Source organism: Protopterus annectens, chromosome 4.part1 (assembly GCF_019279795.1).
Source record: "Protopterus annectens isolate FY-2018-M chromosome 4.part1, PAN1.0, whole genome shotgun sequence".
Lineage (NCBI taxonomy): Eukaryota > Metazoa > Chordata > Ceratodontiformes > Protopteridae > Protopterus > Protopterus annectens.
The window spans coordinates 397,642,689-397,714,777 of NC_056734.1; positions in this window are offsets into that span (position 1 = coordinate 397,642,689).

Here is a 72,089-nt window from a genome sequence, read left to right on the forward strand (position 1 = left end):
GCATTGATCTTTGAAATTGCTATAGCCAGTGATTATAGTGTTTTATATACAGAGAGACACAAAGTCATAAAATACCAGGATTTGCAGGTAGAAATGAAGGCAACATGTAAGAAGGATACCCAGGCAGTTTCAGTAGTAGTATGAGCAAAGGGTCTGATAAAAAAGAATTTACAGTCATACTTAGATATGCTACCGATACAAGTGACTCCATATGAATTACAGAAGGAGTCAGTTCTAGGCACATTGCAGGTGCTGTGAAGAGCTCTTTTGGCTGACATCAAGGATTGAAACAATACTAATTTCATGAACTTTAATCAGACTTTGACTTAGGAATGAGGTCTTCTCCTCTCATGGTACTAGAAACCCAAAGGACTTGCAGAAATTAAACAGAGAACTAGATCATTCAGGATGGATAGGAAGATGGGCTTTTTTGCAAAGTCATCTAGTAGTCTTTATTTATTTATTTATTTATTTACATGTATTTACCAGGGTAGAGTACTGATCACTATTGACTTATTTCAGGCTCAGCCCAAATTGCAATTATATACTAACAACAGGTAATTTTATAAGAATCGATCTATCATGAATTTCAACTTGAGTCATATCAGATGGGTAAAAACATTTCATTTTCCTGGAAATAAAGACTCGATAAGACCAACATGTCTTGAAGCTGTTGCAAGCCACAAAAAGTTGGAAAAAGTCATGGACTGTGTTGGTCATCATACCACAAGAAGATATGCTCAGTGCAGCACTAATGAGATTCCAGTCCAGAGGAATTCATGATCCAAGCACTTACTGTTATTGTGCTTAGGATTATAATGAGAATGAGGTCACAGAGGTGGACTGAGGGATGACTGTTTTATCTGTGGACAGTATCCTGTCAAAGCTGGTGTCTCCCAGAATGATGGCTCATTACTGAAATTTGATGACAGCCAATGAAAGGTATCTTCCAGTGCAGCTTCTTCTGAGCAAGGAGAAAGATACAGACAGGTTATCAAATGGAACTTGCCATTGTTTACCCTGATGTTTAAGAAGATGTATTGTCTATATAGGAGTGGAGGAATTTACAGTTTGGCTGATTGACAGGCGTGGTAGTTCAGATAGAAGACATAACTTCTCCCCCTGCACTGTAACAGCACTTATTACATATGAACATACTGTGCATTCAGGAAAGGTAAACTCTGAATCGATGTCACCATATACTTATCAGTTTCAGATACAGTAAATAAATCCAGATGATGCAGGGTAACCCAGCTGTGAACAGCATGGATTTAATTTCTTATGTTCAATGCATCACATTAGCAATTTCCAGGCATATCGATTGGAGATATTCAACAGATGATCAATCAAGAGTGATGCTCATTATGAGTTGTCCAGGATTTGGGTGGATATTCATTGATATAATTAGTGAGACTGCAAAGCATATGCATAAATGTTTGATTACAAAGAGTTTATTTTCTTTTGAAGATTTATTAGTGCATATTTATGTGTGATGACATACTCAAGGTACACTTACGTAATGCATGATGTTGCATAAGCAGACAGAACTTAATAATGGGGGGTTAGCTGATTAAAATAACAATATAATACACTCTGATGTGGGTGTTTAAAAGACAGTAACATAGGGAAGGATAGAGTGTATGTAAGTTTGAAAAGGTTAGTATAGAAGTTTAGATACAGCACCTCTTATGTACTCAGCCATCGGTGTTCATTACAGCAAAAGTGGATACATGACTTATGACTGGAAGAATCACTGCTCATATATAAGGAAAGATTTATAGGTAAGTTATATGGTAACTGGTGGAGAACTACATGGAATAAACTGCCCAGGCATCTTCATCTTAGTACAGAGGTCTTCAAAATGTTTCATGGATGGAGCTACTTGGTATAAACTATTCAAGCATTCATATCTAGACATAAGTGATTCCCCAGTGTTTTCAAAGCTCTCATTTGGACTCAGAGAACACATGTCACTTGGAGGAAGGTTAGCCACTGGTAACTAGTATTGTAGCTAGAGTGTGGGATCAGTTACCAGTCAGTGAAAATGTTATACAGCTAAGGATTGGTGTAGAGTAGCTAACCGTATTACATAAAGTTATGTATTGTGGTTTCTAGATGTGCCAAGTGGTTACACAGATTGTTTATTTATTTTTATTTGACATTTGTTTACTAGGCTAGTCCAACTGGATATATTTCCATTTTCAGTAGAGGCCAGGGGAAAAAAGCTCCAATAGTAACACACAAATATATCCCATGCACAATTATACAAAGAAAGGATGTTAAAATACAAAGAAAATTACACTAATGTCTAATAAATGTACAAGATAGGAAAAGTCACTTTCCAGTATATCTGAGGTAATATACAATACATTCAAGATTAAATTCATAAGTAATTATAATTTACTAGAGATAATAACTACTTCAGGGGGGTAAGCAGTATTGATTGGTGAAAGGAGGCAGTAAAGAGATAACAGTAGGAATTTTTATCAGCTCCTAGTGAGGATGGTATACTAGAGTGCCCAGGGTGTAGGAGTCTATTTATGCTTGACCAGAATTGTTATGGATTATTATGATGGGTTTCCTGAAGTTTACAATAGTAGTTCTTTTTGTCGGTGAGTATAGCTTTTTTGGTAATATTTCTTAACTGTCTAAAGGTTTGTTGGTCAGAGATAGCTCTGGTAGCTCTCCACTTGGCTCAAGCTTTGTTTCTAAGTAATATCTTTTGTCTTGTGTCTTTTGACAGCCAGGGGGCTGATTTGGACTTCATTGTTGTACATCACTAGCCTTCTTACATCAAGGTGTGTGTTGTAGGTCCTGGTTATCACTGTTTTTAATGAAGGCAGCTGCAGTAACCTCCTTGACACAGATTTCCTATAGCAGCTAACTCATCCTAACACTGTCGACAAATTAATGTTCTGAAAGTAAAAAGAAGAATCCACCCTTATTACACATATCATCTCCTGGCCACTACCCTGCACCCCCCCCCCTCCCAACATACACACAAATTTAATAGAAGGAGCAGCACCACATTTTTCCTGCATTGGAAAAATAACACCTGTTTGCTAACCTGGTAGGCTCTCTGGACACACAGTCGCTTTTCACAGGCAACAGAGCAATGTCTGGTTAAGTGACTTGCACAAGGTCACGCATTCAGCAAATGAGGGCTGAGGAAATCAAATAGTGTACTAGAGGAACTACCTCCCACAACCTTAACTCCGGCACCACCTGCCAGGCATACGTCTATATGACTTTGTAGTCCACTGTAAACCACAATACTTTTGTTACACTATTTTCTGTAGGACTTTTCTAATGACCATAACTTTATCATTTCTTAACAGCTGAGCCCATGACTTCTTTACATCATCTATATCTTCTACCAAATAAATGTTGCCACTATCACTGTGCAATTTTCTCATAAAAGTTAAATTTAGATATTAACTGAACAATTGCTTCCTGAGATTTATTTGTATAATGATAGCAAACACAACAAAGCTACAGCAATACATTCCATGGTGCAGATCCATATTCATAGCTTTTGTGATTTCCTGCAAGTTAACATAAAACTTGTGAAAGTACCGATTTCTATAGATAATGTCTTCAAAGCATGGCCATCATATCAGAAAGTCAGAGACTGAAATAATTTTTCCTAGTGTAGAAGCATATTCCATATGGTAGAGGTACTGTTTTGTGTCAAAATACAATATACATATGCAATCTGACTTAAATACATAAATAATAGAGATGATGATTTTGTAAAAATGATAAAGTAGGCACTGTACATCTTTTACTGCATGCCTATTGACCTGTCAGGCACACACACTTCACATCATATCCTTCTAGACCCATGGGACTGCAGTAATGATCCCTTGCAGACACACACTATTCACATTAGAGTCTTACTACACCCGTGGGACTGCAGTAATATCCCAACAGTCCATAGAATTCCTGAATTCATGCTTAAATAATCCACATATTCTGGTGCATATTATTGTTTTTCTAGAGGCTGTATGGCTAAAAGTCAATAAACATTTCATCAACACTAATTCCAGTGTTTCTGTAAGGATCTTTGTACCCTGCACATGGGGACCTACTCCCCTCATACCCCTGCATCTCTTTATAAAGTAACCCTAGGACAAGGTAACAGTGGGGATAAGGAAAAACATTCTTAACCCCATTGTTCTGAGATCTTGCTGTTAAGACCAGATTGTTTTTAAAGAAAGAGAATTGACAATAGACAAAGCATAACAATTTAATTTTGATAAAGCCATACTGAGCTAATATTAGGCATCATTTTGTAGCAACTGATATAATTAAAAACAGCACCATAGTGATATTTGAGCTTTCACTTGTAAATTCATCTTGACAACTAGTGCAGATAATGAGTGGCAAAAACCTGAATGTGAACAAGTTATATTTCGTTATGGGCAAAAGAATCTTTCAAGCAAAAACACTTGTTCTCTTTGTTACCACCCATGTCATGCTATACTGACTGCCTGGTTTGTTTGGAATGTTGACATTTCTAGGACTTATAAAATTCATTGCTGACTTCAGCAACAACAATTACTAGCAGTGATCCTTTTCAGACTTATGGGCCCTGTACTGGCATAAACAGTAGTATGGGCACAGAACCCCACTCTTTTCTCCCCAAACCCAAATGGTGGAAGTCAAAATCATCTCACATAGTAAGAACATCACACGGAGGATGTATTTTCATTCTTTGTCTCTGTCTGTTCACCTGTCTTGTCTGTTTGTGTCTGGCTAGCATTTAGAAAAAGAATATGTCTGAGAACTCATAGGCAGTAGTTGATTATATTTCTTACCTAAATTAAATGCATTTGAAATAATAAGCTTACTCAAAGAAAATAGCACTCAACATATGCCTCGGACAATGTGTGTGTGTGTGTGTGTGTGTGTGTGTGTGTGTGTGTGTGTGTGTGTGTGTGTGTGTGTGTGTGTGTCTATATCTATATCTATATCTATATATATATATATATATATATATATATATATACACACACACACACACACACACACACACACACACACACACATATACATATTCCCCAAAACTCCTCAAGTGCATGCTTAAGACTTATCTTTTCTTTTATTTTAAGTGGAGGCTTTAAAGATACACCTCCACTAAAACAAGTTGTTAAGAATGATTTATCCCAACTTTTGAAAATCCAGTTATTAATGCTTTTTTGTATGTTGCACTACAAGAAATGCATTCTAAATACAAGTGGAAATATAATTAAAATTCAAACAAAAATGATTGTATAGCCCAAGACCAAGTTTTAATGAGAGCAGGTAAAGGCTTTAATGTTGTTTTACTAAATGAAATTAAATATTTTATGATGTACAATGTCACATATAACATATAGTAGAATAAACAAATATTGTGTTTGTTATGGTAATCCAATGAAAAAAAAAATCAACAAATTATGGAACCTGTTAAAAGAGTTGAGACTCTAGTTTTGCATCCTTTATACTAAAAAAAATATATTACATATAGTGAACCATCCTAAGAAAGAAAGCGTAATGGAGTCCACCTGGAAGGCCAATAGTGGCAAGAACAGGAAGTTTTTAGAGCCATAGTTTTCAATAAAGTTTTATATTATATCCATATATAATAAAGCTGTCATTTTTTATAATGAACATTGTTGCCCAATTTAGACTCACAAGGGATATTAAAAGTCAAGATTTTTTTTGGCTTATTTCTACTCTGAAGAAAGCTTACTAATTTTAGCTACTGGAGAATCTCTACAAACTAACTTTTTTAGTTGAGCTAGCAAGATTTATTCTGATGTATATATTCATTTTATGTTTAATGAGAAATATTACTTGTAATTTATAAAGGCATTGTGATGGTTGTAGGATTTGTCCAAATCTATACAAATTTACTCTGAGATTATTTTGAAAATAAATATATTTATAAATACCACAACAAAGGGTTTGCCATAAAAACACAATTCTACTTGATTGTTTGGCTTTCTCTTCATTTAAAAAATAATGTGTATAAAATATTTGAGTCTAAACATTAATTAAACATGAACATTTTGGGTATTGAATCTATATTTGCAACATAATGAGCAAAGCTAAACTTAGTGGATATTTCTGTCTTTGTAAAACAGAGCAAAGCACATCATAAGAGTTGCAAAAAAAAAAAAAAAAAATAAGTAATAGCTTCACATATTGCCAAACATGCTAAAAGTTATCAACTCTGTTCCATAACAGCTTTACTGCCATACAGCCAGATGCTAAGAGTTAAAAGAATATTGTCTGGATGAAAGGATTTTATGTAAGAAATAGAATACATACATAGAAAGTTATATGTTAGAGATTATGACAGAAAAGTGTTGTCAAATTCAGCAAAAAATATCCATGTATATATATTATATATCTATACATACACATACAGCTATATATATATATATATATATATATATATATATATATATATATATATATATATATATATATACATACACACACATACAGCTCTCTCTCTCTCTGTATATATATATATATATATATATATATATATATACATACACATACAGATATATATCTATATATATATATATATATATATATATATATATATATAAAATCCAAACAGTGCACTGCATAATACAGAATATGCATTTAGAGTCAGAAGGACAGGAAATGAGTTGGACAGAAAAGGAATAACTCAGGCATAAGGCATGCAGTCTCTGTAGATTTAGAATGATAAATATTATAAGAACAAGATAGATTCCAAAAGACTCTCTTGATGTAAATGACTTTCTACAGTGATCCAGTTCCAAAAGATTTCTTCATGTAAGTAACTTACTACAGTGTAAGTCTACTTTAGAAATAAGCCTTACACTGAAAACTGAAACAGCTTTTACTATGAAAATATGTCAACGGCTTTTAATAAAAATAAGAAAAAAACAGAGAGTTAGTGCTTTCATCTCTTTTAATAATGTTCTAAACTTGGTTTAACTCAACTCAGACTAAAAATTGCTATCATACTTCCTGTTTATTTAATAATTGAATAAACTTTTAACTTTCTGTTGCTTTTTCTGATTTTTTTATAATAAAAAAATATTTTAGTCTATTCCTTTTTCGTTTTCATAATTTTCAAACAAAGTTTGTGACTTTTTGGACTCAGTTTGTTTTTTTTTTTTTTTTTAATTAAATAATGGAGTTCAGTAAAATATATAGTAAACTCTCAGTTAACCATAACTCAAGCAACCCAAACTCTCAAGCAATCAGAAAAAAATTGAAAAAATACAGTACAGTATGAACAAATCAGTTTTTCATGTGTTGCACTTTCTGTTTTCCCTGGCAGAAACATACCTTATGTTTTTAGTGTTTTAGAGTTTTAAAAAGGAAGATACAAATAAATTCCCACTCTCCCCAACCTGAGAACAAGTCAATCCAAACAAGTCAAATCACTTAAATGTAAACACTCACTCCATAGTCAATCAGTCAGTTTGCATCAGGTTGCTCATTCTTTCTCCAATTTCTCACACACACACACACACACACACACACACACACACACACACACACACACACACACACACACACACACACACACACACAGTCACTTCAGCTTTCATACATGCATTCACTCACACTTTCTCTCTCCAATCTCTCACATACACTGTCTTCAGCTTTCATACATCTCTCCAGTCTGTCACACACTTTTGCTTCTGCTTTCATACATGCATTCACTCACTCTTTCACTCTCCAATCTCTCACATACACTGTCTTCAGCTTTCATACATCTCCCTGATCATTCACACACAGTCGCTTCTGCTTTCATACATGCATTCACTATCTCTCTCTCCCTCTCTCTCTGTTCAATTCATTCCATATCAATCCACTCAAGGTGCCACTGAAAACCATTCTGTGTGCTATGCTTTTTATCAGAAATATAAGTTTAAAATAGTATTATTCCAGCCAGCCTTTTAATTACTGTATTTCAATATTTAAATCAAATCAGTACTGTGTTTATGGTATGGTATGGTATAGTATAGTATAGGGTACAGTATTTGTCAGGTCTATTTTTAATAGTAACTCTCAATCAACCAGAAACTACACTTATCCAACATCTACCAATCTCCATGGGTGCCAGTTAACTGAGAGTTTACTGTATGTACTGCTGTATCAGTTCTAACACTACTCTAACTGCACTATATAACATATCAGGCTCTGTATTTATACACGTTGATAAATTTATACTAAAAGCATCCACTTGGCAGACAAAGGTCTTTTCCTCTCAATTTTCTAACCAATGCTTTTCTGAAGATCCACTATCTTCATTTGCTATCTAGGGTAAAGATGTATTAATTTTAAACTAGCCAACTTTTCTCTTGTCAGTGGATACTGACATCAGAAGTACCCCTCAGTGCTAGGATCTGTAATATTATTTATCTTTTCATTAATAATCTCACCAGTGAATTAGATAACTGAAATATCACAGAACCCTTTACACAGCTGAATTCTACTTAGAGTACACACACACACACACACACACACACACACACACACACACACACACACACACACACACACACACACACACACACACACACACACACACACACACTCACACAAAACAAGTCTATTACAAAACAAGGTGACATAGCAAAATAAGGCACTGGTTTCATTCAAATGACCATTCATTAAAGAACTCAAAAATACAATCAGTGATATATAATACCACAGAAAGACTTACCAAAATCTTTAATACATATAACACAATTATCCTTTGTCAGACAGTGCAGGTACCAGATATCTGGTTCTCATAAACATTGTCAATGGCTGAAATGGTGAATGATCAAAACAAAAAAAATTGATAAAGCAGTCATCGTAAATTTCATCCAGAGGTCACACAACATTAGTAAGGGAGGCTTCCCTTTTCCCTAGGCTATTTATTGTGTTAATGCCCTGATAAAAGTCAAACAATGGAAAAACTTTAGACCACAGACCTTTTTGTAATTTGTAAGTGGCTTTGGTGAAATTCTTTGTTGTGCAACTTATAAGTAAGGGCATGGCATCTAGGTCCAAAGTGGTCATTATCCCATTGTACTCTGCCCTTATCAGGCCAATCATAGAGTAGAATGATCCCTTTGGTATGTACCTGAACAGCCATATGCAGCAACTAGAGTGACCTTAGAGTCTTCTAACAAAAAGAATACAAGGTGTAACAAACCTGACTTATACAGAGTGCCTTAAAACCCTTTCCCTCTACTCAGTCTCCTATAGATTGTTAAGGGGTGATCTATGCCTGGCTTACAAGATATCCACAAACTCCATACTTATGAATATCCTGCATATTCCTAAGAAAAACAGTACCAGAAATACAAGGTCTAAGGACCTGAATTTTATCTGAGACTTAAACAGAACATGCTGGAGAGACAGAAATGTGTCCCAGAGACTGGCCCTCCTATGGAACAGGGTTCCCATCCATGTGAAGATGAGTTCATCTATTACCCAATTTAAGCCCAACCTAGACCAGTGAATATGGAATAGGAAATGTACACCAGGCCAGGCATCCAAGTCCCTTATGGACAGAGGTAGCTTATAAATGACTGGCCCTCAACATCCTATTTGGATACAGGACATAATTATTCTTTAGGTAAAACTTGGCTAGTCTTAGAGCACCCCCCTGGTTGTTAGTCTAGTAACAATCTATGTATCTATGACTCTAGATTGCAGACTCTTTGAGTATCACTTCTCATAGAGATGACAGAAAATCTTAAAATTGTAGAGGAAAGTTATTTTTCCATTTTTGGTAATGATTTTTCTTGCTAGGATAGTCCACAGAAGATAGAGGTTCAAACTGTTTTCAGTAGTATTTTAAGGAATGCTGTATAAAGAATCAACATTTTATTTACTGAAAAAAATAGGCTGTAGGGCTTGAAAAAAGTCAGATACAGAATTCCAATAGGTAGACAATGAAATATATTTGTTAGAATAGGGACTTTAAAGGCATTTTAAAGTAATTATTAGACATTAGACAGGCTAAAGGGTAAAATGGGCCTAGACATTGTGTTTCATTTATGCATAAAAGACAGTTAAGCAGAAAGAAAGGATAACATTGTTGGTCAACAGTTTATTAAAAAGGAAAGATAAGCATAACATGTGCAGAAAATACAGGAATACAGAATGTTCTTTTCTCAAGGGAAACATACAATCTTGCCAGCTACAAAATGTTCCTTAATGGAATGTTACCAAGCCTGGATAACCAAGGGAACCAAGAATAAGAGGGTGTGTAAAGCATCACAGGGTTTTGGTGTTATTAAAATGTACTTCAGAGACAGAGAGTTCAGTTAAGGTTAGTTAGTTTGTTTGACCTGTTATTTCTGAAAAGATTACAGACACCTGAGCCTGAGTACAGAAGACAGGTTAAATAAAGACTATATTAGTCTATGTTGTTCAGGACAATTAGAATATGATGTGGAGTAACTTTGAATACTGAATGTTTATCAGCACTGTTAATGAAGACAGTATTTGAATATTGTAAACATATTGAATAAACTACAGTGTTTAAAAAAATTCATTCAGAAAAGTATACAAGACTTGGCCCATAAAGGAGAGACTGGCACCTGTTTAGTACAAGTTTGGGTAATTAACCAATAAAGACATTCATTCTCAATCTCATTACAGTATTTCCAGCTAATTACAGTACAGTACAGTCTTATCAATTTTTACAATGGCACCCAAACAGGCCTGCTGTCTGGAGAGATATATATAATTCTTGCAACCCAGCAGTAGCTACTCTGGACAATCAAAAAATCAGAGACAGTTGTAGTGTGTAACTTTTTCAAATCCAGTTTCCAGTACAGCATATATTTTCTTAAGTTCACAGTGACTGTTTTTCCAAGTCAATACAGCAGAAGTACACTACGGACATTTCAATAGCACTCCAGAGGTTTTCAAGCTGAGAGGCCTCAGTAAAGGTTATCAATGGTGCTACAGACCACCCTTTCAGTAAAGGTATTGTTCATTTCCAAACTTGGTCACACTACGTGTTCTACAAAAAATCTACAGAATAGCAGTGTTTCTTTCAACTACACGGGTTCTACAGTGTAAATCAGCCTTATCAAAAACATTCAACAGTTTATTTTTGGAATCAAATCAGAGTGCAAATTTTAATAAAGTAAATTCCAGTATAACTGAAGAACATATTTCAGTGCTGCAGTAAGTAACCTTTTCAAGTAGTTTACTGCAATAGCTGGTTTAACAGTTTATTATGACAGCAAACGTTTTATACAGACTTTCAGCAGCATACCAGTGTTTTTCCATAAATAGAAACTGTGAACTCTATACAGAATAAGACAAACATTACGGCACTACAGTTTCTTATCACAAGAAATACTTTTTCGTAAATCAGCAGTACGTCACGCAGAAAACAGACACAGCAGAAATGCAGCTGTTAACCAAAAAACACAGCACCAGTGCTTATTTCAAAAATGTCTAAAAAAACTTTTGCAGACCAGTATTAAATCAAAGCAGTGTTCCTTCAAAACATAAAAGACATTATCCATTTAACAGCTATCTCCACAAATTTTCAAGTTTCCAGTGTGATGTCACACAGCCAAAAAAAAAAAAAAAAGGTTAATAAGCTACAGGCGATGGCTCACATTCTTCCAAGACCATAAAGTTATATAAGACTTTATATGCATTTTTTAGTTAACAGCTCAAAAAAGTTTACATTTATCAGTAAAAGTGATTTTCATACCTCTTGTATAAACATGTCAAGTAATACTGCTATGGTTAAAACATCAGTAAATCTTTGGTTTAATTTAAAAAATGTTCACTTAAATTTAAAGGTTATTAGTTCAAAAATTTTAAATATTTCTAAACGCAAAAGGGTTAAATCACAGAAGCAATTTGATAAGTCAGCATCTGTCAGGACAGGTTTGGACTTAATTAATCCTTGTACAAATGCATCAGCACATACAATTCAAAATACAGAAGTATGTTGCAGTATTAAACATACAAATGTCAACACAGTCAATGTACATAACAGGCAGGCAATGTCTCAAGTTCACATTACTTCACCTAGTTTATTTTTGGAATCAAGTGCAATATTTGCACTTAAGGAAAATAAGAAAAATCAGAGTGCAAATTTTAATAAAGTAAATTCCAGTATAACTGAAGAACATATTTCAGTGCTAAGTAAAAGAATGCATTCCATGGCTATCTGTAACGATCAGAGCAATAATCTGTCATTGTTTAAGGTTAAAATAAATAATATTTCATTGTTTACAGACAAATCAATTTCAGTTACACATAGATCTTTATTAAAAGACACAAATGCAGTTTTGCCAAGATTTAAAAGATCAAAGATTACAGCAGCTAACAGTTCAAAATGTAGCAGCTCTGTACTAGGTATAAACATGTAATTAGAGTTATATGCTGTTTTAGACAAGATTTGTGCAAATGTACAGATTTTAAGAATTGGTTACGACAGAAACATGCAGATTTATGGGTTAAAGATAAAATAAATTTCAGTTCAGCTGACACAGCTGAAGTACTCAGAAAGACATATTGGATGTGGACAGTTAGAAAAAAAGGGTACCGTAAACCTCTATGCCTTGTAAGGTATATCAGAACTAATAGTCAAATTAATTCACAGAATAAAGGTTACAGTTACAGATTTGGAAAATAAATTTTTGTATTATTGTTTTGTTTAGCAGTCATTAGTTAAGAGCTTTGTATTAAAGTGTTGCAGTGCATAAACAATATTGTAATATAAACAGAGACAAAATAATGTTTGCTAGTTTACAGAATGTAAAATTTAAAGTCAGTGCTACATTGTAAAAGTGCAACACAGTTAAGAATTCAAATCCTGTGTATAAAAGAGTACATTATATAATCAGTTTGAGACTGTATATGTTTTGTACGGAGATGGCAGTTTTCCAAGCATATCAGCTCAAATTACAGCCAGCCTAGCAAGCTGAATTAATGACAGTACAATATGCCATAGGGCTATATGGCAAAGATCCATTTAATGCATTTACAGTTTTACTATTTTAAAAAAAATTGTACAGAGTAATAATAAATTCTTGCAGCATTCAGTACTATTGAAAAGTTAAATGACGCCAGCTAATGAAACGGTTATGGTGAGACAGTGGGTGGAGTTTCACTCACAGAATAGTATGTTAATATCTAAGGGTCATGAGATAAAATGTAAAAAGTTCAACAGTTAAAACTGATTTTATATAGGTGCAGAAATGCACAATTTTACATTACTACTTTAAGTTTCATTTAAAATGATCAGTTTGCCTACAGACTTGCAAGAGTTTATTAGCAGTAAATGTTTATTTCATATAGAAAAATGTAAATAAAGTCAGCACAATAAGCAATGCTGTCAGTTTATAGTTGTTAAAGCTGCAAATGTTTATTTCATGCAGAAAAATGTAAATAAGGTCAGGGCAATAAGCAATTCTATCAGTTTATAATTGCTAAGGATGCAAATGTTATTTTAAGGACCTGATACTAAATACAATCAAGAACTTTAGCTACCAGCCTTGCACAAGAAATGAAAAGAAGAGGTTTAAAATGCCTAACTATAAAGAGGACACGTCAACATTAAAGCATGCCTTCCTTTACCTTATCAGTGACTGAAATAATGCAGAGTAAATTTTGAGAAGAGCTGTGGTGTAGAAGTTGACTGTCTGTGTGTTTCAGTTATTTCTTCAATGTTTGTTTAAAGTTAAAATGTATAGGTTAAAGCAAGTATGTATGTTTTCAGACAGTTATATAACAGCATTAGTTTCAGTTTATGTTTTTATCAATGTTCAGGCAATACTGACAAAAAGATATTAATAGATTAGTCTCCAGAATACACCGATAACAGATTTCAGTTTATTTGTGTTCACGTAGCACTGTCAAAATGTTTTCAGACAATTGCACAGTAGTACTAGTTTTCCATTTATTTTTGTTCTGACAATCAAAATGTTCTCATGTTTTCAAACAATTGTACAGTAGTACTACTTTCAGTTTATCTATGTTCAGACAATAATATTTTGGTTTTCAGACTATAACATGTAACAGTTTCAGTTATGTTTTTATCTGTGTTTAGTTAACACTTGCAAAAGATATTCTTTTATTATTAGTTTAGTTAGTTTCCGGAATATACACAACTAGTTTAAATGTTCAGTATACACTAATGTAAATTTCAGTCAAGATTCAGAATATGACATTCATACTCAGTTATGTGTTCAGTATAGTACATTTCAGTCAAATCTCAAAATATAAAAATAATACTCAGTCATTAGTTAAGGGTAAAGTGACAAAATTATTTTTACAGGCTTATTAAAATAAGTTATTAAATAATAAGTAGTAATAGTTATTCAGTATACTCAAGGTATAACATGGCAGGCTCAATTAATTTACAAGTTACAGTACATTTTACATAATTATTGTGCATTAGTCAGAAAGTTAAAAAAGACACTAACAGAAAATGCAAAGGTATAGACATGAAATACAGAAAGTATAAGTTTAGTAAATTATTAAGATACATTATCTAAAGAATAGGTAATAATAGTTATTCATAAAAAACATGTTACCAGACTGTCTTACACTTTTTGAGTACATCTCCAACAAAGATTGTATTTTTCCTTAGCAAATCTTGCTAATTTATCAGAACTCAGAAAAGCTCTAGATTTATATCTCCATGTAAAAATTCACCAAGATTGTACTAAAGACGTATTCTTAATAGAACATAATATATACAACTTATTTTTTTCTGAGAAGATTAAGGATTTATCATTTGCAATCTAAATTATTAATATATATATGTGTTTTTGATCTAGTCTGCTATGTAAAATTTCTGATAAGTAAATAATTAATTTAGGTATTTTATAAAAGAATGTTTGAGAAAGAGAAACTTATTTTGAGCATATTCCCTAAACCTTGTAAAAGTATCTAGTATTGTGAATCTCAGTTAAATTCAACTAATAAGGAATTTATAGAATTGACATTTAATCCATCAAGTGAGTTAAACCAAGCTAAATCATTTTTCTGTTTCCACTGTTCAAATTTCTGAAAAAAATGTTTTTCAAACAAATATTTAGTTGTCATAAAGGGGGACAAAGTGTCAACCACAGTTTCATTCCAGGTATTTTCAACATTATGTTTTGAAGGAGTTTAAAATAAGGTTTATATAATTTGACTGAATAGGTACGTGAATAGTATATTTACTATAATTATCTAAACTTATCCATAATATATTGTTGGTAGAATCTAATATTGATTTATTAACTTTCATTTTGTTATTATTAAAGAGAGTAGTATGCACTAACATTGAATTTGAAGAATATAATATATCTAACCAATACTTTAACAACTGCTGCTTTGGCATATATTTTTTTATGTCAGGAAAGTTTGCTTCTCCTAACTTCCAAGGTTTAGAATGATGACCTACTAGTCTTTACATTTTGTGTTTATGATTACTTGTGCTTTTAATTATCTGGTTCATAAATGGGAATTCAAATACCTAACTTATAGTTGCTTGATCACGCTAGCTCATGTTACAATTGATTGAGCATACCAGTTCAAAACATCAGTTGCTCATGTAATGCTTGCTTATGTCCCGTATAAGATTTTAATTATCATATATGGGTGATTTACAGGAGGTTTGATCTCATAGTCTCTCAGAAAAAAAAATGACTGTTTTTACAATGCCTGTCAGTGATTGACCCTTCTCTATGGTATACTGTGAGTGTGGTAACCTCTGAATAGCAATAATAATCTAAGTTGAAAGAAGGGGTGGGGAGCGCATTGGGACTTGCCCCTATGTGAAATGCTTATTTTCTAACTCACTGTCCCTAATATTATTATAAGGGTTACTATATGTGTAACAGTAATATGTCTAATGTAGTGAATGAGGTTTTTATTGCTAAGCTTTAGTGATCTAAGCTCAGAGGAGTTGAGGAGACACAGTAAACCTCAAATACTTAGGTGTTTGGTTTGACCTCATAGCTGCCTTTATACAGCATAATAAACTCCTAATCCAACTAAATTTAGCCTTTAGGCATTTACACACCTTGTAAAAGAATCCTGACCCTCAGTAGTGAAAAACTTCTTTATTTCAAGAGTAGAATATATTCATACATTAACTATGTTAATTACTATGTACAACAAATACCTTTTTAAACCCATCTAAAGAAACTTTGCTGATTTGTTACCCTTGGGAATCATAGATAACATTTGTGTTTAACTATGAACTATTCCAAGTGATTGCTAGTTACAGAAAGAGCTACACTGTTGATATTTTTTCTTATTTACAGACTTCTGCATTACTGTTATTGCCCTCTTCTCTCAAAAGCTGAAAACAAATGCACTCTAAATTACCATTTCTATACTCAAAATGCTAGAAGCAAATTCTCAAAGGTAGATGCAGTCAGAACCATACTCGTCTACCTTAAATAAGCAACTGTTCATGCTGTAAAACCTCATATTCTCAACTTTGAGATATAACTTCTTGCAAATGTTTGATAGGTTAGTTGTAGATAACTTTAGACTACTCTTAATTTTATTTATTTATTTATTTTATTTTCATTTGTTGACCGGGCTAGACTAACTGGATACATGTCCATTTTCAGTAGAGGCCTGGGAAGATAAGCTCCAAACTATGCTAATATAACAACATTACAAAGAATAAATGAAAAGACAAAAAAAAACATAAATGAAAACATTAATATATATTATTTCTGTAGGTTAACATTGCAGAAACTTCATGAAAAAAAATCATGGGTACACAGTTTAGTAATACAGTAGTTCTAGAAGCAAATGTCAAGGTTAAGGGATTGACCTTTGACATGTAGAAGAGTAGGAAAAGTATGATAGATTAAAATTGATTATTAGGTTTGTTCAGAAGTATACACTCAAGTAAAACAGATAGAATACATTCAAAGCTGAAATACAGGTGCCTGCAGTAGGAGTAATTTTCCAATTATATGTACTACAGGGTAGTTTGCAGACACTAGCAGACATGGGTAATTAAAGCCAAAGAGAGGCTTAATAATCAGGTTAGTTTGTTGAAGGAGGATGAAAACAGTAATGCTATACAGTTAGTTTTAATCTAGGTTAGTGCATGGGCATAGCCATTGTGTTTTGAAGGAGTAATTTTATTTGATTTTTGAAGAGTGGTAATGATGAAAGTAATTGTAGATTGTTGGGAAGCCTGTTCCAGATTTTCTCTACTGAATTAGAGAAGAGGGAGTCACCTGCTTTATTATAGGATTTCTGGATGGTTACTTGTAATTTATTTGCTGAGGGAAGGGTAGTAAGATTACTATAGGGAGAGATTAGGCTACTGAGAATAGGAGTGTTGGTGGGCTGATATAGTATTTTATGGGTGATAATAGGTTGTTGAAGAAGTAGCTGGTTTTGCATTTCTAGCCAACCAAGCTGTTTGAGATTTAGACAATGGTAGGTTTTAACTGGTGAGTGAGGGGCAAATCTGGCAATGTTGTTATAGGAGGTTGCCAGTTTATTAAGGTTACTTTTGGAGAGATTGGTATAAATGGGTGAGGCATAGAGGAGGGTAGAGATAAGGTGGGTATGGGCAATGGTGGTTCTAGCTTCAGGGGTAAGAAAAGATTTTATTCTGTAGAGAGAGCCAAGTTTTCTGTTAACAGTTTTGATAGTCGTGTTAATATGCGAGTCAAAGTTAAGATGTTGGTCAATTGTTATGCCTTATAGTTTGGTAGTTGGATCTGGTGCAATGATAGTATCATTATTGGCCTTGACAGTGAGATGAATAGGAGAGGACTTTAGTGTTGGGGTAAAAAGCAGTAGCTTAGTTTTTTTGGCATTTAGTAGGAGGCATCGTTGTAGGAACCATTTCTCCACTGAGCTAAATACAGTTTGAGTAATGGTTTGAAGTTCAGCAGCTGAGGGGGCAGTACACACTAGTGTAGAATTGTCTGCATATTGAATGCAGGTGGCTTGAGGAATATTTAAATGTAGATCATTAATAAATATCGAGAAGAGGAGCGGTCCCAGGATAGAGCCTTGTGGGACCCCAAGAGTAATAGGAAGATGAGTGGAAAGGTTATTGTCCCAGAGGACAGCTTGCTGTCTATTTTCTAAATAGGACTTGAACCATTGTAGTGCCTGTGAGCTGAATGAGAGTGTTTTTAGTATATTTAGAAGTATTTGATGGTTCACCATATCAAAGGCTTTAGAAAGGTCAATAAAGAGTGTAGCAGAGAGCTTATTATTGTTACAATTTTTGTTAACACAGTTGGAGAAGGATAAGAGAGCATTAGTAGTACTATGGAAAGGCCTAAAGCCATGCTGATAGTCTGATAGAAGGTTATTTTGGAGAAGGTGATCAAGTAGTTGTTGATGGATACATATTTCCATTACTTTGGCTAGAGGAGAGAATAGGGCAATGGGGCGAAAGTTTGAAAGTTCGGTTGAGTTACCACCTTTGTGAAGTGGGATTATGTGAGAGATTTTCCAGAGAGATGGGATAGAGCCATCCGTAATGGTTCTATTGATAAGTATGGAAATAAGGTAGGATGGTACGTTTGCTGCAATTTGCAGATATTCAGCTGGCAGGAGATCAGCTGAGTGGGTACATGGTTTAAGTGGTAAAGATGAGAGATGTAGGAACTGGTTTTAAATGAAAGGAAGGGGGTATGCTAGTCACAGTGGATGGGAGGGTAGAGATAGCAGGAGGTAAGGAGTTAGCAAAAGATTGTACAGTTTCTGTAAAGAATGTATTGAGGGCATTAGCAATCTCATTGGGAGAGTTTAAGGAGAGACCTGCAGGGGTTGGAGTCTTGGTGTGGCCTGGGTGTAAAAGTTTATTTATAGCTGACCAGAAAGTTTGTGGTTTTTGTTGATGTTTGTGCTGGAGTTTAAAGTAGTACTTCTTTTTGTCAAGGAGTATTGGTCTTTTAGTGGCATTTCTTAACTGTTTATAGTTCTGGTAGTCAGTTAGATTTTTAGTGAGTCTCCATTTAGACCGGATCTTATTTCTTAATAGAATGCTTTGTCTAGTCTCTTTAGTGAGCCATGGAGCGGCTTTACTTCTAGTTCTTATAGATCTAGTAGGAGCATGGTATTCCAGGATATGTAGGAATTTGGAGTTAAAATATGATACTGGTTCCTCTAATGGAAGTTGTTTTAAGGGAGATCAGTCACATGTTTGCAGCTCAGCTTGGAAGCTGACTGGATTAAAATCCTTTTTGTTACGTGTAGTTTTAAAGATGGCTTGGTTGGGAATTAATGTTTTTTGCCTGATTATATAAGTAAGGAAGTGATTGCTTATATCATCCGGAAGGGTATCTGCTTTATATGAGAGGGGGTGGCTATTTACTAGGATCCAGTCTAAGGTGCTTTCTTTTCTACTAGGCTTATGGATTCTGGTTGGTGTGGTGATAATTTGTGAGAAGCCATAGAGATTTGTATGGAGTATAGGTTGGGCTGAGGTACAGGTATTCCAGTCAATGTTAAAATCACCAAGTACAATGGTTTCTTGTGGGAAGGATGAGGAAAGCCAACAGAGGATGGTTTCTAGGATATTGATGCTGTTGCCTGGAGGTAGGTAGGAGCATATTATATAAATGGACTTGTTAGCATTGATCTGAAGCGTAGAGATAAGGATTTCTGCATAACTATCGAAAGGTAGTTGTATATCTGCTATGGAAACCTGTAGCCCAGACTAATTGCTACCCCGTCATCCTTTTTGGTTGTACGGTCTAATCTTATTATATTGTAACCTGGTGGGATGACTTCCTCATCCTTTGTCACTGGTTTAAGCCAGGTTTCTGTTAGACATAGGACATCAAAGGAATGGGTATCTAGTAGAGCATGGAATTGGCTGATTTTGTTATTTAAGCTCTGTATGTTAAGACAACCTATGATTTTTAGTAGAGGTAAAGGGGATGGTAGGCTGGGGTTGGTGGGGCTTGAGTGGGGTGTTACTGTTTGGTCCTGGGTTGGGATGAATATCACCATGGAGTAAAGGGTGTTGTTGAAGGGTAATTAAGAACTTTAAGTGTTTATAGACACTATGCTGTGAATTTCTGGCTTGTTGGCAGTTAATATGGCCTAACCTATGATACTTTGGGGAGAGGTAGGTTGAGGCAAAGGTGATGTTAACATGGTTATGGGAGCTTGGTTGACTCAGAGGCAAAATTTGTTTTAGGGAATGGAGGGATTCCCTCTAGTATAGATTTTTATACAAGGTAAGGACAAAGGATATAGATAGAATAGGTATTACAGCAAGTAAAAGAACAGGGATTGTTAGTTTTGGTTGATGAGGTAAGGGCATTTTAAGAAAGAGATATAATGACAGCAAGAAATAGGGATTGTTAATGAGATAAATTGGAGTCAGAAAAGGCTATTTGGGCGGGTATTACGAAGAGTAATAAGAGTGTAGGTGTGTATGTATGTGAAGTGTCAGGAGATATTAGGTTGGTAATTGGATAATTAGGGGAAGGGGTGTGGCTTGTGATGTATAATGTAGGAGCACTGGGGTTGGTAGGGAATTGGGGGTAGGGTAGTGGAGTGGAGTGAGTCCACAGGGCAAATGGAGCGGGAAGCACCAGAGAGGGGGAAAAATGTCAAGGAGAACAATCAGTAAGGTGTGAAGGTCAGAAGGTAAGTGTGTAGAGTTAAGGAGGAAAGTAAAGAGGGTTGCAGGGAGAGACTTGAGGAAAGTAGAGAGAGTTGCAGGCAGAGACTTAGGTTATTAGAAGAGTGAAATGTGAGATAAGAATCTACTGGGACACGAAGTAGAGGGTGAAATAGATTACAGAAAGGCTAAGAATTCAAAACCAGGGGGAGTCACTAAAGAAAGGTGAAGAAATACAGGGCATTTAACTGTTAGTAGGGCGCCACCTGGTGGCCAGTCACATAAATTGCAGCAGGAGAAAGTGGTCCATTAAGGGGGATAAGAAGCTGGAGTATGGGAGGGAGCTATCCTAGTTAGGAGTAAGAGGGTATGTGTGGGAAGTAAGGGTAATTTGAGACTAAAAAGGAGGAGATTTGGCTGCTGGCTAACCTGGGAGGGTTGCTTGTTTTACCTAGCAGTAGTATTTAGCTAAGCAGTAACAGCATTAGAAGACATACGTTTCTGGAAAAAAAAGACTCTCAAGGAGAAGGTTGATTTTTTCACTATTCAGGAGTCTATTCCTTGGCTTCCAGCAAGGCACAATCAGGTAGGCTAGAGCTTGGGTAAGCAGGAACACAAAGCTGGTACATATAAGAAGTAAAGAGAAAAAAACAGTGAATGAGGCTAACAGCTCAGGAATTAGGGATACAAACAGTGAACTTCCATAGACACAGGCTCAAGAGTCACCTCAGCAGGTGATCCCTAAATCTTAAATTTTCTTCACAAATCAAAACACATACAGCTTGCAGACCTATTTAGGCACTACAGCAGTTCACAAGTTGATTGCTAAAGGTTGGAGATAATGTGGGCAGTTTCCAACATCAGCTGTACAGGTCTAAACATTCTATATAGGTATTTACAGAGAAAGAAACATTTACAGTGTAAAAGTTCCTACAGATATTTAGGTTTGTTCAGGCTAAAGGTGATTCAATGCCCTTGCATTTAGACAAATTGGGTAAGAGAAAAACTACAATAATAATAGCAAAGGCTGGTTTAGCTAGATGGAAATTAATGGAGTGGTGGCCCGATCAATTGCCTAAACCCTCCACAACCTGATAAAATGGCCTCCAAAAGGAAGCAGGGTCAGCACGCAATCTAAGTGCAGCAGATTTAAAGTAGTTTAATACAATAGAACCCAGCTGGGAATGAATGTGTATGGTAAGTGATACAGTCTATTTTGGTCTTAAAACCTAAAAAACATAAATGTGTTGGAGTGTAAGCAACAGATAGTGTAAGAGACACACCAAATATGCCTTCAAAAACCTAGAAAGACACATTCAATAGCCGACATGCATATCGCAAGTTCTGTGCTAGATAATAAGGGCAGTTAGATAGCAAATAATCAATTTCTAAACCAGAGAACAGCATTCAGTAGGAACCAAGTCTAGAATAGTTTAAATGTGCCAGCAGGTAATGTAACAATAACAGAGTAATTCCCTAACGTTGTATTGTGCAAGTGTTAATGGCCAAAAGTGTAGCAAAACCTGTAGAATAACCTATGGGTGTTATGCTATCTCCATACAGGCACAAAAAGGTAAAGCACATTCATATAATAATTGTAGAGCACAACTTTCTTAAAACAATCCCTGTGTATGACCAGAATCAATGGCAAACTGATATAAATGATTCACATTGAGTAAATCATTCTATTCTGTATAGTAAAAAGCCACATTCTGACATTGCATAACTAAGGCAAGTTCAATAGCCTCTAATTTTACAACGGCTGTAGAATGGCTTTTCTTTTTTTTTTTTTTTTTAACACTCCAAGTGCACCATGCTACAGTAGCTTAAACGGTTCCAGTAGAAATACCAAGCAAACATAAATATCTCTCCACTCCCACAGATAGTAAATAGCAGTCCGTAGCCTTGACAAGAGATGCAGTTGTTTTAATTTAAACAGCTAACAGTTTAGTACTTACAATAGGTAGCAAACACCAGAGCCAGGGGATGCACAGCAGCCAGAGAACAGGCCAGGAGAATAAAGATGGCGTCACTTAGAGTGGGGTATATTTATAAAATTGGAGAGGAAGATACGGGGAGGTAAGTGATGGGGAAGAGGGGAAGGGAGTGGGAGTAAGAGCAGGTAAAGACCAGACACCACGAGATGTACAGCAACAGGTCTAATAGAAGGAGGGGAAGGTTGGGGTGAGGCGAGGACTACAGAGAATGAAGAAATAGATTGGACAGGGGACAAAGACAGCGGACATACAATTGAAAGATAAGGGTATGAGGAGCTTAAGATCTAGAGGTGGAAGTACTAAAGAAAGTCAGGTACAAAAATAATAGTATAAGAAGCTTGTGATCTGGAAGGAAAAGTACTAAAGAAATGAAGGTAGGAGTGATATAGAGATGAAATACAGCAGGATAATAGCCAGAGAGGGGAAAAAAAAGTCAAGGAGAACAATCAGTAAGGTGTGCAGGTCAGAAAGCAAGTGTGTAGAGTTAAGGAGGAAAGTAAAGAGGGTTGCAGGGAAAGACTTGAGGAAAGTAAAGAGCCTTGCAGGGAGAGACTTAGGCTATTAGAAGAGTGAAATGTGAGATAAGAATCTACTGGGAGACGAAGTAGAGGGTGAAATAGACTACAGAAAGCCTTGGAACTCAAAATCAGGGAGAGTCACTAAAGAAATGTGAAGAAATACACGTCAGTTAGCTGTTAGTAGGTCACCACCTGGTGGCCAGTCACATAAATTGCAGCAGGAGAAAGAGGTCCCCTAAGGGGGATAAGAAGCTGGAGTATGGGAGGGAGCTATCCTCGTTAGGAGTAAGAGGGTATATGTGGGAAGTAAGGGTAATTTGAGGCTTAAAAGGAGGAGATTTGGCTGCTGGCTAACCTGGGAGGGTTGCTTGTTTTACCTAGTAGTAGTATTTAGCTAAGCAATAACAGCATTAGAAGACATGCTTTCATTATATTCTTTTCTGGGAAAAAAGGACTCTCAGGGAGCAGGTTGATTTTGTCACTATTCAGGAGTCTATTCCTTGGCTTCCAGCAGGGCACAATCAGGTAGGCTAGAGCTGGGACAAGCAGGAACACATAGACTAGGTAGCAAACACCGGAGCCAGGGATTAGTGCGAACACTCAGTATGAATCTAATTTTTTGAACACATTTATTAAATTATCACTTAAGACATAGGCACATTTTATTTATTTTATTATTTATTTTTATTTTACATTTGTTAACCGGGATAGTCCGACTGGATACATGTCCATTTACAGCGGAGGCCCGGGGAGAAAAGCTCCAAGCAAGACAATATGAGACATTTACAGAAGTAACAAAAAACATAAACATTTAAAGCAAGGTGAGGTTAGTCATTACATGATATGTAAATTAATAGCTTAAATTTAGTTAGTTTACTTAATAATTATACATGATGACAGCAAATTATTATAATAAGGATTACTCAGATAACCAGGATCTAGGAGTAGTATATTCAGAGAGATAGCTAGCCAGGGTTAAAGCAATGGCAGGTAATATCAGACCCCAGGTAGCCTTTTAGTTTAGTTTTAAATTGGTTTAAAGAAGGGAGTGAGGTAATATCAGGAGGGAGTTTGTTCCAAGTTTTCCCTGTGGAGTTGGTAAGGAGAGAGTCACCAGCTGCGTTATTAGTTTTACTTGTTTGTATAAGGAGACGACTGGATGACCTCAGTGGTCGAGGGTTATTGCAAGGGAGATCAATTTTTGAGTGAGGGAGGGTATTCAGGGTTATATAAAATTTTGTGGGTCAGTACTAGTAGGTTATAAGAAATTAGTTTCGTAGCTCAAGCCAGTTAAGCTGGGTTAAGTTGGTACAGTGGTGGGTTCTATATGGTAACCCAGTAACAAACCTAGCAATGTGATTATAACAGATAGTGAGCTTGTTCATGATCGTTTTATTAATATTATGTAGTAAGGGGATGAGTACAGTAGGGTAGAGAGGAGATGGGTTTGGGCAATGGCAGATTTAGCTTGGGGGTCAAGAAGCTTTTATTCTATATAGCGAACCTAGTTTCTTATTGATTGATTTAATCATTAGGTTTACATGAGTATCAAATTTTAGGTTGTTATCTATAGTTACCCCTAATAATTTTGTCGAGGGATCCGGAGAGATTATTGTCCCGTCCTTTGCTTGGATTGTAAAGTTGAGGGGGCTTGACCTTTGTGTCGGTGAAAACAGTAACATTTTTGTTTTTGGATTAAGTATCAGGCGCGACTAGAGAGCCAGTTTTCTCCTTTGCTGAAAGTAGTTTGGGTTAAAGATTGTAACTCTATAGGGGATGTTCCAGAGCAAATCAGCATGGAATCATCTGCATATTGAATGCAACTAGCATTTGATACAACTGTGTGCAGGTCATTGATGAAGATTGAGAATAATAGTGGTCCTAGGATGGATCCTTGTGGGACTCCCAGAGTATTGGGTTGAAAGTTAGAAAGTTTGGTCTGCCATAAAACTGCTTGTTTTCTACCATTTAAGTAGGATCTAAACCATTGAATAGCAGTAGTGTCCAGACCAAATGAATGCAATGTATCAATTAGTAATTTATGGTTCACCATATCAAAGGCTTTGGACAGATCCAAGAATAATGCTGAGGAGATATTATTGTTATTACGATAGGTATTTATGGTATTGGAGAAGACAAGAAGGGCTGAGGTAGTGCTATGGAGAGGTCGGAAACCATGCTGAGTGTCAGCTAATAGGTGATTGTCAAGTAAGTGTTGCATAAGCTGTTTCTGCATGCATTTTTCCATTATTTTTGCTAGGGGGGACAGTATGGATATGGGCCTGTAGTTCGAGAGGTCTGTGGAAGTGCCACCTTTATGGAGAGGAATTACATAGGATACCTTCCAGATATCAGGGATTTTGGCCTCTGTTAGGGTCTGATTAATGAGTATTGACACAGGGCAGGCAATGGCTTCAGCTGATTTTTGCAAGTATTCAGCTGGAAGTTGATCAGCTGAGAGTGTGGTAGGTTTTAGTTTTTTGATTAATTTACAGATGAAAGAAGTTGCTACAGGCTGAAAGGTAAATTGGGGAATGTTTTTATAGGTGGGAGTATCAAGGCTTTGAGAGTTAAGTGGCAGTTGATTAGACAGGGTTTGGATTGTCTCAGTGAAGAAGCAATTGAAACTATTTGAGATCATGTCCGATGGTTTATCTATGAGTGTAGCAGGGACAGGGTAGTGGAGCGTCCTGGGTGTAGAAGATTATTTAGCCCGGCCCAGAACTTTTGTGGACAGTTTGTATGCTCAGTTTGCAGTTTCCAATAGTATTGTCTTTTATCAAGTAAGATTAGTCTTTTGGTTTCATTCCTAAGTTGTCTATATTTAATCTGATCAACTGGTAGTTTATTGCTTCGCCATACCGACAATGTTTAATTTCTAAGATTAATTTTCTGCCTGGTCTCTTTGGAGAGCCACGGGACATCTCCTGTCTTAGTCTTCCTAGACCGAATAGGAGCATGAAAATTAAGAATTTCCAGGAATTTTTTGTTGAAATACTGCACTGCTTCATCTAGGGGTAAATATTTTAGTATCGTCCAGTTGCAAGAGTTTAATTCTAGTTGAAATCTAGTAGGGTCAAATTTTTTTTTATTTCTAATTAATCTTAGTGTGGAATGTTTTGGGATGGCTATTTTGTGCTTAATAATGTAGGTAAGGTGGTGGTCACTTAGGCTATCAGGGAGAGAACCAGATGTATATTGGTTAGGATCACTATTGATAAGCATCCAATCAAGTATACTCTCTTTTTGGTTAGATTTGTTTATCCTAGTGGGCGTGTTAACGATTTGCGTGAAGGAGTGTAGGTTTATATGAGTGGAGGGGGCTTGAGGGGAACAGGAAGTCCAGTCTATATTAAAGTCCCCAAGGACTATGGTTTCCTGAGGGAAGTGACTTGATAACCAGTGTAAGGTAGCTTCAAGAGTATCTACGTTCTTACCTGGGGGAATATACACACAGATAATATAGATGAATTTAGTAATATTGATTTGAAGCCTAGAAATAAGGATCTCAGCATTGTTAATCTGAGGTGGTTGATTGACATCGATAGAAACGGTTAGATTGGATTTATAGAGTATGGCAACCCCTCCTCCTTTTCTAGAGATTCGGTCTTTCCTATAAATATTATACCCAGGGATAAGTATTTCATTGTCCATAGTGGATGGTTTAAGCCATGTTTCAGTTAGGCACAAGATCTCTGGGGAGAGGTCAGCTATAACTGCATGAAGTTCATGTACCTTATTGTTAATACTTCTAATTTCAGATGGCAGGTAAGAAGCGAGTTAGTAGGGCGTACCGTAATGGGATTGTTTTTGAGGTCTGTGAAGAGAGGGGATTGTTGGATAATATTGGCAGGACCAGGGTTAGGATGTATGTCCCCATGTCTAAGTAGATTTAGTCTTAATTTGGAGATAAGCTTTAGGAATTTATTTACAATTTTATAGGTATGCTTCTGTTTAAGGTTGATATTTATTGAGGTATGAGGGTATGGAAGCATGGAGCAAGAAGTAGTGTCCACCCATGTACCCTGAGTGTGATAAAAGTTCAGGAGATTAATTTCTGGAGTGTTGGTCTCAGCCCTGGAAGCTGAGATCCCTAAACAAGTTTGGGTTTCATATAAGGTTGTAAGATAGGAGGTTATTAGGAGCAGTATTAGCATAAGGTACCACATCTTTAAGGACTTTTGGGATATGGTTCACAAGGATGCACTTACAGGTGCCTTTGAAGGAATGGATGTGTAAGAAGTTAGGGAGAGAAAGACGAGGCGGTAGTGGATGGGCGTGGGATAAGATGTATCTCCTGTGATAGGGAGAGTGATTGAATAGAAGGCTAATATGATTGGACCTGGGGATGAAGGGTGTGGTTTTATGGTTATAAATGTAGAGGTAGTAGGGGCGGGTGGGATATGGGGGCAGGGAGGGGAGCGAAGTGAGCCTGAGCGTAGCGAAGGCGAATGTAGCGGGGCTACAACCGTCCACTACTATAACCCAGGAAGTAAAGCTCAGCTGGGTATATAGCCTAATTGTAAAGATTTTTTGTTTTTTTTTTCCTTATCTTTTTGGTTTATTTTTAATCCAATTTTTTAGGAAATTATCCAAATGTTGAGTATAATTCTGAGTTTTTAGGAGGCAGGACACTGAAAGTTCAGTATTTCTTGGGGAAGTAATATTGGGTAATATACATATATTAAAAGAAAAGAAAACAAACCATATTAACATTTGTTTCCATTTACATTTATTATGGATTATGTTTTCTTCTTTCTTTATGACAACTGCCCTTCAAATATTACATAAGTTCATCAAGTTCTGCCTTCTTTTAACTCTCACTTCTCCTCTTCCACAGTATTATTCTATATATATTGTTCCCACAAATTCTATTTATTTCTGTGTAATTTGCTCCTCTTCTTTTTAAAGCTCCATCTTCCAGTCGTTTATCATGTTTACGCATTCAATACTTCAAATACAATTGGTTTAGACTTTGATTTTAATTTGCTATGAGTTGCTTTTTGTCAGCAAACATAATTAAATTTAACAAGGCCTTGCAATATGAGTCTAATTTTGTACTGTTTCCTGAATTTGGACTTCTCCTTTTTGCTGAAATACATTGCAATTTAGTACTATGTAATGACTATGTAAATTAATTTGAATTCTGACATTATATGAAATCATTACAATGGATAAAGCCAGCTGAAATGGTCTTCAGAATAGTTTGCTTTCCTAGTTATCAAACAAATAAATAATAAGCAAACAAAATTAAACAGAAATGGCAAATACACTTCCATTATTTACTAGGTTTTAAGGAACTTAAGTGTATTTTTTCTATGATCTACTCTTAATACAATCTGTACTCCTTTCTCTTTTTTCTGTGAATAGTTGAGGCAATGTATTTGTAAAATGTTATTTTTTAAGTAATCCTGAGGACAGTCATTTATTATTTTATTTTCCAAGTGTGTGGCTGCCTGATATATTTAAAGTACACAGATATATGTGAATTGGGTGCATTTATGCTATTCTTTAGAAGAAGGTAGGTTGTTCTTTTTGGGCCTATGTCAGGCTACCGAAATTAAAAAAAAACGCGAAAAGCTAAATACTTTGTGACAAACATCAAATACGAACATTACTGAACGACAGCTTCTATGAAAATAAATTAATTGAATGGCCATAGTCAGCCAACGCCACAAACACAACCACCCAAAGTGGGGGGTTTCACCACCCACACCCCACTAAGTATATATACCAACTCCGAGATCGCACTACAACGGAGAATAAGTCAAATTTAAAAAGTTTCACTTACTTTATTTATCATGTTACTTCCTAGTTGTTGGCCAACTTTGGCCATTATTTTCGTAGAAGTTGTTTTTCGGTAATTTTCGCATTCGATGTTTACCATTCACATTTTTTTCTTAATTTCGGCAGCCAAACATGGGCCTCTTATTTTCACATAACTCCCAAGGCATATCAATATGCATTCCTGAAATACTCAAGAATGGAGCAATGCATTAGTTCAGTGCCTAGAGATGTAAGGGCTCAAAGTATGCAACTGGAAATAATATAGGTCCGGGTATTTGAAAATGTGTATTATGGTATCACCTAGTATTGTTGTGTCTTTTGGCTTATCCCGGTTAGGGGTCGCCACAGCGGAACTCCAGTCCGCTAATGTTTGGTAGTGGATTTTTACGTGCCGAGTTACAAGCCCTGATGCACAACCTTCAACAAAGGCATGCCCATTCACGCATGCCTCCACACAGAAGACACTCTAGCTGAGAATCGAACGCAACAATGTCTTGCTGTGAGGTGACAATGCTACTGCAGCACCACTATCGCAGTGTGAGTAAGAATATGTGAGTGTTTATAATCATGAGTGTGAGTGTATGTGCTTGGAATAAATAGTGTTCACAGTGTATTGGTGTGTGGCAAGACACTATTGCTGTAACTGTGTGGTAACTGGTCAGTCTGGAGTCTGTAATCTTATTTATTTATTTGTTTTATTTATTTATTGACATTTGTTAACCGGGTTTGTCTAACTGGGCTTGTGGCCCATTTTCAGTGGAGACCCAAGGAGAAAAGCTCCAGTAATACATTTTAAAACAAGTACAATTTTAAATAATATTGATAGAGAAATGTTCTGCACTGTTCAACACACAGAGTATTAAGTATATTCAAGCATGGTTTAAACTGATGCAGCTCACCAGGCTGTAGTCATTTAGAATTTATAGTGGTGCACAGTGGTTGGACCACTACAACACATCACCATTTATACACTCCTCACATGAAGCGTGGGCATTTTAGTTATAGAAATAGTTATGAAGTGGTGCACAAATGCGTTTTTAAGAAAAAATGATCATATGCCAAGAATAACATGCATTGTACTATAGAGTAACAAGCAGTTAAAAGAAAATGATATATTTTTTATTATTTTATTTTTGTTTGTTTAATATTTGTTAACCAGTGTAGAGTACCAATCCATTGGGCTTCAGGCCAGTTATTTTACATTAAGAAGGTTTGTGGTCAGTACTCTTGTGGGAGGAGAGGTTAGATTCTTCCCTCCTGAGCTGGGAATTTCTGGCTTAAGGCTTATTGTGCCTGCTTATCTGAACTGTTTCTTTCTGAAATTGGTGCACCTTGTTTGCTGTAGCATAGACTAGATTCAGGCATGCTGAATCTAGCTTTAACACTAATCCAGGCCATCTTTTTTTGGAGAAGGTTCCCCTGCACCCTAGTGGCAGGAGTGTGCAGTTAGAACTTGTCTGATTGAAGACTGCTGGAATAGGGCTCAGTTTTGAGCTTTTTTACTGGTTAATTGGGTAATTTGTTTAAATCAGTTTGCTCATTTTCTATTGTTATATAAAAAAAATTGCACATTATTCATCTGCTTTTACTGTATTTGTGTTTCTTCCTACTTTATTGCATTTATTCTGCTGCATTTATTACTGCTTGTTAGTGGCATGATTAAATTGTAACTGTTATTCTAAGCCTTTAGTTGAAGCACTTGGGCTTCAAACCAGTTGTTTTACATTAAGAAGGTTTGTGGTCTGCACTGTTGTGGCGGGACAGGTAGCTTACATTCTTCTAAGTTGGGAGTTGCTGATTGAAGGCTTAGTGTCTGTTATTCTAAAAGTGTATTAGTTCTGGTTTAATCACTTGGGCTTTGGGCCAGTTATTTTACATTAAGAAGGTGTGATCTGCAGTCTTGTGGGAGGAGAGGGTAGATTCTGCCCTTCTGAGCCGGGAGTTTCTGGTTAAAGGCTTATTGCGTCTGCTTATTTGAACTGTTTCTTTCTGAAATTGGTATCCATTGTTTGCTGTAGCATAGACTAAATTCAGACCTGCTGATTCTAGCTTTGTTTGTATAACTTGAGAACTAATCCAGACCATCTTTTTTTTGGAGAAGGTTCCCCTGCACCCTAGTGGCAGGAGTGTGACGTTAGAACTTGTCTGATCGAAGACTGCTGGAACGGGGCTCAGTTTTTAGCTTTTTATTGGTTAATTTGCTTAAATCAGTTTGCTCATTTGCTACTGTTATATTAAAAAAATACACTTTATGCATCCCCACTTAGCTAGGGTTAAACTATTCCCAGCACCATAAAGTCTGCTCTTCAAATTTTCCCCTAGAACTAGCCAGTTTTTCAGTTGTAACACTCAAATCTGTCTCTTTGAACTCAGCACTTGTTCAGAACTTGTTGTAAGCATTAAATAAGCTACAAATTACTACAGCACTCATCTTTCCCCACTTGTCTAGAGGAAAACAGTTTTAGTACTTAACAAATAAGCACCTATCCTGGCATGTCTAAGGGTCAGCTCCCAGTATTTTCTCCTGTCTACCTGATGAATCTGGGCATCTTGGGGCAATGCAGCAATTGCCTCATGTACACAGAAAACCCTCTCCTCCTACCACCCAACACTACAACCTGTGAGAGGTGCACTTATATAGCCAAACTGGAAGCAAAGCTCTCTTCACCCAAGCCTGGACTAGACAGTCAAGAGGAGAAGGTAAACACTTGCACCACACCACACTCATCACATAGTCCCTCAAAACCTACACCACCAAAACACACACATAGCAACACAAAACACACACCTACATTCATGCAGGCTCTCAATAAAAATCTGCTCAAGCAACAGAGACCTCCAAAACAGAAATGCATGCAACCTCCACCCCCAACACAACCCAAATGACACATGGCCCACAAACTCAGTGTGCTACTCAACCACAGCCCTTAAGGCATAACAACGTACCCAACACTCTAGCCATAGGTGACTCTATAGTCAGGCACACTGATGTTCCACTCACCAGGCTAAACAAGAAGAAAGTTACTCTCAGCTGCCTGTCAGGTGCCAGGATCTGCCACATAAAGCATGCACTCAGGTCACTCCACAACAAATACAAATATGGCTATGTCATTGTCCATGTTGGTGTGAATGACCTGAGACATGCCTCCCTGGACTACATGAAAAGAGACATGGAGGAGCTCTCCGATCTTGTAGCCCAGACAGGTATGACCCTAACCCTGAGTAGCATCCTGCCACTATCCAGAATGATACCACAGTACAAGGACAAAATTATTGACTTCAACAATTGGCTAAGCTTCTGGTGTCATTCTAAGGGGATCCAGTATCTGTCTGCCTGGGATGACGTGATCGAGAGACCACGATGCTTTGCCAGAGATGGGCTCCACCTGTCGCCCTTGGGATTCCAGATAGTGGCTAAGGCTTTTGCCACCCCTATAGTGCCTTTTTTTAGGCAGGGTTCAAATGACAAACTCACCACCATAACAGGTACAAACAAGCAAAATCTGAGAGTAATGCTACTAATGCTAGAAGTCTAAACCTCAAAATGCATTCACTTGAGGCACTCCTTAAAATGGAGAACATTGACATCTGTGCAATGACAGAGACCTGGTTGAAGGCTCCAGAGAGCACCCCTGCATTACCAAGCTATAATTCATACCACACCTTTCGGCCACTTAACCTTGACCAAAACACAAAAGATGGAGGCGTGTCCATATTCATTAAGAATATCCACACCTCCAGGCTAGTTGCTCAGCATAATCATCCAAGGGCACCTAACTCTGGGAAAGACCGCAATCCAAATTGTAACTTGCTACAGATCCCCCACCATGCCCCAGGATTCCCACTCCTCATTTCTTGATACACTGGAAAATATTAGGGTATAACCCAGCACTCTAATAATGGGTGATTTCAACTACCCCACCATTAACTGGGAAAACTGCTCATGTACCAACACTTTTGCTCAACGTTTTCTGTAATTCATAAATTCCAACACCTTGGATCAACTTATCCACACCCCCACCAGGGGCAGCAATATCCTATACCTGGTCATTACCAACATGGGCGACTGGTGTTCCACACCAGAGGTCAATTCCTCGTTGGTCAGATCCGACCACAAGCTAATCAGCCTAGACATCCACATGCCGCCCCCACCCACCATTAGGGAAACCACCGTAAAAAATTTCTCCAAAGCCAACTTCATGCTTCTTAAGACAGAAGTGGCAAAATTCATGACACCCATGCAGATGGACAATAGAGGTATGACTGCTGAATCCTACACAAATGCACTTTATAGGCACTTACATGAGTGCATGGATTGTGCTATCCCTAACAGAACCAAGATGCTATCTTCCAAAAAAAGGAAGCCGATCTGGTTGTCCCATGCCATAAACAAACTCTACAACAGAAGAAAGAAACTATTGCAAAAAAGAGTAAAATCCCATGACTGGAAGAACTCCCTGGTCAGCCTCAGTAAGAAGCTGAGATCCCTCATAAAATCCTCCAAAGCTAGTTATGAAAACAAATCGCCACTGATTCTAAAGACAACCATAAAGCATTCTATAGCTATGTCAAGAATCTCAATGGCAACACTCAGGTCAGCTCTAAGTTACAACACAATGGCACTAAATATACAGAACCAACTGATATTGCCAAGATCCTGGCAGATAGGTTCAGTGCTAACTTTAACCCCCCCCCCCCCATATCGGAAGAATGCAAAGTTCATGTAATCACGGCTGTACAGGCAAAAACCACACTCTCCAAAGCCAAGAACACAGCATCCATGGGACATGACAGCATCCCAGGCTACATTCTACATGAACTATAGATGAACTGGTACCCCACCTAAGCACCATGTTCAATAATAGCCTCCCCTCAAGCTTTGTGCCCAGCAAATGGTGCACAGCGACGGTTATCCCACTCCACAAAGGGGGAGCCACCACAGACCTTGGGAACTACCGCCCCATTAGCCTAATAAGCCTGGTCTGCAAGGTCATGGAATGTATCATCATGGAACTTATAAACAAAGACATTGGTAATCTCCAAACTCTGGACCCCACCCAGTTCGGGTTTGTAAAAGGCAGATCATGTCTCGTAAACCTGATTGACTTCTTTGAAGCAGTCACCAAAGCCATAGACGAAAGTAAGGTGGTTCACACAGCCTATCTAGATCTCGCCAATGCTTTTGACACCATACCCCACTCTGGCATTGTTAATAAACTCACTAAACTAGGTATAAATCCATATGTCACAAGATGGGTTGCCAACTGGCTCACTGATAGAACCCACACTGTGAAAGTAGCAGACTCCAAATCCTACTTCAGACCAGTGACAAGTGGAGTACCACAGGGTTCAGTTTTGGGTCCTCTCCTGTTTGGTATCTACTTTTCTGAAGTACAGGCTAACACAGAAGGACTTTGGCTAATGAAGTTTGCAGATGACTGCAAACTAGGAGCCATAATTGAAACTCCTAACAATGTGGACATCCTCACTGAGACAGATGCCTGGTGTCAAAGCCATGGCCTCAAGCTCAATGCCAAAAAGTGCATTGTCATCCCCTTTGGTAAAAACTCTGTACCCATGAGCTACCACATAGGTGGTAGTCTACTTAACATTGAAAGTGTGATAAGAGACCTTGGGACACATGTGGACAGTAGTTGCTCCTTTGATAATCACATCACAACAGTAGTCAGGAAAACCCTCTACGTGGCACACCTTATCACAAAAGGTTTCTCATCCAGGAAAAAAGAGGTCATTGTTCCCCTCTATTCATCACTCATTAGACCCATTATAGAGTACAACGCCATTTTGGCATTACCTCACAAGACATCTACAACTGGAAAGGCCACATAAATACCTCACAAAGAGGATTACTGGCCTCAAACAGATGCCCTATACAGACCATCTCAAAAAACTCCAGCTTTACTCCATCACATATCGCCTACTCAGAGGCGATCTCTGCATAACATACAAAGCTATGTCAAACCCAGAGCTGATGGACATGCTCCACTTAAAGAAATCCCAGTCCCTCCGAGCTACACGCTCTAGGGACCTAAACCTTGTCACCACAATAAACAGAACATGCTGGAGGGATAGATTCCTGTCCCAGAGACTTCCCATACTCTGGAACAAACTACCTATATATATCAAACAAAGCTCCTCATTAGCACTCTTTAAGAAAAATATTGATGATTGGATGGGAAATAGGAAATTCACCCCTGGGATCACCTCTGTGGCTCTGCTTGACAGGGGCACAGGAAAATAATTTTCTCGGGTGGCGAACCTTTTTGGCTAGGCTTGTATAGGCCCTAGGGCTGATAGCCTAGTACCTACCTATGAACCTATGAACCTATGCGAACTCTTTTTTTTTTTTTTGTCTTAGAAAATACAAACAAATAATCATAAGATGATAACAGAGTACTGATTATATGAAGTGGGAATTGTAAAGCAAAAACAAAGGCATTAGCTTATTGTCAAGGCAAGACAAAACTCTTTTGCAACTCTTTTAATTTATGGGCAGAATTAATATGCTGTTTATCTTAAAACATTTTCAGAAGTGGAACATGTTTACTTATTTTCTGTAAAAAAATGTTTAGCTAGCTTTGCTAATGACAATTGTAACTTTGATTAAATTCTCACTTCATGCTTGTCTCCGAATTCATTGAGATCAATACGATTTTCTCTCGTCTACAATCACTTTAATTGCACATGCTGTGCTTTTCTTTGTGTTCCCTTTACTTTCTAATTCCGTGTAGTAGAGTTCTCTACTACAAAGTGTTAACAAATTCTAGTGCATCAGGCACTGACTGATTGCTGTTGATTTCAAGAAGAGAATTATCGATCTTTTCTGTATCATTACTGGTCTGTTCCAAAGTACAAATATCGAGTTTTTCTTTCATCTAATTGTGCCATAGAAATTCTTATGCTTTCTGCATTTTTGTGCAAATATATATGTCAGAGTATATTCAGAAGACTATTTTTGTTAGTTAATCACATTAACTGGTTAAGGATTAGTCTGAGACAGCAGTCAAGGGATGATAGCTGACCAGATAATGTGTCTCATTTCAACAGGTGTGTTACTACTACTAATAACAATACAAAGTTAGTGTTTCATTTTCAGAATGCATTTCAGATGAGGCCCCTTTCCTTTTATGGCTACTGTGAAGAGAGATTTTCCTGGAATAGGATGACAAATGCCCTTTAAGAGCACACCTGAAGGCATCCAGTAATTGCTAACAATAAACTATATGAATATACAAACATAAAGAATACCAGTGTAAGGAGACCACTGGTTTGTCAAGTCCATCTGAACATCCCAGTGATTTCTTTACTGCAATTTTCTTTTTTGAAGCTGTTCTACCCCTCATATATTGCCTTGTAGTAATCCACTTGCTCCATGACCTTTTTTGACCTCACTGTTGTTTCACATGCCACCACATAGTCTGGTAAGGAGGTCCAAAAGCAGTACCGCCTGCGCTGTTTCAAAAGAAAAAAAAAGCACCTGTGTTATGAAAAATATGATATCTATTATATAGGTTGCCTACACATAATATAACCGACAGTCAAAATACTGACTTCATAATTTCAAAACTATAGCAAAGCTACAAAATATGTAAACTGCAAAATATCAACACACAAGATACTGACAAGATGGAAGTTATACTAGGGTAGTATTTATGCCCTTCCCCACTATTGCGTGACCTCAAAGGTGGTATATATAATTAGCTGGGGAAAACTGAAGCACATTTTCTCAATGTTTTTGAAAGAGGACAAACCCTCTTCACCCCTCATATCCCCTGCTAATTATGTATACCAATTCTCAGGTCATAGAGCAGTGGGGAAAGAGCATAAACCTTCCTTAGGATAATTTCCATTTTGTCAGTATTTTGTGTTAGATATTTTTACTGTGTTAACATTTTGCAGTGCTGATATTATGCAGTAAGTCTTTGGACTGTCAGTTTAAATGAGGGCTAGATTATATGTAAGTAATCCATACATATATGTGGAGGTCATGTTCTTCTGCTATCCCTACCTCAGCCTACACTTAAACTCTACATCATATTCTGCATTCACACTCTTAAATCTCCTACACTTATATGCAAAGATATCGGGAGACTTAATTTATTTATTTTAATTTGTGTTGTTAATTGGGTTGTACTACTGGCAGAGCCTTCTTAAAGGGAAGATTCAGAGGAAAAAAGTCATCCAATTAAGGATGCTTTTTTGAGCAGAGACATTGCAGGTATATCATGGAATAAAAGACAAACATGCTCAACAAAAAAGTTTCAGAATGTTCCTCTTCTAAAACTGTTTTACAATAGACATATTAATTTTGGTCAAAACTAAAAAAGTTGTAAAAGGGTTTTGCCTTGCTTTAACATGCTGTTAGGTATTAAACAATAATGAACAGGATAAAAGAAAAACTTTAATTGACAAACAAATGAAAGTGTTGCATAAGACACCATTTTCCAGTAAAAAACCTGAGACATAGTCAAGCTAGGACTGATGTGAGTTTGGGAAATTTGCAACCCTTAAATACAGTTATAAATAAGTGATACGCTAAAGGAACAGCTATAACAGTAAATGTATAAGTAGCATGGATACATACATTAACAATAAGGCAAGAGACTAAAACGGAAGCTGGCAAACCGATCAAACATTAAGGAAAGAGAAGAGATGAGGATTTATCAAAACAGATGTTTTGGATTTAATAGATATTACTTACCACCAAATGATGATATGTTCATAGGTACGTGCTAGGTGAATTACTCTTGGAGTCCATTTGAAGTCTATTAAATTTCCCTTTGAAAGTTGAGAATCAAACCCTATACTTTGTGTTTGTGAGATAAACACACCAACGATTATGCCAACCCCCAACCCCCTGAAGTTGAGAAAGGATTACAGCTAGGTTTGCTACATGATAGGCAGCATATTATTCTCAGGGTTTACAAACATGGCATATACTGGGCTGCATGAAAAAAAAAACATCCCTGTTAATTCAGACAATAGCACAACAGGGCCACCAAAGCAATACATTACTGGAAATTAAGTTGTCATATGGTTGTCATTACAAGTCTGTGAAAGTTTTGGTAATAATCATACAGCTGGGGAATAATGAGTAATATATAAATGTCAGGGTTGGTGGATATTGATAAGAAATGGAGAAGGTGTCGGAATGCTGAATGTATTAGGGGAAGGCACCTGTAACTAAACCATGGATAGCAGTTTGTCATTATAGTGACAAAATGGCTAAGAAGAGGAATATGGCGAGGTAATCAGTTTTATACAGCAGTGCAAGCCGTACAAAAATCACAGAGAATAAATGAATAGGAAATAGCTTGTAGCAAAGGTTGGTCTTCATAACTGGGAAAGCTGTAAGTAAGGAAATGATGTCATACCAGAAACTATAAATGTCAAGATGCCCTGAAGGTGTGATCAGCAGGTGAACTGCTTTAATGTTTACCCAGTTGGAGACATTTGAGAATGAGGAATAACTGAGCAGCTGCAGAATGCCCATGCAACAAGGGACTGCTAACAGTGGATTGACACAGGCTAGCATTATGGGATCCAAAGCTGAGATGAACTGCAATTAAAGTAGTGCTATAAGAGTTCATTGAAGAGTACAAAAATATGCTTTCTAAAAGTGAATAATAAGAACATGAGGAATGCAAAGCTGTAGGGAGAGAGTACAAAATGATGAGGATGGTTATATAGATCAAAGGATGACGCCATAAGAACAGCAAAATGTAAAAGTGGGAAACAGTAAGCTGCAACAATGAGTAAGAAAGTTAGGTTAATAAAGATTTGTCATGGAAAAGTAGTATATAGTTATTACTCAAAGGCAATACGTAGTTATTGCAATTGCCACAAATGTAAGTCTTGCCAGAAACATAAACAAATATGAGTCACAGCAGAGGTTTCTCCAAACAAGCAAAATGATTACCTTAAGCCACCTCCCACCACCCCTTTCACCTATCAAACTCCACTGCTCTAACTACCTCGTAAAAGACCTTCTGCTAACCTCCCCTAGTATCAAATTAATTTATTAACTCCCTCTTATTTAATTAAACTTGATCCCATCAACAGGAAATCCATTCTAAGACTTCTTGCCTATTTATTCACAATAACTATCATACTCTTCCTCTCAGCCTTAACCCGCTATTATGCCCATCTTCATCTACATCTCACCAGTTCCGCTCACAAACAGACCCCATCCCTAAACAGTTATTTAACTCCACTAAACATTCTATGTACTCCACACCTCTTCCAGCCTTCCCCCACCGATAATCACCATCATCAACTGCTTCCATCAACTATTAAGTCCCACAACTATCTAATACACACTAAAATAATCATTAAACTCAACAAACTCTACCAATCTATACTAAAAAACTCACAAGCTGTGGAGACATACACCTCAACCCAGGTCCAACCTCAAAAAGCATGCCAAATTCTAATCTAACCTACTCTGTTCTCCATAGGCATAAAACATCTCTTCTCATTCTCAACCTAAATATGAGAAGTATCCTCAGTAAGATCCATGACCTACATGCCCTACTAGCTCTGTATAAGCCAGGCATTTTCCTTCTGGCTGAGACCTGGCTAAACCTTGATATTCACAATAATGAAATTACATCTCCTGAATATATCTACTGTAAGGACAGAGTAAAAAAAAAGGGGGGGGGTGTAGTTATAATGTACAGGAATCACCTTATCCTCGAACAACTTGATATCACCATCCCAGATAGCAATAATGACGAATTCATTCTAACCAAATTCAAATTGAACCCCAAAAAATATATTAATATCATAGGAGGCTACATTCCCCCTGGAAACAATATTTCAATTATGGAAAACCTACTAGAATGGATCTCAAACTCTCTACCTCAAGACAGCATCATATTAGGTGACTTTAACATAGATTGGCTCAGCTGTACAAATCAGAATCCAACCACCCATATTAAACTACATGGATCCCTTAATAGAAATGACAAAAGAACCAAACACCAGTCCATTCTGGATACTTACATCCCATCCTTCCCTTGCAGCCCAAGCTGGATGTCTTCCAGACTTACTCAGTGATCACCAACCAACATATGTACTAAGAACCAAAACTCCACATATGAGTCACGTAACACATAAAGAAGTCAGGAACAAAAAGAACTTTAACCCCAGTGCTTTTAACAATGACCAAAATAGTTGCAACTGGATCCCTTTAAAACAACTATCACTTGATGATACAGTGCAGCACTTTAATTCAACCTTCCTAAACATTGTTAACCACCATGCTCCCCACCGAACCTTCAGAATAAAAACTACACATGCCACCTGGTTAACTAAGCCCACCAAAACTATTCTTAAAGAAAGGAACAACGTATGGGATCAATATCACAAAAACAAAATCCAAATAGTAAAGCAGAAATACTTAGAACTGCGCAACAAGGCCAGGAAACTCTTCAAAACCAACTATTACCAAAACCTCCAAGAAAAACATGCCAAAACTCCCCAAAAATCCTGGGCTGCAATCAACTTGGTACTGCGGCCTGGGAAAACTACTACCCCCACACCCAAAACTGGCAACATTCACAGTAATATTCCCACACAATTTAACAAATACTTCACTGAGAATATTCAGGCCCTAGCTAATAACCAAATTAACACCACTCATCCAACCACAGCAGAGACATCAACCATAATGGTAACACAGACTAGCTACTCACACTTTAGCTTTCAACCAGTATCTATCAAAACCATCCTAAAACTCCTCCAAAAGCTCAAACCTACCACCTTAGCTGCAGACAACATACCTGCAGAATACCTCCAAATAGCAGCAACTGCTGTTGCCTGTCCTGTCACTATTCTCAACAGATCAATCACAGAGTGCAAAATACCCCAGCTGTGGAAAACTTGCCATATAATCCCACTACACAAAGGAGGCAACTCCTTTGAACTCAATAACTATTGCCACATTGATATATTACCACCCGTATCCAAAATCCTAGAGAGGGTCATACACACTCAACTTATGAATTACCTCCTTGAAAACAAACTGATACCCAAAAACCAGCATGGCTTCAGACCCTTCCACAGTACATCCACTGCACTTATTTCTTTCACCAATACCATTAATTATCATAGAAATCAAGAACAACTTGTCTCAACCATATTTTTAGATTTATCAAAAGCTTTCGACATGGTCAATCACAGTAGACTCTTCAACTTACTCTCTACCCTTAACCTTAGTACCTCCTCCATCACATGGTTTAAGAGCTATTTGTCAGGTCAGCATCAGGCGATAAATGGCAAACCCAACTATCACCCCTACTACCAGTGTCCTTAGGAGTAACTGAAGGACCTATCCTAAGTCCATTACTCTGCACTCTATTCACCAATCAACTCCCATCCTCCACCCCCAGGGCCACTGTTATTCAGTATGCTGATGACACCACTATCATATGTGCAGCCACCACTCCAGTCCTCCTTCTCTCACAAACACAAAATGCTTTCTCACTAGCAGAAACCTGGTTCTCTAACCATCATCTTATTCTCAACCCTAGTAAAACTAAACTACTACTTTTTTCTTCCCATAAAACCACCCACCTAGCTGTCAGTTTCTCAATCACCTCTAACAACAAAGTTGTAATTATCCCAACTACCCACACCAAACTTTTAGGCATTGAAATTGATAACAACCTTAGATTTGACATCCACACCGCCCAAACCATCAAGAAAGTACATAAAAAACTAGGTCTGCTCTATCGTAACAAACAATTTCTCTCTAAACAATCTAGAATCACAGTAGCCAGGACACATCTATTATCCACCCTTCTCTATGCTTCCCCAGAACTAACCAACCTTCGTAAATCTGATCTTAACAGGCTAGAATCCTGCTACAATAAGATAGCTAGATTTGCCACTGAATCTACATATAGAACACATCACTGTATAGCACTTAAAAAATAAACTGGTTAGAACTCCCTCAACTATTGCAACTCAATCAACTGTCACTAGCACATAAGCTATACTACCACCCAGACAATGTCCCAGCACTCCAACATCTTATACAACCTTACACCACAAAAATAGTTTTGAGATCTAATACCCTTAACCTTCATGAGGTCACCAATTACAAAAACGAAGCAGGGAAATCTCTCTATAGCTACTGCATCTCCAAACTCTGGAACTCTCTACCAGCCACCCTCACATCCAATACCTCCACTACTCAATTTAAAAAACTCCTCATAACTCATCTTTCTAACAAATGGCTATGCTCCTGTAACACCCCTGGGTAAAGACAAAGATACTAAACACTACTCTTCTCATCAAGTTTCTAATTTTTAATGCTATCTTTTGAAAGCATTACAGCTTTATAAAGTTACTGAATTTCTAAGAAATGGATCCATAGTTAATACTAAACTACTATGTAAAAATGTCCTAGGAAGTATAATCACATAGTACTGTAGATTCTTATTAATCCTTCTATATTTGCTTTGTATACTACTGTATTGTTTGTATGTTACTGCATTGTATGTAAAATGGAGCTTGTCTCCCCAGGCCTCCACTGTAAATGGACATGTGTCCAGTCAGACTTTCCCAGTCAACAAATGTAAAATAAATAAAATAAAATAAATAAATTATTTGTCTCAAAACCCTTTCACAAAGTACAAGCAAGTGCAAATTATGCATAGCAGCAACAATAGTCAAGGCTTCAATATTATAGCAAGTATATTTTTTTGCAGATGTCAAAAGTTCCCAGGTAATCCCTGCAGCAAACAGTGTTTATGTATCTTCAGTACAAAAAGTGAAATTCATTCATTTGTGGAAGCCAATCCCTTCTATTGTAGTGCATTTGGTCCTCTGCACACCCAAACTTAATATATTAAAATTATTTGAGGTAATTGAACTTTTTAGAGAAATAATAGAATGAACCAAAATAGTACAGAAAATAGTCTACAACTTTAGGAAAACATATAAACACAAAATAATATTTCCTCCATCCTACTGCAGTGAAGATTAATGTTTCTGTACAACTCCTCATAGGTTCATAGGTTTATAGGCATGTACTAAGCTAATGACCACAAGGGCCTTTTTCAGCCTAGCCATGTACCCCAAATCTTTGACAAGTTCTGGTACCCTTGAAATGTGTAAGAAGGGGCTTGGGAAATGGACCATTTGCAGACTGCCTGTGTCCATTAGAGACATATATGCCTGACTGGGGATGAACTTACTGTTGCCCATCCATTTGTCCAAGTTATACTTGAATTGAGTTAGGGAGAAACTTCGCTTCACATGGATGGGGAGCCTGTTCTAGCAAAAGGGTAGTTCTGGGATACACACTTGTCTCTGCAGCAGGTCATATTTATATCACAGGCAAGGTTTAAGTCCTTAGAATTTGTAATTCTGGTGCTATTGGTTTTGTGAATATGCAGGAGATCCATCAGGGTGGAATCTGCCAATAGTTTTGTACACCAGACATAGATCTCCTCTGAATAGCCTGTAGGAGACAGAATACAAGGAAAGAGGCATGAGGCAGTCTGCACAGGACATGTTACTTACACCGGGTATTCTTTTAGTGAGAAACCACTGTGGACGTTTCACTTGTTGGATGTACCTGGTTGGGTACATACCAAAGGGGACATTGCCGAATGCAGTGGAACAATGACCTGCTTTGACCTAGATGTCATACCTTTGTTTATAAGTTGCACAACATAGAATGAATTCCTCACTACTGTAGACATATGATGGTCAAAGGATAGATTAGTTTCTCTGTATGTCCCCAAATCCCTGACTACTGGGTCAACTCTCAGGGGTGTGCTGTTAATATGATAGTTACCAGGGGTGGATGACTTCCTAAAGGGTACTATTATATATTTCTTGGCATTTAGTTTTAGTGACATTAGTTATTTGTCTTTGTCAACCATTCCTGGAAAACATTTATGTTGGTGGGGGATTCTATGACTGCTTCTAATTTGCAATCATCTGCAAATTTAGTCATCTAGAGGCCATTGACATTGGCCTTAACTTCAGAGAAGTAAATTCCAAAAAGGAGCGGTCCTCGGACTGATCTCTAAGGAATTCTGCTTGTGATTGTCATCTTTATAGAAGTGGACTTCCCAATTCTAAATTTCTGGGTTCTGTCTGTGAGCCAGCTGGCTATCCACTGGGTGATATAATGTTTATACCTATACATCTTGAGTTTATCAACAATGCCCAAGAGGAGTTTTGAGCCAAGTTGTTTGGCCAGGTGAAGGTAGGTAGTGTGAACCATTTTGCCCTTATCCATTGCTTTGGCGACTTTCTTGAAGAAGTCCACCAGGATGAGTCATTATGACCTGCACTTGGCAAAGCCAAAATGGGTTGGGTCCAGTGTTTAGAGGCTTCCTATGTCATTATTAATAATTTCCATGATAATCCTTTCCATGACTTTTCATATGAGACAAGTGAGAGTTATGAGTCTATAGTTTTCAGGGTCTGTAGATAGCCCACCTTTGTGCAGAGGGATGAATCTTGCTGTTTGTCATTTGTGAAGCACTAAGCCTGATTGGAGGCTAGAGTTAGAATAGCAATCCCCAATGGCCTAATAGGTCATGTTTTATGCTATTTAGAAGGCATCCTGGGATACTGTCTAAGCCCACTGATGCAGTGTTCTTGGCTTTAGAAAGAACATTAAAGAACTGTTCTCTAGTGATAGTAGGGGGAGTTATATTTGATGGTATTTCCTGAAGGGAGGTTGAGGGGGAAAAAGGGGTAAAGTTGGAACTGAATTTGTCAGCCAGTAAGTTTGCTATATCTTCTGGCTCAGTATAAGTGGCTCCATTAACAATTAGCTTTGCACACAGCTGTGTATTGCCTTTGAGGTTTTGGACAGAGCTAAAGAATGCCTTGTGGTTGTTCTTAGCCTGGGAAGCCAAATTAACCTCACATTTGGCTTTGTTAGACTTTATTTATCCTCTTGGTTGTTTTTTTTAGTTTGATGAGAGTGCTTTTACCCTGCTGTGTGTTACATCTCCTTATTTTTGCCATGACTTTCTTACTTATGTTATATAGCCTTTTATGCTGTGATTCCACCAGGGTCCTTTTTTTACTTAGTTCTGTACGTTTTCCTGGTGGGTACAGCTGCTTCTATGCAACTATTGACATGCTCATATAGATTTTCTGTAAATAGTTCCATATAGGCAGCAGAGCTCTCATGGTTCATGGGGGCTTGAAATTTTGCCAGGTCATCACTTAATAGTAGGAAGTTAGCCTTAGAGTAGTTTCTGGACATTTCAGGATTAGTTGGGGTTCCAGGTTTTATTGTTACTTGAAAGGAGTCCATTTTGTGGTCTGACCTTACCAGAGAAGACATTACACTAGGAGGTGTGCAGCACTCTCCCATATTAGTGGGGACCAGTTTCAGTATGTTGGGACCCCTGTTTGCTGTATTGACAATCTGGTCCAGGGAGATTGTGTTACAAAATCCAGCAGTCTCTGTGCCTGTACATTTGGTGTCATGTATGGTAATTAAAGTCAGCCATGAATATGGTGCAGAGTTGGATGGTGAGCATTTCCAATAAGTTTAAATACATGTCATGGGTTTCCTAGGTCATAGTGGAGGACCTATACCTTGGAAGTGGTATGGGATGAACGTGGGGAAGCTCAAGTGCATTGTCCTGTTTGACCAGCCTTGAGGTATATTTATTTTTGATGCAAACTGACACACCTGCTGGTGTGTTGTACATGACTTTAAACCATGTCTCAGTGACCAGATGCCAGCATTCTCTAGGGTGAGGAGAGCTTGTAGGGAGTGGAGTTTTTTGTTTAGACTCCTAGCAGTGAGCAGTAATACCTTTAGATTTTCTTGGTTTTGATTTGCTATGTTGGAGGTACTTTCAGTTTGGCATTGCCTGAAAAAGGTACTACGGGGCAGGACAACATTTTAACTAATATCTGAATGTGCAGGGGGAAAGTGTAAACCATCCTTGGCAAAGCAGCATGGTCTGTCAGCCACCTCCTTCCATGTTGTACAATATTGCACTCACTTAGAATGACACCAGAAACTAAGCCAATTATTAAAGTCAGCCATCTTGTGTTCATATTGTGGCATCATCTTTGGAGAAGATAAAATGCTGCTCTGTGCTAGGGTCATACAAGCCTGTGACACATGTCCCAAGAGCACCATGATGTCTCATTTCATATAGTCTAGGCAGACATGTCTCAGGTCATTGACACTCACACGGACTATGACTGAGGCATACTGGTACTTGCGGTACAATTACCTGAGGGCTTGCATAATGTGATGGATCCTGGCCCCTGATAAGCAACTGACTGTGAATTTCTCCTTACTCTGCATCATGAGAAGGACATCAGTGTGTCTCACAATGGAGACTCCAATGACCAGCAAGTTGGGTTGTGTGGTGGCTTACCTTATGGTCTTAGAAGTACAGGCTCCATGAGATGTGTGTGTATGTATTGATGTGGATGTTGGCTTGAAGGAGTGCATTTGAGACTGCTGAGGGTAATTGTTATGTGTACTTCATCTAGGGGCACATGTGGGTCTATGTGCCTGCTCTGAACTGTGTGTGATGCGCAGCAGGTTTACTGCTGACAACCTGATTGATATTGGGAGAGTTTTTACTGGAGAACTTTGCCTCCACTGACATTGTGTTAATACATCTCTCACATACTATATTAGTTTGTTTGAGAACTAGCTGGTTGTCAGTAAATATGAGGCAATTTCTACATCGCTTCGGGATGCCCATGTCCACCAAGATGGTGAAAGAGATAGTTGGAAAGTTCATACCCATGGCAATAAGCCCTTTTTTATTGATTAGATGATTGCAGTAAGAATATAAAGTATCATCAGGAGTTTCTGGTTTGCAACTCTCTGGGCAATGTTTGTCACTGCAAACTAGTTGCACTGTGTGCAACCAGGTATTGGTGAAATTTCAAGGGGGCTTTTACAAGAAAAATGTCAACTCAAGATATATGCGTCTATACAGGGCTCTGCCAATCATCTGAGGGGAAACTAATAAGTAGACCCTGATGATTTATTGATGAAGTATTTAGGGAGATATTCTGAAAGGTTTGACAGCAGCTTATCAAGCAGTACTTACTGAAAAGAATGAATTAGTTTTGTCAAGAATGATGAAAACAGGGGATTTCCCTGAATGGCTACTGTCCAGCGATTACTACTAGTGGTGGTGTCACCACAGCTTATTGCTGCTTGAATACAATGCTTCTTCTTTCACCAGAAAGAAAACTGTTGCACCAATCCCAAAATGAGAAGCAGGTCACAGGCTCTTTGATGATTAACAGTGTTGACCCAGATGATGCAATGGTCTGTACACTTGTTGTAGCCTTTTCCTGGTAGATGCCTTAAATAGCAACCAGACCAATCAGGAAAGTCAAACTTATATAGTCACTACCTAATCAGAAACAGTCAGGTATCAGTACACTCTGCACCGTCTCTCACCAGAAAAAATATAAGGAAAAATTCCAAGCTGGCACCTATGAAGCAGTTATCTGTGTTACTGATGATCTGCAGTCTCTGGGAGATAATGTCCATATGCTCACTCTCTCACCAGGATCATAACAGAAGTAGTAATCCCAAGATGACTACTGAGAGGGGGAATGTGGGCTGTCCAGTAATTGGTGGTCTTGGATTAGTTGTTGCAGATTTTAAAGGTAAGATGAAAAAATGGGTTAATATCCTAAGAGCTGCAGTGTGCACTAAGCAGTTAGATATGAAAGTGGGGGTAACTTAAGCTTAAGCTTTGTAAGCAGTGGGCCACTAATTTTAAAAGATCAAGATAGATTGGGAGGGGGTGGGCACTTTGCATTCTGGCTCTAAAGAATGCAGTGAGATGGCCAATAAATTTAAATAGCTGAAGAGGAGTGCTTTCACAAAATGATAATTTTGTGCTTACTTACAACAGCTAATGAAAGGATAGAGAGAAGGAAATTTGTGGTCAAATTAACATAAGTGGCAGGCAAACAGAAATAAAGTTGAGTTTAATCAGAGCCAGGGTGAGAGAATGGGAGAAATTTGATTTCTGTGTGACTCACAAGAGGCACAGCTCTGGTCTCCTTCCTAGTTTAAAAAATGCAACTAAAAGCAGAATACAAGTAAAACACAGGGCAAAGCAAGTAAACCACAATATATAAAATAGAAGAAGTCAATGAAGCAATACAAAATACAAGAAAGAAAAAACATCTAACCTTTCCCTCACAGTAAAGTACGGCAGAGTCTCAGTGATCTTTTTCAGCACGATTCAGTCAATTACTAGATGATTACTTCAACAAAATTCAATTACTCAACTGACAAAAGCCAGGGTACCATTTTGGCTGGGCTGGTATAGGCTACAGGGACGATAGCCTAGTACCTACCTATGACCCTATGAACCTATGAACAAGAGGCTGTGAAATATAGAGGTGTTTTTAATATCCTACTGAAACTTGAAGTGAACAACAATTGACCCACTTATACACAAAATAACTATATTACTCCTCCTAAAGACTTCAGTGCAGATAATCCTAATGTAAAGTAATGTATATACAGACGTATGCACATATGTAATATATAATGCATATGTATACAAAAATGTTGCTTAATTTATATAATTGAACATAATTCAGTCTAAATTTCAACCTGTATCAAACAAACAACCAAGAATATGTATTACTTTAACCATTTAAGTGTTGCACATAATTAAACTCTTGCATCTATTTGTCTTCTTATTCAACATATATAGCTGCATAAATCCATTTATAATTCTAAGGCACAGAACAGGTGCAGTCTGTTCAGCCCAGGACTGAACAGATTGAAAACGTTCAAAATCAACTTAACGTTTTACCAATTGTTATGAGTACGTACGTAACCATGTGTAGTGTGCACTACTATTATAAGCTACTGGAATTTCCATTGCAAAATCAAATATGGGGGTTAAGCAGTGATTTATTTTTGGTCTCAGTTTACTGACTTGTCAACAGTTGATGTGTTTGGGTTTGATGTCTGGTGTTAACATTTGATCTTTGCTTGATGTAATGACACACACACAAATTCATATATATAGCTATATATATATATATATATATATATATATATATATATATATATATATATATATATATATATCTCAGAAAAAAAATTGAAGTGCACGGCACCACCAATGTGTACAATCCAATACAAACTGCAATATTACTTATTTGTCTACAAGAAAACTATTGACATTCATCAAAAACAAACTTTCCTTATTATCACAGTTATATCTGGTAAAATCTGCTGCATAATACTGTTAGATGATCTGTGATCAAATCATTTTTTTACCACTTGTGAACTGGAATGTAACTCATAAATACACATACATATATCTATATATATATATAAATATATTTTGGTGGTATTCATAGTCATTTAGGAATTCTGAGCTGTTAGCCCATAAGAGCAGCAAAGGCATGATTCATAGAAGCCGTTTACACCAACACACGATGGCAACAATTAAAGTTATGTAAATGAAGTAGTAATGAGATGGAAATGAGTGGTGATGTAAAATATTGTATGATAATAAGTCCTCTTTCTGTCTGTTTGAGATTCATTGCCACATTTTGATGAGTTTCCATGCCATGTATAGATATGTTGTAAAAGGTGAAAACATACTTTTCTATGTATGTTGCAATCAGGGAAGATTCTTTCTCTCTAGCAACTCATATTGGTATTTCCCAATGTGCTCTGCTTGTCTTGGCTGAGACAAAAATGTAGGCACCCAGCGATACTTGCTGGTCAAGAATACAAAGCTATAGATAGAGAGTAACTCATCAAAATTTTGATAATAAGGAAATCCTTGATAGGTTCAGAGTGGGCAGTGATGTTGTGAGGCTCTTACTGAGCATGTCTGGTCCCCACAAGGTTATTGGGGGATGCATGACCTTCTTATCCCTGTGAATACTAAGGTTTGTATACCCTTCAAAATATATATATATATATATATATATATATATATATATATATATATATATATATATATATATATATATATATATATATATATATATATATGTCATAGGGACATTCAAGGATATTTCAGCAGTTCCTGGACATAGTCTTGGCACATGTTGATCAATGCATCTATTTTCCACTGTCACCAAGGTGCAAGCCCAGACTATAACTGCCTTTTATGTGGTGGCATGTTCATATAAGGTACTTGATGGGATAGATTGCACTTATGTTGCAATTAGGGTCCCAGCTGGTCCACAGGAGGAGTGGTACCACAATAGGAGCAGCTACCACTCCCATATCTGACACATTAACTCATTGTACTATCTCTTCCTGCATGGGAGGATGCCCAATGGACATCTTGTTGGTAAGTGGAAATTGCTGATAGGTTCATAGGTAAGTACAAGTTTAGCTGCCTTGTGAGCCATTTTAAGCCTAGCTGTTTTCCATTCTGATATTTAAATTATCCTGTATCATTTGATGTTAGATTTCCCTTACCCATTCCGTGGTCAGTAATTGTATATTACCTTTAGTGAGAATAACTATGATAATACTATCGATAGTTTGAGGGGGGCCCATGCATGAGGTAAAGCATTTGGGAGCTGTCTCTGTCCATTAGTAATACAGGTGGCAGTCCTGATGTAAATTTTCTGTTTCTCATCCATAAATTCAAGTAGCACTTGAATATGGGCAGAATTGAGCCTTCTTTTACTTGGATGGGGAGCCTGTTCCAGAGCAGCTGTATCCTAAGCTAGATAGACCTGTCCCTCCAAACTGTTCTGTTGATGTTGCAGAAGAGGTTTAGATCCTTGGACTGAGTATTTGTGGAGCCATTTGGCTTGCTGATGTGTAGTAACTCTATCAGTTCTGGTTCAGAGGATAACTTGCATGCCAAACATAGGTTACCTTTTAGCAGTCGGTACAGTTAGAGGACTTTGAGTCAGTCCATGTAGGGCATATTGCTTAGGCCTTGTATCCTTTTAGTAAGGTATCTTTGTGGGCATTCCAGTTTTTTCATGTGTCTGGACAGATACATGCAAAAGAGGTGATTATACTCAATTACTGGCTTAATGAGGACCGAGTAAAGGGGAACAATGACATCCCTAGAGCTAGATCAGTCCCTTTTTTTATAAGCTGTCCAATTTAGAGGGCTTTCCTATGACAATGGACACATTTTGGTGGAAAGTTAGGTCACTGTCCACTTAAGTTACCAAATTCCAAAGAACTGAGTTAACCCTTAGGGGTGTACTGTCAGTGTGGTAGTTCCCTGAGATAGACGATTTACCAAAGGATTTTTGGCATTTAGTTTCAGTCCTGATTTTGGCTCCAGTTATTTATTTGGGCCAAGACTTCCTGCAGGATAGCTAAGTCATCTGGGGATTCATTAATTGCAAACATAGCCACAGCCCTTTGGTATTGGCTTTTACTTCAGAGAACTAGATGGCAAACAGGAGAGGTCCTAGCACTGAATCCTGGGGGACTCAGCTGGTGAGTGGTCTCCTTGTGGCAGTTACTTTCCCTTTTTGGATTTTTTACATTATTATTATTATTATTATTATTATTATTATTATTATTGTTATTATTATTATGCTATTTTTATCAGTTTACCCTCATTTTATCGGAAATGGTATGTGCGATCATGGATTTGCGTGACTCGACAAGGGAATTTCTGTAACACTTTCGAGGACAAAAGTTGAAAATGGTTTGACGGAAAACCATTTTTGACATTTGTCATGTACTTGAATGGCATAGTGCATTCGCATTATAGCCATGTGAACCTCTATGAGTCAGCATTGCGGTTCTTTGCTGTTGTCCTTTCGATGTAATGCACGTCGGACAATGGACATATGACTTAATGAATGTAAACCATTTTTATCATTTAATTAGTTGTTCACATAGTAAAATATATTGCTTAATACTAAACCACTTTTCCTTTGTTTTGCACCCCCCACTTTTCTATTTCTTTTTTTGTTCTGTTTTTCAGGTGATGCAGGATATCCACTGGACCCATGGCTCATGAAACCAGTGAGAAATTTGAGTGGAGCTGCAGAAGATAAGTCCTGTTCCAGACTTGAATTGCCATTGAGAGATTCTTCAGCATATTGTAGAGTGGTTTCAGATGCTTGGATGAGTCTGGGATTGCCCTTTAGTACGATCCAGCTACTGTATGAGGATGTTTGCTCTGTGTTGCATTCTGCACAACATGATTATGAACTGGTCTGGTGATGAAGTGCTCCCAGTTTTAGTTCTACTATGATTAAGAATGGCTAGCCAACAGCAATAGTAAGGGTCCCCATGCAACAGGCTCATACAAGGCATACAGCATCCAGTCCAGAATTATGGACCATGACATTCAGGTTAGTGTTTCATTTCTGGTAAAAGCACATAAAGTAAAAACTGAAGCACGCAGTGCTATGTGGGGGTTATGCTGTGTGGTGCATGCTCTGATGTCACTGTTTATCAGGCATTCCCTCTTATCTTTAAATAGTTTTTTCAAAACAGGTATTTATATTATTGTTTATGAAAGTTATACTTAACTGCTGACTGACACTAGTGGTGTGAGGAATTGTAAAGTGTTACATGTAATCATTTCACTTGAGCAGTCAAATATATCCAAGTGGTCAAACCAACCTTCCTGAGCAGATGTGTGTTGATACAGCAGAAATGAGCAATAGCCAGTATCCACATCACTTTTGATTATGCCCATGCCATTGTCATTTGTTTCATAGTCACCCCCTGAATGGAAAGGAGGTAGTCTTCATCAGGTGTAAAAGGTACAGATGTTTAAGGACCCCTCAGTAGTGCTATGGGCAATTGTATGCTGCCTTGCTTTTGCTTTGGCATGTCCTTTTACATCATTGGTCCTGTTCTTGCAGTGTGTTAATACATGGTTCCTTCCTCCAACAGCATTTAAAAGCATAACCACTTGATTCCAGGCCTTTGCCCAGTCTGCTTGTTTAGGTCCCCCTTTTCCTAAAAGGCGTCTGTCATAAGTCATAAGTGCTGCCATGAAGATTCCGCTCTCCTCATAGCTAAAATAATCATTTCTCTATCTTGATCCCTGTTGATGCATCACTCATTTACCTAAAACAACATACTAAAGTAGTATATTGAAGTTTGAGCCACTCACAGAGCAATGGATGCATACAGGAGAAGTCACTAAATAATGGCATACATTTGAGTTTCAGATTTTATATCCTTCATAAAATGCATGCTAACATAAAAGCTGTTATTGTAGCAACTTTCTAAGCTAATAAGAGCAATATTTAAAATCTGCCCTTTTTTGGGCCATTGTCCCCAATTACTTTAGGCTTTGTCCAGATTTCTTGCTCTCAGAAGTTGAAAGGTATGATTTAATGGCATGCTTACAAAAATATGAAATGCATGACCTTAAAGTTAATTGCACAAATAGAGATTACAACATTACTGCACAAAAGCAAAAACACATATAAACAAATGAAAAAGTAATGATTTGATAACTTTCATTTGCCTTAGCAAAAAAAAAAAAAAAAGCAAAACTTTTCCTTTAAAAAAGATATATTACTATCTATCTATCTATCTATCTATCTGTCTATCTATCTATCTATCTATCTATCTATCTATCTATCTATCTGTCTACCTATCTCTTTGTCTCTCTATCTATCTATCTATCTATCTATCTATCTATCTATCTATCTATCTATCTATCTATCTATCTATCTATCTATCTATCCATCTATCTACCTATCTACATATTTCTATCTATCTGTATTATTTCCATGAACCTACAGGTTGTTTGATTTAGTTCTGGTGTGTTTTTAACTCTGTGAATGGCAGCCCAGTACTTACATTCTTCAGTTTGGTACTGGCACTTTGAAGGCATGAAACTGTGCTCCAAGTTGGTCTTATAAGGAAACCAAACCATGGTCTACCTCTTGCAGGGCCTGCCCCTTTACAAGACTGAAACAGCAGTGTGGACAAATGTTATCTGGCAAGAGTTGGATGTGCACCTGTTATCTGTGACATGAATCACCAGTTCTGAGCCCCAGTGCCACCACAGGTGCAATGACCTGAAGAGATGCGGGCTGACAGCTAGATGAGTGGGAAGGTCAGGTAAGGTTGAGAAGACCAGAATTCTACAGTAGGTATTTTAACATTTATTTATTTTTAAATTTTATATAAAATATGTTTTATAAACATGCTAGATAAATTTTGCATAACTGCAGGTAAATGCAAGAAATGTAGGGGTATGTGCAAATATGTATTTATAGTAATCCAGAGGTGTGAGCAGGCATTAGCATATCTGTAAACTGAAATGCCTAAGTATACAAATATGGTATGATTTTTGCAGACTGATTTTTTGGTTTAAATGCATATATATATATATATATATATATATATATATATATATATATATATATAGAGAGAGAGAGAGAGAGAGATTTTTACACAGACAGCTAAGAACGTATTTGCATTGCCACATAATTTCATATATTTTAGCTATTAGCTTAGAACGTATTTGTATTACAGGCAGTCAGGTTTAAAAATGCTTTGGTCTGCATAGGCCACAGACTATTTAATAATATGACAATTGTATAGAATAGTCATTTTTTAAATATTAACTGCACGAATTATAATTAGCCACCACACCTTAGTCAAGGAAGGGTTAGGGTGGAGGTTTAAGTAGCAACTAGAAGGCCAGCGCAGTGGTTAGTGAGAACTGCACTATTCAATGCCTTACTTTCAGAATTTAAAAGTGTGTTGCTTATAGCAACTTTACATGATGGACTTAAAAATGTTGGTAAGACATGCGAGGCAAAATACAAAGCAGTAATTTCAATGGAAATACTTGCAAAGGTTGAAGAAATTAAGCATACCCCAAAGATACAAGCTTTGTACAAACATGAAAGGTAACAATTTAAAGGAAGTCAGGATTTCCTTGTAGTTCCACTTGTAGGAAACAAGAATAGTGTCACAGATGGAGTCAGTAGAAATACTTTATGAAAATCTGTGCTTTGTTGCTTTGCTGTTTAATAAATATAAACATATAAGGGACAGAGATTCAGTACAAATGCATACAGAAATAAGTACACAGATACAATAATAACTTCTGTTCTTTACTGATTATTAAATGTAATCATACAAGAAGAATTTGTATACACATCTGTGATAGGTAAGCAATCGTCAACTATGTTTTCTATATGCAGCAGAAGCAGAGATCTTACATAACGAGGCACAGGAGGAAAGACACAGTAAGAGATTGACCCAGGATACTTATGAGCATGCAAACATGATTCTGAAAAAAAGTATCTTTCCATAAAATATGTCAAATAATATCTGAACTTTTTCTTTGTTTTATTTATTTGTAAGTATAAATCCAGAAGTAATTTATACACAAAAATAATAAAGAAGTGATGTGCTTTCTGTATACAAGTGCAGCACAATCCACATCAGCCAATTTCAAACATGTTACCAGTTTTTATGTTACACTAGCTCGTCTTCATAATATCAGTAGACTGCAAATGTAAAATTCATCACCACTTGATATGATTATACTGATTGTTTGCATGTCTCCTGTAGCATTTTCCAGAATATTTTTGTTTGTACAAAAATTGAATAAAAATACAAAATTACTGTTAATATAGATTGAACGGATATATTAAATCATGAGTCAGTTTATTGCTCGCATTTCTTGTTTGTCGCTCTATCCTTCATTTCTATTTTTTATTTTAATTTTGCAATACTTTGTCTTTATTTTCTTTCGCTTTCATTTTTATTCAGTTTTTCACAGGTTGAGAATACCTCAGAGCAGCCTAACCACATTCCTCCCAGTTCAGGGAGCATTCAATTTCTATCCATCCAGGGACATTCTCACAGGGTCACTAAGGTATTACTAGTCCTCTAGACACCTTGGCACAATGCAGCCTGGTAAGCCACACTGACCATGGATTCTAGGGCTTGGTTGAGGATGTGGAGGACCAGGTATTAGAAAGATATCACTGGTCAGTCCAGGATGTTCTTCACCAGGTTAAAGACTTGCAGCCCTGGTCAGTGTCAGCCATCTTGCCACCACAGACCTTGACCATGTCGACATCAGGTTCCTCCACTGCAACACCATTAGACAGTGGAAATGTTTGAGGTCTTATAGACCGGGTGTCATCCTGTGAGAAACTACTCTTCACCTCCCTCCTTCCCTAATGGTCTGTCCTACACCATCTGACCTACTTTCTATCCAAACTACCCTCTTACATAAAACATATTTGAGAAATAAGGGGGTAGTCTGTCCCCTACAGAAAGCACAGTGATACGCCTATCCCACTTCCTCCAGCACAATAGTCTTGATATGTTCCTTCTGTGTTTCCTTCTTTATGTCTCCCTTTTTTCAACCTTTCTTATATTTCCCTTTCTACTCTTTTAAGAAATCGGTCAGGGTGGCTACATAGGAATATTCCTATAGAAAACATAACCCCCCCCTTAATATTTTTTAAAATTAAAAAAAAAAATAGCTGTGCTGCATTCTGTTTGCCTTAAGTATTTATGTGCTCGTGCATAGCTGCATTTGTCTATAAAATCCAAATACTTCCAAAATTATATGAGCACTTATGCTTACATTTAGTACTTTGCACATACTTAAGGATTAACTTTACCAAGCTTATACAGTTCATAGAAGTGGACATTTTTCTTTTTTACAAAAAGGTTTTACATTTACTTTTTCAGTACATATAACCTGCAATTATTGTATTTGTATATAGGCATAGAGACACTCTTCACAAATAACCACTATGAAAATGTGAACCTTGGGACTATGAATACACCATATATATATATATATATATATATATATATATATATATATATATATATATATATATATATATATATATACATACATACATACATATAGATACATATATGCATGTATATATATATATATATATATATATATATATATATATATATATATATATATATATATATATATATATATATACATATATATATATATATATATATATATATATATATATATATATATATATATATGAACAAAAGACAAAAAGAGGCACACCACGACACTCAAAGCTAACCTTTTATTCCACAAGTAAGTGCTTTCACGTCCCTTAGAATGTTTCATCAGACTTTAAAACACAAGTGATAAAAACTTCTTAAATAATGTCTCAAAACTATTAAACCAATAAAAGGTACAAAAACAAAATAATCAAAATCCCTCATTTATACTTCACGTAAAATATAAAATGTAGGTGTGGTATATATACTTATGTCCAAATATCTTCAAACTCTGCAACTGTAAATAAAAAATATTATTCTGAAAAACTTTGTTTTAGAAAATATATATACATATAACATTTTATTCTAAAAAACTTTATTTTACAGAATATATGTAATTCTATAAAATACATGTGTCTTATATGAGAATGCCTACTTCTAATTAATCATTTATCATTTTATTAGTGAGCCAAAGGGCGATCCACTAAAAATGGTTTTAGAGAAATTCTCTCATTCAAACCATGACCCTTATCTGCCTGTAGCTTAATTATCCATCTGCCTCCCTGCTTCTCTGTATAAGTCTTAATATTATCCAATCTCACTGTTCTATGTATTGTTTCTAATACCATAAATGTGAATCTATCCATGCTGTACTACGTGCTTTGCCAAGGCATTTCTTTCATCCAACTTGCTGATGGCATATAAATGCTCTCTGATTCTTTCAATAAGTGCCCTATTGGTTTTACCCACATAGAAACTGGTGCATTCTTGACACACTGCTAAATGCACCAAATCCCTAGACTTACAGTCTGAATAATGATTGAAAGTATAGCTTTGTGCTGTATCCGGGTGGGTAAAGGTGTTACAATTGGTTATATAGGCACACTGGTTACAGCTGCGACATGAGAAAGTACCTTTCCTTAAAGAATTTATTACTTTCTGTTTACTATGCGTTTCATAACAAAGTAGTCTCTTAAGTGATTTTGCATTTTTATAGCACATCCTCGGTCTTTCTCCTACAATCTCCTTTACCTTTTCATCTAATAATAGAATATTCCAATTCTTATTAATTACTTCTAAGACTTTCTTGTTATTGTTAGTGTAAGGGATCACCACTCTATGCACCTGACCTTGAGCTTTCTTATCTGGAGGTACTGACATCACCTTATTTCTTCTAATATAAGGTTTTCCAGCTACTACTCTATCTAAATCATATATAGTCTCTAGATCTTATGAATGATAACCTCTTTCTACAAACTCTTTTCTCATCCCTTGAAGTGTCCCCTGTAAAGTCTCATCATTACTTGTGAGTTTAGAGTACCTTAGGGTTTGACTTTTAACAATGTTCTTATAGATATGTGTGGGGTGCATACTATTGTGGTATAATAAGGCATTCCTTCTACATTCCTTCTTAAACACCTTTGTATGTATAGTGTTTCCTTCTTTCATTAATTCAACATCTAGAAACTCTATCTGATATCCAGACCATTTAGCTGTAAAAGACAGGAGCTGTGTTGTCCCATTGACATATGAAATGAAATCTTCCAAACCATCTACACTGCCTCTCCAAATCAAAAACACATCATCCACAAAATGTTTGTAATAAACTATTTTTCCAGAGTAATGAGTATCACAAAGAACATAAGTGCTTTCCCAATATGCCATCACTGCATTGGCATAAGAGTTAGCGCAGGGTGTCCCCATTGCTACGCCATTTATCTGTAAAAAATATGTTACGTCATATACAAATACATTGTTATTCAAAATTAAATCTATTAACATGGTGCTTCTAATGACATCATCTCTAGGCATCCCTTTTTTAATCAGAAACAGTCTCAGATAAACAATTCCTACATCAATGGGAATGCTAGTAAAAGGCAATGTGACATCTAAAGTCACCATGTAATCATGTGTCATAAATTCACAGCTTGCTAGTGTCTCTAAAAATTGTTGAGTATCCTTCAGGACACAGTTAGTGGTTTCTACAAAAGGTCTCAGCTGTATATATTGATATAGGCTCTGTGAGCCAACCTTTGCTGGAGACTATAGGTCTTAAAGGGGGATTGCTCATCATTTTGTGGCTTTAGGGTAACCCTCTGAACGTAGGCACTAAAGGTTTTTCTACCAAAAAATATTTATATATGTCCATATTTAGAATATTACACAACACCATATCATACAAATCACTATGGACATCTTTAATAATCTTATCAAGTCAAGTGAGTGTTCTATATGTGTTATTATCAGACAGCATAGTTTCTATATTTGTGGTGTAATAATCTTTATCCAACACCACAACCACGCCCCCCCTTATCTGCAGGTCTAATAACTATCTGATCATTTTCACGTAAAGTTTGTAAAGCCTGTCCTTCTGACATATTCAAATGATAAAAATCAGGTTTCAAAACATTGCTATGACGTTCAAAAATATTTAACAAATCTTTCTCACATGCTTTCTCAAATGAATCAAGCAATGGATGTAGTTGTGGTATAAAGACAGATGGTTTCCTAAACGCATTCTCATTACTGCATATGGTACTACAGTCATCAGCATATAAAAGCTTCAAACATGCATTTCTAGAGAAGCATTTTAGATCAACCACAATATCTGAAATATCGGCATTCTGTGAAGGAATATAAGACAACCCCTTATCTAAAATAGCTTTCTCAAAGTCCGTTAATACATATTTAGACAAATTAAGAGTTAAACCTTGGGTACTGGTTTCAAAATCTTCCTCTGAAACTTTTGCCTCTCGTCAGATGATTTCCGTTTCCCCCGCGAATAACCTGGACTCCACGTTGGTTTTATAGTGGCTTTGTAGGGAAGTGAAAAGGAAGAGAAAAGTCCTGCATGGATGTTGAAGCCACCAGCTCAGGTGATGTGTGTTTCCTTCCCACGACTGGCTCAACTGGTTGCAAAATGTTGTAACAATATTCCCAGTGTTATCTGTTGGCAAAGACAACGTCTTCTCTACTGCACATCCGTTGCTCTTATTACTTCCTGTCACTGCTGTAGTAAACAACTTAGTGTCATAGGGTGGTGCCTGCTTTGAGGGGAGTGTTGAATTGGTGAAAGACTGGGAATCAGTCTCTCTATTACATGATAGTTGTTTTGGCCATGAGAACACATTCCCATTCATAAAATCAAGGGAATCTCTTTCTAATTTCTTCCTTTTAGTTTGAAATAACTTATTATCAAGGACAACAAAGTGTATCATTAATGTCTTGCAAAAAATCATTCATTTCAGCGTGTGAAACCAACAAAGCTAATTGCTGTTGGATCTGTTTAGCTTCATCACTCAGGGCGGTCTCAATAGCTACATAGTTCTCTATCAATAATTTTATATAGCCAAAACCCATCTCCAGGTTTAGCTTTTGCCAGTTAATCAAGAGTTCAGGGTAGGTAGAACCAAAAGTCGGGACAATTCAAAAACACATGCAACAAGCCTCCATGTGTTTTCATTGCCATTGGGTGTGCTTATGTTTAGTCATTATACCTTCCAATTTTCTTGTCAACTGTAAAGTCTTGATAATAACTGGTTTTGAGGCTGCCTCTTGGGCATTAGCAAGTAAATCTTTGTGTGAGAACTTCAATAAAGGATTCCCTTCCGCCTTCAATAATTGTAAAAGAGTAACAGTACCTTTAGAGGAGATTTCTCCCAGAGGTAAGGTTTGATAGGTTTCTTCTGTCATGTCCCCTTAGTTAATCAAAATAGAATCCAGTAAAAAACGAAAAAACCTCCAGGCTAAAGTGCCTCTCCAAGAGATAAACAGCAAATGAACAAAAGACAAAAAGAGGCACAGCATGACAATCGAAGCTAATCTTTTTATTCCACAAGTAAGCGCTTTCACGTCCCTTAGAACGTTTCATCAGACTTTAAAACACAAGTGATAAAAACTTCTTAAATAATGACTCAAAACTATTAAACCAATAAAATTGCTCTCTGAGTTAAGACACTCATTAATGTTTTAAAGGTACAAAAACAAAATAATCAAAATCCCTCATTTATACTCTACATAAAATATAAAATGTAGGTGTGGTATATATACTTATGTCCAAATAACTTCAAACTCTGCAACTGTAAATAAAAAATATTATTCTGAAAAACTTTGTTAAAAAAAAAAAAAAATATATATATATATATATATATATATATATATATATATATATATATATAAAACATTTTATTCTAAAAAAACTTTGTTTTGCAGAATATATATAATTCTATAAAATACATTTGTCTTATATGAGAATGCCTACTTCTAATTAATCATTTATCATTTTATTAGTGAGCCAAAGGGCGATCCGCTAAAAATGGTTTTAGAGAAATTCTCTCATTCAGACTATGACCCTTATCTGCCTGGAGCTTAATTATCCATCTGCCTTCCTGCTTCTCTGTATAAGTCTTAATATTACCTAATCTCACTGTTCTATGTATTGTTTCTAATATTAATATTACCTAATCTCACTGTTCTATGTATTGTTTCTAATACCATAAATGTGAATCTATTTTTCATGGCATATAAATGTTCTCTGATTCTTTCTCTAAGTGTCCTATTGGTTTTACCCACATAGGAACTTGTGCATTCTAGACACACTGCTAAATATACCAAATCCCTAGACTTACAGTCTGAATAACTGTAAGTCTAGGGGTTTGGTGTATTTAGCAGTGTGTCAAGAATGCACCAGTTTCTATGTGGGTGAAACCAATATATATAAGGGTCTACTTCAGAATGTCAGCCATTCAGAATGCCAACTTTTATATGGCTGACACCATATGATCGACATTCCGAAACACAGACATCCTGAAATAGCGCCATTTACCTACCTGTAAACACAGTAAAACTGTGTTATGCAGGGGGCAAGCCACCCTGCATCCCTCACACCCCCTGCTACTTAAATATTCTCACTCTGAGATCATACTACAGTGCAGGAAGGGGAATTTCCCAGTCCCGCACTGTAGCGGGATCTCCTCTATCATTTGTCGCCCTTTCAAATGTTCGCTCATATGGTGTTGGCCATATGAGCTTTGAATATTTTAAAGTTCAAACAAATGAAGGGCTCCCACACACACATATATATATATATATATATATATATATATATATATATGCGGTAGCATTGTTGCCTCACAGCAAGAGGTTCTCCTGTTCGATTCTTGGCTGGAGTGCCTTCTGAGTGGAGTATGCATGTCCTCCCCGCGGTCGAGTGGCCTCCGAATGACATGCGTGTATGGGCGTGCCTTCGCTGAAGATTGGGCATCGGGCTGGCAACTTGGCACCATAAAATCTACTGCCAATCATTAGCAGACTGGAGTTCCGCTGTGGCAACCCCTAACCGGGAAAAGCTGAAAAGACAAACAACACACACACACACACACACACACACACACACACACACACACACACACACGTATACATATGAACATGCAGGACAAAAACTGGTTTAACCAGCTGAAATCAGTTATTGCAGTACCATTTAAGTTTTCAAGAAAACATTACACGAGTATTATGGCAAGAGCTGTTTTAGAAGTTAGGTACGTGATATGGTTATTTTTAAATGATAATATTCCTCAGAAATTTTTTTCCCCTTATGCAGATGGTCTAAAGACAGGCAAAATCATAAACATTTCAAAAGATCATGACATCCTGAAATTCATTTTGTTAGGTTTCAATATATTGCATTCATATCTCTCAACTATGTAATGCAAGAAGTCTTGATAAAGCCAAAAATAATGTGGGGACAAAGACTCACAGGCGGGGATGGATTTTAATCATTTCTCATAAACTTAAAAGTTGCTAGAATAGCAGCCTTTGTAGTAGAGTGCACTTTCTGAAGGATATGAAATCTGAAATTCAAATGTGTAAAAATATTTATAAACTGCTGTTTCCTCTAAAGAAAAGAACAACAATATGAGGCTGAAATCTGGATATTCGGTAGAAATCTGGACAGTAGAGATGCATGATTGCATTGTATTGTATATAAACACACACACACACACACGCACGCACACACACGCACACACACGCACACACACGCACACACACACACACACACACACACACACACACACACACACACACACACACACACACACACACACACACACACATCCATGTATGCAGAATTTTTGGAGCTCCAGTTAATTAAATTAAATGTCTTTTCCCATAGAGATAGGTGACATGTTTTTTTTCTTACTGAGAAGTGCATTACAAACCTTACAGTGCAAGGTATTACTTTTATCTAACAACACCCCCCCAGATATTAATTTAATCATTTTTTGTTTTAATGTGGGTTTTTGTTTCCACATTGATGCCAATCGGGGATGGTTGCATGCTATTTCCTTGACAGAAGAGTGTTAATTACAGTTTTAATTAAGTTTTGTGAATGGACTTTTGTTAATGAATTCAGGATTATTCTATGTTGGGTGCTTAGAATTTTTTTTCAGTTTCTTTGGATATGCCTCTAAGGAGCAGTCACATATATTCCTTTTATTATCATGACTCAAGCGAAGTTAATTCTCTCCAGCCGCTTCACTCTGACTCTGCAGTATGTGTACTGAGCACATAATATCCCTGAAGATTCCTGCTGCAAACGTGTTTGGAAAGTTTCACTGCCAAAGGAACCTTTGCAGCTGAATTTAACTCAAGTTGTAAACACAAAAAAAGGACAAATACCTTCAATTAAAATTAATCTACTGAGCACATAGCATCCATGAAGACTCTTGCTGCAAAAGTGTTAAGGGAATATCACTGTCAAAGGAACTTCTATAGCTGAATTTCACTCAAATTATAAAAGCAACACAAGACAAATATCTGGTGTTAAAACCAATGTAAAGCAGTACTGAAGAATCCAACAAAACTATTTAATTGTCTTTAGAGCTGCACACAATATAAGGCATGACAAAAAACTATACTACTTTAACTTAACAACAGGCCCACCAAAATAATCCTAAAAAATTCTGGTCATGGGTAGAAAATGTACTGAACCCAGGCCACTGTCAACAACACACTCTTCCCAGAGGACACTTCAACAGTCACTAATAACTTTAACAAATATGTCCTTCAAGCTATAGACTTGCTCATCAAAGACAACCAAATCATCAGTCCAACCTACCTCTACCTTACAAAACCCCATGTAAACCCACATCTCACTCAACCATGTCCCCACCACAACCATAAGAAAATATCTCCTAAAACTAAAAACTACAAACTCTGCTGCAGACAACCTTCCTCTTGAATTTCTAAAAATTGCAGCAGAAGCTCTATCATATCCAATATCTGCGCTAATAAATAGATCCATTCTAGAATCTCATGTCCCAGCCATTTGGAAGAAGGCATATGTACTTCCTGTTCATAAAGGAGGACCCTCTGCTTGACTACTCCAACTTCAGACTAGTTGTCATTCTGTGATCATTATTTAAGATATTAGGAAAATGTATCCATTCCCAATTACTATAATATTTTATCATATACAATTTTCTCTCTCTCTCTGTCACACAGCATGATTTTCCTCCCATAGCACCACTACCGCCCCACTTCACTGTGTTAATACCATTAATAAAAACAGAAATATTGAAAACCTAGTATTTTCTTTATTCCTAGACCTGCCTAAAGCATTAGACACAGTCTCTCACCACAAACTATTACTAAAACTCTCCTCCTTAGGTCTGTCCCCTTCTCCCTCTCCTGATTTAAAATCTACCTAACAGATAGATTCCAGACACCAAATATCAGCAGGAATAGTCATCAGTTCTACCTATTACAATAGAAGTGCCACAAGGTTCCAAACCTGCACCACTAGAGTTTAACATGTTTATAAATGATTTACACACTGCTTCCAAGCATGCCAATCAACTAATTTCTGTATAGTATTCCTCATGTCTTTTGCATTGATTTTTGGACTGTAATGTATTTGTATTACACTGTATGTGGAGCTTTTCTCCCGGGGCTTCCACTGAAAATGAGTTCTGTAGACCCAGTCAGACCATCCTGGTAAACAAATGTCAAATAAATAAATAACTAAATATATACATAAATAAATGCCCCTCTTGTACAATATGCAGATGATCCTACACTCAGCTGTACAGCCTCCAACCTACAAAAACTTCAAGAAATTACTTAAGAATTCTTTATTTCTATAGAATCCTGGCTAGAAAAAATCACAACGCCTAATTAATGCTCCTCCCAAAAAAACTTAATCTTTTTATCCCTAAAACATTCTCCCAAAACAAAAAACTTGTCAAAAATCAGTTCATTAAGTAACACTCAGATTGAAAAGGTCCCTAACACTAAATGACAACATGAAATTTGACCTACATTTCTAAACTGTTATTAAAAAAGCACAACAAAAACTCACTGGGCCGGATTCACAAAACCTCCGTGTAAGACTTAATATGTCTTAACTGGAGGCTGCAGTTGAACGGTATGATGTCAGTGCGTCATGAATATTCATGAGGGCACGCTGACTCATCCGTAACTCTTACACGGACTGAGTAGGCAAGCAGGGGGCGTGTCCGACTGCAGAGCAGTCTAAAAGTCCACGCCCCTGCAAGGTTATAAAAAGCATAATGTCGACAGACAAGAGCGAGTCCGCTCAAATGTACTTGCACCCAACACCACACTCCCTGACACTGCAAATCCCCATCAGAGTTATAGAACGTAAAATATAATTTTTTTTTTAAATCCACGATTTAGCTGCCCGTATTTGCGCTTGTTTGCATGGGTGTGCCCATTGCTTAACCACAGTTAGCAATTGTGACATTGAAGAGCATATAAGAACTACTTCTGCAAATTAATCCAAATAGCAATAGCATAATGGTAGAGCGTATGCATAAAGAGAAGGCATTCACAGTTCAAGTCCCACCACTCCCCTTCTTATTTATGTTTTAAATCAGTATTTGACATAATACCGGACAAATATGATTAAAATTTTATTAAAAACAGTGACATGGCCAATGTATCAGCGAACAAAATATATATTTTGAAAAGGCCCAGATATATAATAGCCTGCCATTAAGCAAAGTTTTACACAGCTAAACACAGGTGCCCATAGTTTAATAGCGCTTTACCCATCTAAACAGAGGTGCCCATAGTTTAATAGCGCTTTATCCAGCTAAACAGAGTTGCCCGTAATTCAATATAGCGCTTCACCCAGCTAAACAGATTTGCCCATAGTGTAATAGTGCTTTACACAGCGCAATAGAGTTGCCCAACGTTTAAAAGTGCTTTACCCAGTGTAATGTGTTAGTGCGGACGTGTGCACAGCGCCAACCAGGGCACCGTAGGGCACAGGGGAGCAACGTAGAGCTAAGTTGCTTAAACACAGCCACACTCTCTAGCCTGTCTCGACAGTATTAAAATAAAAGAATGACAAGGTTTGAACCCAGGACCTTATGCATCATAATCAAAGTACAGAACCACTAAGCCATGACAACATAGGGGAAACAGCCACTATTAACATTCATAAACATGGTAATGGTAGTTTAACCATTACTAAGCAGGTCTGCAGTCAGCCTAGAATTTTACAAAACAGCCAATCAGAAAAAAGTGCGGGAAATGCGGTATATTTAAGCCCCACAGGTGGGAATACACGCCATAACTGATTGTAGCTCACATTTGCGGTCAGAATGTCTGGTGTTGGAGAGGGAGCGCGCTTCCTAGCGCAGAGATGGGGCATCGAGGAGTCCAAATACATGGTTTGGCTCCTGCAGGGCCAATTCCAAGGGACGGAGTACAAGACAGAGGCTTGGAACAGATTAGCTTGTGACCTCACAAGTGCCACAGGCATTCCTCGGACTGGTGAACAGGTCCGTCACCACCATGCGGACCTGAAGAGACGAAAGGAGGACCACCTGAACCGGTGGATACAGGAGGCCCACGGGATGCAGGATGCCCCAGTACTGAGTATGTAGCCATGGAATACAGTATGTAAGAATTTAAAATGGATATATGTATAATGGATAGGAATGCCTCAATATCCCTTCATTTACTTTACAGCTGCAGGTGACCGTGTTACGAATCAGCAAGCCTATGCTGATAGGTTGCTAAGGCTGTGCTGCTAGGCAGGTTAGTGATTATTCTGCATGTATTGTCATATAAAATATGGGAGAGAGCATGAAAAGTGTTGTAGTCCAATAATACAGCCATAAAATGGACTGAATAAGTCCTCTGCATGTACTGTCAGATAAAAACGTTAGAGAGGCAGAAAAAGAGTGTAGTAACCCATTAAGAAAGGTAACAAATGTCTGGAATAATATCTCTGCAGGCACTGTCATATAAAAGAATATGTGAGTGAGCCTGAAAAAAGAGTGTGCTAACCTATCAATAAAGGTATAATATGTTGTGAACATGTCTGCCATATATACCGTTAAAACAAATAAAGGAGTGAGCCTGTGGAAAAGTGTGTAATGTCATTAATAAAAGTCTAAAACCCAGAGTGTGTCAGCTTCACTTAGTATGAAATGTTGTTATACCCTTGCATTATACAAATAGTAATGTGTTAGAAAGTGCTGGCAACCCAGAGTTCTGCAGTCCCATCTAAAGTGGGTGGTGGAAGTGCTAGTAGCTGTGAAGTAAATATACAGTCCTCAACAGTCAGTTACTGGCTGGCATGCATAAGTAAATCTGGCACACGAGTAGCATGCTAATATGTTCCCCAGAAATGTAAGTGTGCTTCAATAAATGCTGGGTTCTGTACAATTTGAAGTGAAAATGTCATGTGAAAACATCCAGATATGTAGATAAAGAAATATAAATGCAACCATGAAATATGTAGCAGTAACATCTGCATCCTGGACAGTTAGTATGTGAGATATAGGTCAAGTATAGATTGAACTAGCCAAACCCACTACACAACCTAATGCATGGTGGCAATTGTAATAATACATATAGGGAATATACACCTGCAGTCACTAGGAATGTAGTGTAGAGTAAAAGTGTTTATAAGATGTTAAAGGAGGTTTTTTCTACACCCTACTGTTTGTGCATAAACCATGCAATTCCACACCTCAATTGGTATGTGTAATCTTAAATATTTGTTGGGATATATGTCCAATTGTTCTATAAATATTTGCACTCATGTTGATGTTCAAACACCACGTTCATGCTGGCCTGTTGCTACCAATCATCCCTGCATGTGGTTGGAATATCCACTGTTGTTCAATATATGCATGTGTTATATTTGCTGTTCAACTGTTGGAACTGTGGTGTGTTGGGTTAATGGGAATATTACTGCATGCTGTTACAACTAATCTGGAATGCTGTTGTTTATGTTGTAATGAAACACACCTAATCGCAGAACGTATGGGAAGGCCGGTCCCAGCAGACCCACCTGTCCCTTTTCAGTTGGCGAGTGCACCTGGCACGAGTGGCACTGGTGCCCAGCCCGGACTCCCCTCCTCCATTGGTCCTGTGCCACCTTCATGTGGAAGCACTGCAGGGGATGGGGCTCGTCCCCCCGTGCAAGCATGGGCAGAGAAGGGCCACCCGTCACTCTTAGAAGGGTCCGGGTTGTGGTGCATAGGGAGATCCAGCGTTCAGTCACTCTTCCCCTATGCCAGCTTGAGGCGAGCGTGGCGCATCTCTCGGGTGAGCCTGCCCGTCCTACTCAGCCCCCAGCACAACCACCCTCGGGGCTGTGAAGGTGCAGTGGTAACTGCCCATGGGCGGGGATCTCAATTCCACTGTTACCATCTGTGGGCTCATGGGCTTGCAATTTCCAAACAACCTTCCCCGTCAATTGTGTTCACCCACCCAGTGTGTCAAATTCCGCCCCTGTATGCATCTTGTTTGTCTTGTCTGTTTACCTCCCCAACCTACCTCCCCAAATATACCTACTTCCCCTACCTCACTTACCACTCTCACCTGAAAAAAAAAAAAAAAAGGGCAATCTGTACCCGAAAAAAAAATTATGCCCCATACATAGCTTCCCATTTTGTACACATGTCCATAGGACATGTACACTGATAATTCTAATTGGCAGTGCAACAAACTATGTTGTCCTCACCCCTCTCTCAGGGGTGGAAGGTCTCAAAACGCACTCCAAATTTTCAACATATGCACAGCTGTTGCTGTTAAAGAAATGGGCAGCTATGGGCCTTCCCTACACCCTTCCTGCACATCCTGAGCTTGTTTTCCTACTGTATTTCCCTCTCTGTGCCCCCTTTTTCACCACTTTCCTATCTCCCCATTTTCTTTTCTTTAAAAGAAATTAGTGTGGGGGTTAGCGGGAGTAAGTATGTTTAAGCAGTAGTTAGTGGGGGTGTGCAAGTGTGAGCTTGTGTGCGCTTAGCTAAGCATTGCTAAGCGTCGCGCAAACCCATGCAAACCCGCTTAAAAGTGCCTTAGTCACTCTGTATGACAAGGCCCTTGTAATGCTCAGCAGCAAAATAAAAAACCTTGTCAGTCTCGAACCCATGATCTTGGACTCACCAGTCTGCATGAAGTACCACTACATCACAGCAGATATACAATAACTTAGTGCTGAAAGCTATTTATCATGCATTACCATAAGTGAATGTAAAGGGAAAATAGGGATGGCATAACACAAATCTTGTTCTGTGGGCCTTAACCAGCAGGTGTTGTTGAATTGCATGACATGACTGTGAAAAGAGAATCAGCCATGCTAGTCGGGAATAAGGTTAAAGTAGCAGCTAACAAACCCCACACAGTATCAGGGCAGGATAAACACTGGCATATTTGCATAGGTCACAAGCCAGACCTCCCATCAGTGACTGCTCTACAGTGATGACCATGATTTGCAAACAAATGTTAGCTGTGCCCCTCTGACTCCCTGTGAAATGTACTAACAGTAGGCAGAAAGGTGTTGAATCTCACTTAATAACAAATGTCAATAAGTGAGAGTAGACACCGCTTGCACATCAGAAAAGGTGTAGTAATAGAAATGCTCTGAATCACCCAAAGTCTGAACTGCAAAATGTCTGAAATATATGACAGGTGTATCCCAGTTATATGTACCTTTCCCTGAGGCTGTTCAAATATATACGTGAGAGTATCTGAGGCCTGGAAGAGTCAGAAACACACAGGCATATCAGCTTGTCTGCTGTTACACACTCTGCAAATAGCTGTAGAATTAATCCCACAAGCATGCCATTATGTAGAAGTACAACACAGAAATAGCAAAGGATGTAGCCATGTACTGCTAGCAACCACCTGTGACAATGCCATTGTTCAGGTTCTGAAAAGACTGCTGTGGTGCACAGTCAAAGAATACTAGGCTGACCTCTGTCTACCATCGAATCAGCAAGCCTATGCTGATAGGTTGCTAAGGCTGCACCGCCAGGCAGGTTAGTGATTATTCTGCATGTATTGTCATATAAAATATGGGAGAGAGCATGAAAAGTGTTGTAGTCCAATAATACAGCCATAAAATGGACTGAATAAGTCCTCTGTATGTACTGTCAGATAAAAACGTTAGAGAGGCAGAAAAAGAGTGTAGTAACCCATTAAGAAAGGTAACAAATATCTGGAATAATATCTCTGCAGGCACTGTCATATAAAAGAATATGTGAGTGAGCCTGAAAAAAGAGTGTGCTAACCTATTAATAAAGGTATAATATGTCGTGAACATCTCTGCCATATATACCGTTAAAACAAATAAAGGAGTGAGCCTGTGGAAAAGTGTGTAATGTCATTAATAAAGGTCACTTAGTATGAAATGTTGTTATACCCTTGCATTATACAAATAGTAATGTGTTAGAAAGTGCTGGCAACTCAGAGTTCTGCAGTCCCATCTTAAGTGGGTGATGGAAGTGCTAGTAGCTGTGAAGTAAATATACAGTCCTCAACAGTCAGTTACTGGCTGGCATGCATAAGTAAATCTGGCACATGAGTAGCATGCTACTATGTTCCCCAGAAATGTAAGGGTGCTTCAATAAATGCAGGGTTCTGTACAATTTGAAGTGAAAATGTCATGTGAAAACATCCAGATATGTAGATAAAGAAATATAAATGCAACCATGAAATATGTAGCAGTAACATCTGCATCCTGGACAGTTAGTATGTGAGATATAGGTCAAGTATAGATTGAACTAGCCAAATCCACTACACAACCTAATGCATGGTGGCAATTGTAATAATACATATAGGGAATATACACCTGCAGTCACTAGGAATGTAGTGCAGAGTAAAAGTGTTTATAAGATGTTAACGGAGGTTTTTTCTACACCCTACTGTTTGTGCATAAACCATGCAATTCCACACCTCAATGGGTATGTGTAATCTTAAATATTTGTTGGAATATATGTCCAATTGTTCTATAAATATTTGCACTCATGTTGATGTTCAAACACCACGTTCATGGTGGCCTGTTGCTACCAATCATCCCTGCATGCGGTTGGAATAACCACTGTTGTTCAATATATGCATGTGTTATATTTGCTGTTCAACTGTTGGAACTGTGGTGTGTTGGCTTAATGGGAATATTACTACATGCTGTTACAACTAATCTGGAATGCTGTTGTTTATGTTGTAATGAAACACACCTAATCGCAGAACGTATGGGAAGGCCGGTCCCAGCGGACCCACCTGTCCCTCCTCAGTTGGCGAGTGCACCTTGCACCAGTGGCTCTGGTGCCCAGCCCGGACTCCCCTCCTCCATTGGTCCTGTGCCACCTTCAGGTGGAAGCACTGCAGGGGATGGGGCTCGTCCCCCCCCGTGCAAGCATGGGCAGAGAAGGGCCACCCGTCACTCTTAGAAGGGTCCGGGTTGTGGTGCATAGGGAGATCCAGCGTTCAGTCACTGATCCCCTATGCCAGCTTGAGGCGAGCGTGGCGCGTATCTCGGGTGAGCCTGCCCATCCTACTCAGCCCCCAGCACAGCCAACCTCGGGGCTGTGAAGGTGCAGTGGTGACTGCCCATGGATGGGGATCTCAGTTCCACTGTTACCATCTGTGGGCTCATGGGCTTGCGATTTCCAAACAACCTTCCCTGTCAGTTGTGTTCACCCACCCATGTGTCAAATTCCACCCCTGTATGCATCTTGTTTGTCTTGTCTGTTTACCTCCCCAACCTACCTCCCCAAATATACCTACTTCCCCTACCTCACTTACCACTCTCACCTGAAAAAAAAAAAAAAGGGCAATCTGTACCCAAAAAAAAATTATGCTCCATACACAGCTTCCCATTTTGTACACATGTCCATAGGACATGTACACTGATAATTCTAATTGGCAGTGCAACAAACTATGTTGTCCTCACCCCTCTCTCA